A 72089-nucleotide genomic window follows, 5' to 3' on the forward strand; every position below is an offset into this window, starting at 1 on the left:
AAACTACAAAAGGTGAAAATACGACAATTAAACATAAAATACCCAAAAAAAAAGCTCCCTAAATGTCGAAATGTACTAAAACTACCACTACATTTGAAGTCAGGCCAGTTGAACCTCTATCTACACTTGTTAATTTCTTAAGTCAATTATTATTTAATTAAATTAATAAATTCTATAATAAAATATCAAAATTCTTATTTAAGTATACAATTGAATTAAAATCCTTAAAAAAATTATTTAAATTGAATATTGATTAACTTTTGTGGCTTGTTTTCGATTTCCTTTAACAAATTCTATTTTTGTTTGGTTAAGAAAAGCAGTAATGTGTTTAAATAAAAACAAAAAAGATTGTTAGTTAAAGAATCTAGTTAGTAGATAAAATTAATTTGATAATGTAGTAAAAACACTTAAACAGTTAAACTGCTTTTGTAAATTCTTTAACTTTAGTTTCAACAACGTAAAACAATTATTACATATGAACCTGCTTTCCCGGTTACTTACATTGGTTACTTTAAACTAAAAAAGGAAGAAAATAAAAACGCCATTAACAAGCTAAATTCAGTCCTGTTATAACGAAATCTAGCATTTTCCCCATAAATATAAATCTGATTTGATTCTCTGTATGCAAAAATAAAGCCTAAAATCTTCATTTGGTTCTTATTATCCAATAAATTTGTTGCACGATTTGTGTTTCCAAGAACATAATCAAGAAGCGGGAAAATGGACGACAGCTGTGCTGTGTGTGCTGAAACTTTAGAATGGGTTGCCTACGGCGCCTGCGGTCACCGGGACGTGTGCTCCAACTGCGTCGCTCGTCTCCGCTTCATCTGCAACAATCGCCGCTGCTGCATCTGCAAGACTGAGTCCGATGTCATCTTCGTCACTAAGGTTAGAAGAGTCGAATGATCGTAATCGTAGCGTTAGATAACGAAATTAAAGCAAAGTTATGTATATATATTCTGGTTTTTCTTTCCAGTCTTTAGGGGATTACACGAGCTTGGTCAATGACTTCTCTGTATTGCCATATGATGTAAGAGAAGGACGGATGGGTTCGTACTGGTACCATGAGGATACGCAAGCCTTTTTCGATGATGTTGATCACTACGAAATGATCAAGGCAATGTGCAAGCTTTCATGTACTGTATGTGACAAGATGGAGGATCGATCCAATGATGGGATGAAGCGACGGGTGCAGTTTAGGAACATTGACCAGTTGAAAAATCATTTGATTCATAGGCATAGACGGGCTATGTGCAGCCTATGTTTGGCAGGACGGAAGGTAAGGTTAATATGACCATTGTTTAGCATTATTTATAGCTGTTTGCATGCACTGAATCATTGATTATCTCACTGGTTTCTCTGGACTGTGTGTAATTGTAGGTGTTTATATGTGAACAAAAACTGTATACAAGAGCACAGTTGAATCAACATATAAACACAGGTAACTCTGAGGTGGATGGGACCGAGAGTGAGAGAGGTGGATTCATGGGGCATCCAAAGTGTGTGTTCTGCAACACCCCATTCTATGGGGAAAGTGAGTTATACTCCCACATGTCCATAGAGCATTATACATGTCATATATGTCAAAGGTACTGAGTTATTGATCCTGGTAGCATTTTTAGGACACGAGTTAAAACAAGTGGACTTTGAACTTACTTTTTGCTTGTTGAATGTTCAATGCAGGCGGCATCCAGGACATAATAAATATTACAAGAATTATGATGATCTCGAGGTAAGATGACCTTCCATATTTCTTCTGCTTTTATTTATTCTTAAATGGAAGAATGAAAATTGTCTACCGCAGATCCATTTTCGCCTAGATCATTACCTATGTGAGGATGAGGTTTGCCTTGCCAAAAAGTTTATTGTCTTTAAGTCTGTAGCTGACCTAAAGGTGACTTCTTGGGGGCATTTAAATGTTGTTTTTCTTTTTTGATTATTTGTGTATTTCCTTAGTATAGTTCACCTTTCTCTTTTCCATATATGCTAAGTTCTTGTATTTTCAATTCTATCCTTTCAGAGGCATAATACCAGTGAACATGGAGGTCGCATGTTTCGTGCACGGTGTAATACTGCTTTACAAGTATGTATCATCCTTCTAAGTAATAGACTCCAGATTAGTTTGATTTTACCGTAATTCATTCACTGGTAAGCGTTCATTTGTAGATGGCTTGTTGACTTCTTTGATGTTTTGTTAATTGGTCGTACATTTTCAGATACCGACCAGCTCTCAACATCATCGAAATAATGAAGATAATCGTTATGGAAGGGGGCGAACGGTTCGACGTCAACCATCTGATAATGACTATCAACTTTCAATGGCCATTGAGGCAAGTTTGAGGACAGCCAATGTGCCCTCAGCGTCATCTACTGTGCTGGTTGTCTCTGCTCATGGGGACACAAATGATGTTCATCCTTTTGAATCATTATCTACAACAGATCCGGAATCATCTTCAAGATATCTTCAAGCATTGGGGGCAGGCTCTAGGGGTGCACCTTTTCAAGCATCTTCTTTTCCTCCACTTCCCATGGTTCCCAGCACCAGTCGACAAAAATCTAAACAGGGCTCAGAAGATAACACCAAGCAAGCTCATCTACCATGCCAGAAGAACAAGAATGAAAAGTCTTTTAGTTTAGTTCAGGCATTGGCCATGCAAGCATCAAGTAGTTCAAGTCAGATTACTAAAACAACAAATATTGCAGCCGTGGCATCACCTGTTACAGGTAAGGGAGTTGCAGAATTGAGCTATACAAGTTCAAGTCATGCACAGGTTCAGACTCAATCCACAACAGCAGATATATTAACAGAATCTGGCTCTGGAATGAGCTCAGGCAATGTAAGTATGATTAGCCACTCTTCATCAGCTCCAAATCATGCTAATGGTGGAAACCCTGAGTCAGAACCATTGGTTTCTGGGTTTCCTCCGGTTTGTGGAGCACAAAGGCACAAGCATTCTTCAAGCAGCCGGGTTCTGAGGATTGTAGAAGAAGTTCATATGACCAACAAATCTTTGGCTGAAAAGATGGTGAGATGCTCTTGAATATGATGAACAAAAATACACTGGCTTTTAAAGAAATATCTAGACAGTAGACATTTGGCTTGGCACACCTTTTTCAAAAGCAGACACAGTTAACTGACGCCTATAATGCTAATTTAGAAAGTAATGTCCTGCAACTGAAAGGCGGGGCTGATGGCAGTGTCAAGCTGACATATAATAATGTCTTTTAGAAAGGGAAAGGGAAGTCACTGTATACCGCAGGCTGTAATTCAAAGGTTAGCCTGGCTGATAGTTTTGTGTATAGTGTTCCATTAATGGTCTGATGTTTTTTTAGTGAGTTACACGGATTCTAGTCGAGTCGGGTTTTATTATTTTAGCCATTTTGGATGATACATTTTGTCCAACATGGTTATTATGAGGGTAAGAAGAATCGTTGTGGAGTCTAGACATCGCTCCAGTGCGTAAATATACTGTAAATACCTTCATTCTGACGGACACACACAACACTAGTTGCCTTTTATAATTGGTTAATTTGTTTAGCCGGTTGTAACAAAAACATAGGAATACATTTTTGGCTGTATTATTATTATTTATGAGCATTGGATTAGATATTTTTGTGTGACAAATTATAGACTAAAAATTTAAAGCTTAAAATACGCTCTAAATCTCTTTATATTTTGTATGCTTGGAATTTAATTTTCTCACTTTTATCTTCAAAATTTTAGTCTACTTTTCAAATTTAAAAATTCAAAAATTTTCTATTAAATTCATTTATGTGACATTTTAAAATTAAAAGAAATCACTTAGTAATGATGTAACAAAAGAATTGAGTTGAAATTGTTGATGTGAACTCTTTTTTTTTTTAAAGTTCATTTGAGTTCGTCATTATGAAATAAATATTTTTTTGGGGAATAGTGTTCTTTAAAAAATGACTTAGCATTATAATTGAAATAGTTAACAATGTTAACTATTTAGACTAACTAATTACAGAAAATAGAGGGCTAAATTATGTTAAAAATTAAATTACATGTACCTAATCCAAGTTTCAACATAGCATAGGGTTCAAACTTGAAATTTAACCATTGTCTTATAATGTCAAAAAAAGGCAAGGCAAACCTAAAAGAAGTCTCTAAGTCCTTCAGAGTATTCAAATTATATATAACCACGTTAAATTTTAATCAAAAAATTAACAATATTAATCATTTGTATTAAGTAATAACATTATAAAAATATAAGGACCAAATTGTGTTAGAAATTAAAGTATAGAGATTATATCCCAAATTTATGCATAATAGAGAGACTAAAATTAAAATTTAACATTTTATTGTAATGTAAAGAAAAAAAAGAATCGCACATGTGTCAACAAAGGAAGGACCGAATTAAATGAAATTAATATATATACCACATATAATTATAATAAAAAGGATAAGAACTGAATTTAACCATTTATGTAACACCCCTTAGCCCGTTAGGAAGACATGGTGCATACCCATCAGCCAAACAGTTCGCCCAACGAACTAGGGTGATATTAACAGATTCAAAACCCTTGACTTGTTTCGATGTTTGAGGAAAACCAGTTATAAGGATTTTCCTTTACGTCAAAATCGTTAATCATTTCTATTAAAGGTAGAACATCTTTAAAGAGAGTAATAAGAATTACTAAACGACTCATTAATTAGGTTTCACCATTAAACGTGAATACACTTAGGAAAAGGAAATTTTGAAAATGGTGAATTAGGGGGGATTTGGCAATCACAAATATAAATATAATCAGGGCCATTTACACTTCGTAAAATAAAACAAAATACATTCGTGAAGAAAAAACACAATTTAAACGCTAATTGTGTGAGTATGCCTTTCGCTGAACAGCCATGCATGATACAAAACAGATCAGTAGCTCACTTATAGACGTAACTCTAGCGTAATCCCCTCTCTACAGATATTCTTCTACTACTCAAATGCCTAAGAAAAAAAGGTAACAATGTAAGTTCATTTGAACTTTGTAAGTTTCTAATTAACACAACACGATTATCATGTTACCCCTGATTGAATCAAAGATAAAGACATTTTCGAAACTCTGCCCTACAATAACTTTATGTCGGTCTGCCAATACAGTCTACTAGTGCACACATCACAACTACAACGCAAAATTCTTAATGGACACGTGCTAGTAAATCATGCATACTTCTCTCAATCATATATGTATACTTGTGACCCAAGCTTGTGCTAGCCTCAGACCCATAAATCAGAAATCAGAATCGCATATCTTTATTTCATTCCTTATCATATTGAACACGTGTTCTCCCGTAAGGTCGGGTCGTGATTTGTAAGTCCAGTTTGCAATAAAAGCTGCCCTACCGGAGGCATCACAAATAAGGTTTCTTTCCATATTTTTACATATTGCAGATAGTTTGTTACTAAGCTAGCACACAAGGTAGGTATTAACTGTGACCATGGCCATGAACACACAATATTGACTCATTATTACACAACACATCGACATATTTTCAGCAAAGGCAATTTACCTTACACGACTCCATGTCATAGAGTTTTTAAAACCCGAAAGAAGTAAAAAAGAAACTAACCAAAACCTGCAAGATAAAATCTACTCTATTGGTCATTTGCCTCAATCGTTAGCACCTTCTCTAGCTTCTTAGGCTAGATGAAAAAAATCATAATTATCAGACCCCTTTATGTACTATAAATTGATCATGCATGTATTAGAGCAAAGACATATATCCCCTCGGCGACATTCTAAGGGTTTCCTAGAAATTACCAGTCAGCTAGTACTTATCAATGGTGTTTGACAAGCTTCTAGATATTTTCCTCGTATCCTCTAGAGAAGATAACTCAAAAGAAATTCCTTAAGAACATAGGAGAGAACACAGAAAGAAAAGAAAAAAAAGTAAAACATACTAGTTATCGACACCCTCTTATAGCACAGATAGCAAAAATAAGCTTCGTGGGAAGGTCTGAAACTCCACTACCGACCTTGAATTCAGAGGCTAAGCTTACCTAATAAAATTTGAAATATAACCCCTTTCCAAAAATAACTACTACCACTATGAATAAGAATGTTATTTCTTCTTTTGTTTATATACTTGAGTCATTTAATTTATGCCATGGTAGGCTCGAACATGTTAATTATGATACTTTACATAGATTATTTAATTTAGAGCACATTCTTTTATTTCACATTAATTATAAACATAGATGTGAAACTTGTGTTGAGGCAAAATTAACAAAGTCTTCATTTCAAAATGTTGAAAGAAGCACAAAACCACTTGAACTAATACATAGACATGTTTGTGACTTAAAGTTTATTCAAACGAGAGGAGGGAATAAATATTTTATTACATTCAGTAATGATAGCACAAAATATTGCTACGTATATTTGCTTAAGAGCAAAGACGAAGCTATAGAGAAATATATTCTCTACGAGCAAAAAGTTGAAAACCAACTTAATAAAAAGATTAAGAAGGTGAGAAGTGATCATGGTGGTGAATATGTTGAACCATTTGAATATTGTACACAACATGACATTATTTATGAAGTAACACCATTATTCATGAAGTAACACCATCATACTCTCCTCAATCAAATGGAGTAGCCGGACGGAAAAATTGAACTCTAAAGAAAATAATGAATACCTTGCTAGAAAGCTCTAGGTTATCATAGGAAATATGGGGGGGGAAGCTTTTCTATGAACTAATTACCTTTTAAATAAGGTGTCCACAAGAAAAGGGACATGACACCATATGAGTTATGGAAAGGTAAAAAACCATTCTACAACCACTTGAAAGTGTGGGGGTGTCTTGCTAACGTAATGTATAATGGTAAGTCAAGACATATGCGTCGTCGACATGATATCGTTAAACAAATAATCTCAAACGGAGTTATCTCTATTGATTTTGTAAAATTAAAAGATAACATTGCAGATCCGCTAACTAAAAGCTTAAATTGAGATCATGTTGATAAAACATCGAAAGGAACGAGACTGAATCCAATGAAAATTTAAAGGCGTTATGTGAAGGAAAACCCAAGCTAGTTGATTGGAGATCCCAAGATATAGGTTCAAAAGGACAACCTACTTGCATAGACTTGTGAGGTCACTGTGGGGTTATTATCCCAAGTCCATTCCTATGATGTAAATAGTGACTAAAAATGGGATAGGTTAAACAATGATATTGATGATCGTTGAGTGTTTCGGTGAGATGAGCAACATAAGTCACCTATGTGAAAGTGAAGTGGGGCCGCTTCGAGGAGACTATTTGGGCATAGTTCTCTCAAACTCTTGCAGAACCAGGAGGTGTTCACGACTATATGAACATAGCCATGAGAAACCTTGCCAGAAAGGTAGTTGTGTGAGGTATATCATTGTTTACACAAAAGGCAGAAAAGTTTAAGGACATTGCGTCTACTGGTTAGCTAGTAAAGTAAATATACTTTCACAAGGGAATGTTCAAGGGTGAATGCCTACCTATCCTATGCAACTATCGATCATAGATTCTATCATCACATCGAGTTAATATTTTTCGTTAAAACTATCAATTTTCATTCATGTGGGGGATTGTTGGAAAAAATTTATATTTTGGAAACTTTGAGGCATATTCTCAATTGGTAAAGGTAGAGAGTTGAATCATAAAATTATGATTTTATATTCTACTCCATGAGACCTTTACAACTGTATATCATATGCCCAAAATGGTTGAGTGATGAATGAGAAATTGATGCTCAAAGTAAGCTACTTGTGAATTATGTTGAGAAAAATGAAAAGCTTAGATCCCACATTAGTTAAATACCAAATGTGAGATATGTATATATATATGAGAAACCCACTTGAAGGGTTATTGAATGACTAAGCTTGAAACACGGTTTCGTCACAGGGGGTGCAGGTCCAAACCTGCCGAGGTTGGGGGCACACCTGCACGATGTGGGTGACGCGAAATGTTCAGACCGGTCGGGCCTGTAGATATTTTAACCCAATACATATTTTATTTTTCTCAGCAGATATTATATAGAACCTGTATTAAAAGGAAAGAAATATTTCGATTTGATTTTATTCCAGTTAGATTGATTTTCAATTTGATTTGATTTTATTCAAATTGATTTAAAGGCTTCTTTAATGGAAAGATTTGTATCTTTATAAATGGAAATTTTCAAAATTCCTCCATATTGAATGTCTATAAAAGCCTAAAGAATACTACAAAATTCTTTAGACAGAGAAATAACGAATTTTTCACTTTAAAACATTCTTTTCTATTTCCTCTCCAAATTTTCAAACATTTTGGTGATAGAAGAAGACAAGGTTTGTTCGCTGATCACTACAAAGGTACTACTGCAGTCATCATTTTGTTGATGTATCATGGGAGACAATCGACCAATGTTTCTCCAAGTACCATAGGAGCGGCCGAATCTGTCTTAAGGAAGCTGTGAAAACAGGCCTCAACATCTAGTAAAACTCGATTCCCTTTTTCGATTTTTAATTTTCCAAAATCTTGTTTATTTAACTGTTCTCAAATCTGATGTTTTAAATAAATATAAATATTTATTTAATGTGCTTTATTTAAATTTAGTGTTTTTACATAAATATAAATGTTTGTTTATACTAATTTGTTTTATTTGTTTATATAATTATTTATATTTATATTTGTTTGTGTTTTGTCTAACAATTTGTTTATTTCATTTTAGTTAATAATGGTAAACATAATGTGTTTCATGGAGAGATATGTGAAAATTGATTTAGTGAATTTAATTCTTTAAATAAAGAAGCCAAATAGAGTAGTCATTATACATATCCATGTTTACAAGATTATTTCTCAAATAAATTTGCTTATTTTCATTTCGTTTTTGCTTTCTTTTATTCCTTGTTTTCTTTGTTTTAACTTGAATTTATCATCTCAGACTTTTTCATCCAAGTCTAATCTGAATATCAAACTTTTTCTTTGTTCTCTTTTATTTTCGTTTTTGACTTTTTCATTGTTTGTGCGTGATGTTGATTGTTGAGGATATATAGCTCAATTTGAATGTGTTTGATCTACGTTCACTGCAATTAGTCTCTCTGGATTGGCAATGGCCAAACCCTATTACTCTTCTTTCGTTCATTCAACCTAAAGTAAAACTTCTTTTTCACCCTTTTCACCATCGCCAAAGTCTAGCCCTTTCTTCCATGCCAACAACACCTTTGCTATTTCAAACGTATTTTATAGTTTCTTTTTTTCCAATAGTATGTTGTAGTTTGTGGGAATATTCCTAGACCAATTATTTTCGATATACTACTTGTACTTGTCAAGTCATTTAGCTTTCTCACTCAAAATATTAGTTTTTAATATAAGCTAGTTAGCTAGCATTCGTGATAGTGCTCAAAACAAAAAAATGTTTTATATATTATAATACGTCCCTTCGAATTTATTCATGCAAAATGTTTTTTCAAGCTCATTTTATAAATTTATTATTTCCAACTTTCACATAAATTATAATAAAATAAAATTTTATCGAAGACAATACTAATTTGTTGAAGAATCTTTCAACTTTTAACGAACAACACTTCGTAAATTTCTCTTAAAAAAATTGACCTTCCCCCAAAATGACGAAGACACAAATGTCCATAGCTGAGCTGACACTGGTTTGTTTCTTTGGGTCAAACCAATGGAGATATTTTCATTGTTCGTGTTGATTAGACCTATTTAAGGGTCGGGTAACTCACCTGGCCTTGTCAGATTAGACTTGGATAAAGATTTTCACACTTTGTTAAATAGTAAAAATTATTTTTTAAAAATTTAATTTAATTATAAAAATATATAAAATATAATTAAAAGTATAAATTTTATTATTTTATTATTTTTTAAATAGTGAAATAAGTTTTTTAAGTAGGCCAAAACGACTCCGAAACATGCTTTTAACTTAAAAATTTTTACTAGACCTTGGCCAAGCCCAATCCAACCTATTTACACCCTAGCGTTGAGGGTGGGTTGAATTTACCTTAAAAGTTATCTATGCTTTTTTGTAAATATTTTTTAAAATAATCACATTATAAGTTTTGATATTTTTTTACACAATGTTTAAGACTACTTATAATCTCTCCCCAACCTACCATAAATAGCAGAATAATGTGCTTCAACACACTTGAACTCATGTCCTCCTACATTAACAAAATACCCAATCCAATTAAGCTAATACTCAATCTACTTTTTGCAAATTTAACATAAATACAATAAATACATTGAATCTAACCCACATCATCAGCCTTCCACGTTTATGTTTTTCACTCTTACCACGTTGTCTAAATAATGTTTTTTATCATTTATATAAAATTTTAATTATTTAAATAAATTTTATTATATAAAATATTTTTCAACTTAAATTATGTATGTATTTGAAAAGTCATAAAATCAATTATTTTTAAAACATACATATTTCTATAATAGGGGTTCATTATAACAATTAAGTTTGTTGTAAAAATCATTATTTTATTTTTTATTTTTACTCTTTGCATCAACTTTTCATCTATAATAGAATAGTCATAAAATAAAAATAATAAATTTTAGTTAAAATATTATTTTAATAAAATATTTAAATTTTATATGAAAAATATACTAATCATAAACTTTAAATGAAAAAAATCCTTAATAAATGTAATGATATTCATAAATTTTATTTAAATTATGATCTAAATTCACTAATTAATATTATTACTATATTATAATTTCAATTTGAAAATTAAAAAATCAAATGTAATCTAAATCTAAATTGTTATTATAGGTGTAGCAAAAGCTATCGTACAACAATCACTTTTTTATAATATTCGAAATTCTTACAATGTTTATAAGCATAATTAAGATGTAATTAAAATATTTAATTTAATGAAATCGAGTAATTATAATTACCTAAACATTACACAACTATATTCAAATTAAATACTAAACCAATCTCTATATAACGATTAAATCGGTTAATACTAATAAAATGGTCACTTCTCGAATTTCTAACTTATTGACCCCGGGGGGACAACCCCATGTGAAATACCTGGTCTAAGTTTCCGCTGGTTTTTCTGGCCTCCTCGTCTCCTTAAAAAGTTAAAAACAACAGTCCACTCTTCAATATTTTCATACTGGCATGATCACATTTTAAGCCCCCAACCTATGTAAAAAAATCAATTTAACCTTTTTTTTTTCTTTGCGTTTCATTTAGCCTTCATACTTTTACAACTTGTTTGGCTGGCAAAAATAGCCAACTCATTCAGGCCTGATTCATAAAGCAATAGTAATTCAAATATTTAGTTCATCGTCTTTTTATTAATTGGAATAATCTATTGCAGGCAATTATGAATGTGGCCTGAATAGGCACTTGACGCTCTGCCATTAGAATCTGTTGGAAAAATATGATGTTTGGATCTTTGAGCCATATTTTCCATTGGTAAATGAGAAGTTTTGAATCATAAATTTATGATTTTATATTTTATCCCATAAGACCTTTACAACAAGATATCATATGCTCAAAATGGTTGAGTGATGAATGAGAAATTGATGCTCAAAATAATTTACTTGTGAATCATGTTGAGAAAAATGAAAAGTATTAGTCTCACATTGATTGGGAATCAAGTGCAGAACTTGTATATATATGTAAACCAACTTGATAGTAATTGAATGATTAAATTAATGCTATTCCTTGTGTGTAAAGGGTGCAAATCCAAATCTTTAAGGTTGGGGGCGCACTTGCACAATGTGAGCTATCATTTTGCTCGTTGATCACTGCAAAGGTACTACTGCTGCGGGCCAAATCTGTCTTAAGGAAACTATGAAAACATGCCTCAACATCTAGTAAAATTCAATTCCCTTATTTGATTTCTGATTTTTTTAAGATTTTATTTATTTAATTATTTTTTAGATCTGGTGTTTTTACATAAATATAAATATTTATTTATACTATTTGTTCAGATTGTAACGCCCCTGAATAATTTATTTTTATTTCTGTAAAAATTAACATAATTGTGTATTTGCTTTAGTGGTTAAGTGTTCTAGGTGTATGTGTGAGGTCTTGGGTTCAATTCTCACTTTTGACAATTTTTGTTATTTTTTATTTGAGCCTTACCCTTGTTGAGTGGACTTACATGAAATTTTCTATTAATCCATCTTACAATGAGCTTACTAGTTCGAGTGGTAAGGGAGTTAGAGTGTTGCAGTCTTGTGTTTGAATTTTTACGCGAGCATGGATATTATTTTTGCTCAATTGCATGAGAGAGTTTCGGTGGAGTTGGAATTTTGAGTTAGTAGGATAGTGGGGAGGAATTTGAGGGATTGCTGGGATATTTTTTTATTTTATTTTTTCAAAATTCCTCTCTTTCCAGGATCACTGATGTCAAATTTTCTTTTGTTTTCCTCTGTTCTTTTATTCATCACTTTTTTTTGTTACTTCCTCTATTTTGCTTCGACCCGTCAACGAATCTTTGTATTTTGTTGTTCTATTTTCTTTCGATTGTTCGATAAGTGGGGTTCTAACGCTTCTGTAGTTTTTTTTCCAAATTGCCGGTTGGAGCCTTATTTTTCTATTTTGGCAGCGGTGAATCGTGAAGTGCGAGGCTCTCCTCTTGTGGATTTGTAGTTGAAATCATTCGGGGTGTTGGGGTAAGTGATGAACGTTTGAATCGAACTTTTTTTGGTTTCGTGGTTTCGGATTAATCATAAACTAAGACTGATTTTGGAGTTTGGTTTGTTAATTTTAGGTTCTAGTGATCTCGGGTGTGTTTTTGCATCAAAATCGAAACAGGTGTGTACTCGAAACGCAGAAAACTAAACTTCGATAAAAGCTAAAAAACTGTTTTGTCGACACCGCACGGGCGTATGGTCGCTCGTGCGGTTGGTCGTATGCGAGACACGGTCGTGTGATTGACGGGGGCATGGTCATGTGCAAGACACGGCTGTGTGGGCCACACAGGCTAGGCCAAGTTGGGCATGTGGGCCACACGGGCGTTTGGGTTTGGGCCAGGCCTTGTGGGCCACACGGGCAAGGCCAATCTGGGCGTGTGGGCCACACGGGCATGTGAGCCTAAATTTTTAAAATTTTTCCTAGGGTTGCACGGGTCGTTCCGATCGACTGTAAGCCTACCGTAAGGTCGGTAAGGGCTAACCAAACCCTAGATTATGTGATTTGATATTCTGATAGTATGCTCTGAGTAGGATACTTTTATGTATGATTGACTATTCTGATATATATATATATATATATGATATTTGTACACAAGCATGATAAGCATGTTATATCTATATCTGAATCTGTATTCTGTATCTGCTTTTGGGGTAGGATTGTATATATGGAGGAAGTGTTTTAAAAGGCGACCCTCGTCTATATTCTGACAGCTTGGCTGCATATTATCTGATACGTGTCGTAATGACACAATACGGTGTGTAGGGATGTGTGGGTGTTTTTAACCCTACATGGTGTGTTGGGTTAGTCGAATATGATGTGTAGAGGATGGTCGAATATGGTGTGTAGGATTCTGCATAACTAATTCTGTTATCTGTTTCTGTAAAGGACTTAGATCCTATATGAATCTGAATGTATATGTGAATCTGTATAAATTGTATGTCTATTTCTATTGGGTTACACACTGAGTTTACGAAAACTCACATCTATTTGTCTGTTTTGTTCAGGTAATCTACAGACTTAGGCGGATCGGTGCAGCGGAGACTCAGCGGTGACCACTCGATCGTAAACTGTTTAAACTTAGTAATTTATGGTTTATTTAAAATTCAAGATTGATTTGAGAGTTTGTAATTTCTAGGACTTTCTGGATTGTATGGTTTTTAACTGTTGATTTTTGGTTTGTTTGATAATTTGCATGCTTTGATAAAATGTTTTATGAAAACGATGGTTTTACGCAAATAAAGGTTTTTCTAAAAATATAAACCGGATTTCCAAAATGTATTGATTTTATTAAACCTCCGCTATAATATGTGTTTTGGCAAATGAACTAATCAAATGATGTTTTCAATAATAATCATGAATGAATATGAGTTATAAAAGTTGAACAGTTTATCGAAACAACTCGGTTTTCAAAACCCATTCCTTGTGACATTTTCAGATTCGGCAATAACGTTTAGGCCGGGTCTAGGGTGCTACACAAATCTTGTATTTAATATAAATATTTATATATTTATATTTGTTTGCTAACATGTTTTGTCTTATAGAATCGCCTATTCAACGCCATAAGGAATAAGACTTCAAAAAAAATTCCTTAAATACCCATGAAATCAACAAGCACTGAACTCAACCACAACAATACAACGACCCAAAATTTCAGTTTTATAACTTAAAAATATTAGAGGGAATCAAAATATAAGTAATTCCTCCATAAGGAAAAAAAAACTCTCCTACAATTAAATGCAAGCAAGAACAAAATGTCAAAGAAATCTATGAAAGATGATTCAAAAAGGAGATTTATAGTACTTGAAAGAACATATGTTTCCTCCCTAGTTATTAGTTAATTTGTCTCCATTTAGTTATCTTTAGCATATATTTTAGCATTTTCAGTTCAGTAATTTACATTTTATAACTCAGTGGATCTTAACTTATTTATCCTTAATTTTGTCATATTTTGGTACTGATGTCGCTGCATAAGTATTTCCAGATTGTGCCCAGAATTGCCTCTGCACTTGACAACTGTCCAGATAAGAACAAAAATACGTGAGCTGTCCAGTCTGGTACAACTAACTTGTACGTATAGAGGCAACATGATTCTGATGAAAGGACACCTGTGCTATTTGGAAAAAAAATATATATTGACGTGAAAAGAAAAAAAAGGGGGGGAGAATTTTTTGGATCATCTTCTTCAACCTATCCCTAGAAGCTTTCGGCTATGGTAGCTTAAGCTCCTATAGGTGAACCGACATGAAAAGGATGCAACTTAGCTCTTGACGAGGAGCCCTAAGTGCGACACAAAAGGGAATAGAAAGATTAAGTCAAGTTGTCTAGGAATAGCTATGTTGCAATTTAGTCCAACACACAAGTTGTCAATTTACTATATAAGGACCTCCAATTTAAAATTCTATAGCTATTTAATACTTTTAGCAATTAGAACTCAATTTTTGCACTTAATGCAATTTTCTTTTTATCAAATTAGGCATGTAAATGGTAAAATTTCTTAACGAAATTTTTATACAATATTTCTATCATACTGTAAACCATATGATAAAAATAAAATTTTCAGACTTTGGATTTGTGGTCCCGAAACCACTGTTCCGATTTTTCTGAAAACGGACAATTACAAAATCTATTAACTTACATAAGGCTTCCGCCAAATGTTTTATCTAAAGATGTTTTTATTTGGCGTACTACTAATTTGATTGTTTTTTTTTTTGTCATAATAAGGTTTACTCCAAGACCTCGATACTTTTAAAAATTTTCAAGTGTTTTGTTAAACTCTAATAGTTTTATGTTGTGACATACCATACCTGGATCCTAAGATTAGGACGGGCGTGGGTGTTACATTGACCGTTAAAATAAATTAACGGACCAATCAGATGGTGACATTTGGTAGCTTCTAGTTTAATTTAATATTTTTCCATAAAAATATTAACAAATTAGAAAAAGATATTAAATATTAAAAAATGAAAATTGATATAAGCTTTTAAAAATTATCAAAATATAAAAATTCTAATAAATTATAAAAAATTATAAAATTAATAAAACATATTTAAAATTTTATAAAAATGTATTAAAATTATATAAAAATCATAAAAACTTTAATTGGATTAAATCAATCGGTTGGATCGATTAGACCAAAATCAATAAGGGTATCGATCCAGAGAAAACCATGAGACCGGCTGACCTGGGAACCAGACGATTGAACTAATTTTTCTAAAAATAATTTTTACTTAATTGATTTAGACAAATCAATTGAACTAGCCAATCGATGGCTTGACCAATTCGACCACCGATTCAATTTTGAAAACCTTGGTCAAAATATTTCATTCTAACATATGTTATTAGTTAGATACTGAAATTTTGGTTTGATAATAAACATTAAAAAATAAAATTCAGTTAAATTGCCCCGTTCCCAGGTCAACCTGTTTAATGGCTTTCCCGGGACTAATACTCTTGTTGATTTTAGGCTATCTGGTCCTATTCAAGTTTTTATTTTTTATAAGCTTATATCAATTTTAATGTTTTCAATTTAAATAAAATTTACAATTTTTATTATTTCTTAAAGAATTCTAATACATTTTTTTATTTTAAATACTTTAAATAATTTTATAATTTATTATATTTTTATAATATTTATAAGTTTTTTTTATAATTTTATATCAATTTTATTATTTTTTAAATATTTATATTTTATATTTTTTTCTATTTTTACAATTATTTTTATAGGAAAAATATTAGATTAAACTAGAAGCTACCATGTGTCACCATCTAATTGGTCTATCAATTTATTTTAATGGTCAACGTGGCCAATCACAGAAACCATTAATGAAGGAGCTTAATTGATTGTTTTAGTTAACGTAGGGGCTTAATTGGGTGCAAATTTAATACAAGAACTTAATTGATTTTTTTTTTTGCATTTTCTTAAATGTTTTTCTGACATATAAACCATAAAAAAATAAAATTAAGTAAAAACTAAGCAAATAAATATTTAAATCCTTTAACCTTATGTTTGAATTTATATTTAATGCAGTGATAGTATATAATTTTATTTATTGTTAGCAAGATGAAGCCATAAATACAATTGAAGGGGCCGGAGGTGTATATATTTCAAAAGACCTAAAAATGTACCTTATTTATTTAAATACAGAAAACAATATTAATATTAAAAAGTTTCAAATTACAAAATCTAAAAAGATAATCAAAATAGAATTTTAAAAGGATGAAAGCATAATTTTATATAAATTTAAATAATAATATAATATTTGTAAATAAAACTAAAAACAATTGATTAACCCATACATAATCCAGATTTCATTCTTTTATGTAACTATTTATTAAAAAGTTGAAAAAATTATTATAATTGCTTCTTTTCATTCCGCCAATGATACTTTGATTCAGTGGCAAGGTTGAGGGCATGAGGACTTTTAGATTTTATGTTTGAGTCCTATTGTATGTGAACGTGTAATTTTTTTTTTTAGATTTATTTTGGTTATAATGATTAATTTTAGTTGGAACAGTCGATATAGTTGTAACTTTGAATAAATAAATAAATTTTTTTTTATTTTTTCATTTTTAACCATACAAAAAATAACTATTTTTTTAACTTACAATTCACACCTATAATAATTAACTCAACAAATTAAGTTAATTGAATAAATCTAGTGACTTTATTTTTTTCCCAATTTGTATATATGTTTCCAAGTATAGTGTTTACAAATATTGTAACAATAAGACTTGAGGTGGAATTGGTTGAACTTCCAAGTTTTGTGTCGAATCGTTATCGTTATAATTTAATCACTTTTAAACAATAAATTAATAATAATTAAAAGATTAAAATTTAGAAAAATATATTTTAAAAGTCAAAGATAAAAAAAGAAAACCCAAAATTACTTTATAAAAAGCAAAAATAAATAAAAAATTAAATGTTGAATTTTTTTTTATCATTTAAAAACCGTTCTAGTTATTGGGGTCTCAATCAACGAACTTATCCTTCAATTCTAACTTGGTGAGGTTGAATTTGACAACATTGGTGCTTATATATGCAGGTAAAACAAAATTGAAAAAGTTGATGTAGCCACAATTGAATATTAACAATAGTAAAAGAAAATGAATATCATATTTTACACTTCCTCGTAGTGGTTGAATCGAATGAATATGGGCTGCACTGCCACTGCCAGCCAACTAGGATTATTTATTTTCTTGGCAAGAAGAACACGGATTGGATTTGGAAGGCCATCTCACCAACCATACCAACCGTCACGTGGCGGTTATCCCCTCCCAAGCTTTTGGGAAAATCCCGGCTACCAAACCTTGTTTCTTGGTTCCTACGTAGGATCCCACCTAAACCCACTACTTTTGTGGGCTGAAGCTGCTACCTTAGCTTCTTTGGCACTTCTCTCTCGGCTTCAACATTGCTCAACTTGGTTGGTGGAAAGTGTGAACCAATTTTACTTAAAAAAAATAGCTATCTCTTTAACATCTAAAATTATAATAGATAAATGAGATTGTGCAATAATAGAACGATTATAGAGAAGATTGATATATCATTAATTAATTGGATGAGAAGATGATAATCCTTAAGTAAAAATCAATGCATAAATTTATACAATTACGTAAAATTTTAAACAGTCATTAGGTGATAAGCCACTTAAATGGAAACAATTAGGCATTCTATGTGGCTGAAGGCGAATTGCCGGAAAAGGTTGGTGATTGACTGGAGTTTCCCCTAAAATTGCGAGTTTTGCTAATGAAAATAGTACACAAATATAAATTATAAAAAAGTTAAAAGTTTTAAAAATAATTAAATAACAAAAATGAATGAAAAACTTGTACTTCATTTACCTTTACTATAATCTAATCTTCTTTTAATATTATTTATAAAATCTAAAATTTGATTCAAATTATATTGAATAATTTTACAAAGAAAAGAAATAAATGTCATTTTCTTCCACCAACCCCAAAAACCAAACCCCAGTCAGACAATCCCCCTGACATCCAACGGCTACTTTCGCTCCTCCCAAACTCTCATATCAGCCGTCAGATTCTGATTTTACCCAATTCCTACCCAACACCAAAAATATATATAAATAAATAATCCACACTGACTAAACCGGTAACCCGTAAGAGCCAATCCATTTTCTCTATAAATAGCCGCGTTCGAGGCTATTTTCATTGTGCCGTTGAGTTCCGCTGCTTTAGAGTTCTGGTCCGCTCAACACTCTTCCTTCTCTCTAAATCTAATACTCAGATCCGCGAGTAATTTTTGTCACAGGTTCCCTTTTTTACCTTTTTTTTTTAAAAAGAAAAAGATATTGTTTCTTTGTTTATTCATTTTATCCGTCGTTTTTGTTTGGAGATTTTGTTCTGTTGTTATTAGTAGCAGAGGGAAATTGAGTGTTCTGACTTTGTGTTATCCGTTTCTATCTCGTTTTTTCGTTGATTTTTTGCTGGAATATTTGTAGATCTGTGCGGCTTTTGTGTTTGTTTGGAGTTTTTAGCGTGTATGTATGTTTTTATAATAAGATGCGAGATTTTTGAGGTTTGACTATGGATTGTTTATGGAAGTTATATTGCAAAAAACGGTTCATTTTGTAAAGCTTTGAGTTGACATGAGTAAATAAATGTTGCCGCGCGATGACTTAAACTTTAATTGGTTTTACTTTTTTTCTTTTACTTAAAGAGTAGCTAAGTTTTGAGTGGGATCTACTAGATCTGTAAATTTTACATCATTTTGTCTTTTAAATTGAGTGTAAAATATATATGGACAGTGATTTATATGTCGGTCGGTCATTTCTGTGCAGGCTTAAATTCTTGCCCCTCTGAAAGTGAATAATTCCAAAGGCTGTGACAATAAGGTTCTTTCTTTATGATGTCGGAAAGAATAGGATAGGAAAGAGAGAAAATTTTGTTCAGCTGTTTCTGAGAATGAGAAATTACAGTGAAAAACTGTTAAATTGCAACAGCTTCCATGACTTTTCCTAAATTATTGTTCACAGTTCTGACTATAAAGCATGGAGCTGTTGTCTGTTATGTTGATTCTATTGTTTCTTAAATTATTTTTTTATTTTGACTTATAGTTTTTATTTGCATCATATTCTATTGGCCTGCCACACTAAGTTTCATTTCATCAAGATGCTTCAGCCATTGTACTAAGGATTATTTGGTGTTCTTGCAATATGCAGCTCGTTAGAATGGAGACCTTTCTATTCACATCTGAATCAGTGAACGAGGGTCACCCGGACAAGCTCTGCGACCAGATCTCTGATGCTGTGCTGGACGCTTGCCTTGCCCAGGACCCCGACAGCAAGGTTGCCTGTGAAACATGCACCAAGACCAACATGGTCATGGTCTTTGGAGAGATTACCACCAAAGCCAATGTAGACTATGAGAAGATTGTCCGTGACACATGCCGCTCTATCGGATTTGTTTCTGATGATGTGGGTCTTGATGCTGACAACTGCAAGGTCCTGGTCAATATTGAGCAACAGAGCCCTGATATTGCCCAGGGTGTCCATGGCCACTTCACCAAGCGCCCAGAAGAAATTGGAGCTGGTGACCAGGGCCATATGTTTGGGTATGCCACTGATGAGACCCCAGAACTCATGCCCCTTAGCCATGTCCTTGCAACTAAGCTTGGGGCTCGTCTTACTGAGGTTAGGAAGAATGGCACCTGCCCCTGGCTAAGGCCTGATGGTAAAACCCAGGTTACTGTTGAGTACTACAATGACAAGGGTGCCATGGTTCCCGTTCGTGTTCACACTGTCCTCATTTCCACCCAACATGACGAAACTGTTACAAATGATGAAATTGCTGCTGACCTCAAAGAGCATGTCATCAAGCCTGTCATCCCTGAAAAGTACCTAGATGAGAAAACAATCTTCCACCTTAACCCATCTGGCCGCTTTGTCATTGGTGGTCCTCAGGGTGATGCAGGTCTCACTGGTCGTAAGATCATTATTGACACCTATGGTGGCTGGGGAGCCCATGGTGGCGGTGCTTTCTCTGGAAAGGACCCTACCAAGGTGGACAGGAGTGGTGCTTACATTGTTAGGCAGGCTGCCAAGAGCATTGTGGCTAATGGGCTTGCCCGAAGGTGCATCGTGCAGGTCTCTTATGCTATTGGTGTGCCTGAGCCCTTGTCTGTCTTTGTAGACAGCTATGGAACTGGAAAGATTCCTGACAAAGAAATCCTCCAAATTGTGAAGGAGAACTTCGACTTCAGGCCCGGTATGATCACCATCAACCTGGATCTCAAGAGGGGTGGCAATGGCCGGTTTTTGAAGACAGCTGCCTACGGACACTTTGGAAGGGACGACCCGGACTTCACCTGGGAAGGTGTGAAGCCCCTCAAGTGGGAGAAGCCTCAGTCTTAAAATCCAGCTTTGGCTGTCCTCGAATGTCTCTAATCTCATACATATGATGCCCCCCATTCATTTTCATTTTCATTTTCTTATTTGTTCTCTTTCACCTTTAATTGTGTCCTGTCAATGTCGTGTTGCAAAAATGTATGAGAATTTTGCTTATATTGATGCCACTGGAAGTAAACAATCTTCCTCTTATGATTGCTTAATGGAATTCTTGGCTACCTTAATCAAATTATTGTTGAAATGCCCTCTTTTCTATATATCACATTATTCGCTGCAATTCCATATTTCAGGCTTCGTTGCGCACACTTGACCTATGATATGCACGAAATATGGGTAAAATAGGGTCTCACCCTCTTTGCATTTTCACCTTGTTTCTGTTGCACGAAATCTCAGTAATCCCCAGCTAATGTGGGCAGTTCGGTTCTTGACATTTTTGGACCTTAAAGTAAAATAATAAATTGGACAGTTATAAAATATAATAAAATATAATTATATAGTAGTAAAATTTCATTAAAATATTAAGTTTTATGACATTAAGTAAATAATATATTTTTTAACAATTAAAAAAACATTTTTCATTCAATCTACTCTTATGTCATCAACTACGAAAACACAAAAAATTATTAAAAAATGAGTTCTACATGCATTTTGAGATGCAAAATCATCAATGATAACATCAACATCAATGTTTTCCAAAAAAGTCCTTCTCGATTTTTTATTTTAAAATTAATTACTACTAATAAAAGGAACAAAACTCAAAATTACGCACGAAATTTAGTCTAATGTATAATGTTATATATGACTATTAAGTGAGTATCTTTTTTATTTTAAATATCATATTAGTGAACTTATTAGAAAAATTGGACGGAGTTAATAATTGAATTTAAATTTTAAAATATGAAATGTAAAAAGATTAAATTTCAAATAAACAAAAAGTATAAGGATTTAAAAGCATATTTTAAACTATTATATATATAGTAGCTATTTTAGTTTTTTTTTTGAATAAATCGATTGAAATATATATAGATATAAAAACTTAAGCCGAATTGACTTGAAGGTTCAATAAAGCAGGTCTAATACATAAACTAAAAACATAAAACAGACTAGGCCTCTAACAATTGGCCCGAAATAAACTAAAAAAACAAATAAAGAAAAGGAATCCTATTCTAGAAAAGGAATCCTATCTAGGAATAAAATGAAAGCCGATATTTTGAAAATGGGTTTTTGTGTTTTGAATGTCTCTAATGATTGCCCCGATAGTCGATCTCTCGTATTCTGAACTTTGGCATTTTCTAATAACCGTTCTTGAATCTCCTATTATTTGTAAAGCATTAAATCCCATAGAAATCTCTAATTTTAAGGCTTGTAACCCTGCATGTGCTTTTGTTGCAAATGGAGTTGCAATATTGGTATGGATAACTGACTTGGAAGCCAATATTTCACCCCCACATTTCGAACTACCAACCCCGAGGCAGATCTTAAGAGTTGTTGATCAAAAGTCACATCAAAGTAAATCGCCACAATCGTTCTCCTCTCGTCAGACTTAGGACCCCTGCTTGCCTCTATGATAAGTGTCTTATCATCAACTCCTCTTAATTTTGAAATGTAACTTGAGATTTGTGTTGAGATATTCCTGCTTATTGTGTGGTTGTTTTCGTATATTAACTTATTTCGACTTGTCCAAATTATCCAAATCCCACAGCAGAAAAGGCGACACTGTTCATTTGTCCCTTGGCTGAAAACCCAGGTTAGCCAGTTCCATACACTATCGATGTTACTATAAAGTATACAAGAAAACTTTAAAAACCTCCATACTTCTATTGTTGTAGGGTATCGGCGAAAGACATGATTACTATCCTCCTCTTCCTGATTACACCGGGGATAGCGAGCATCAGCAACTACTCTTCTTATCTTTAGGTTAACAAAAGTTGGGATGTAAAAGTACACAACGAAATCTTTAGGTTAACAAAATTTTTGAACGAAATTTTCACGAAATCTTTCCGTGAAATTGTAGGCCATAAAAATATAGTAAAAATAATTTTTTCCTTATCAGATTTGTGGTCCCAAAACTACTATTCTGACTAGGCCCTAAATCGAGATGTTACATTTCTCCCCCCTTTTAGGGATTTTCGTCCCCGAAAATCTTACCTGTGAAGAGATTCGGGTACTATTCCATAATACTTTCACAAGTGCACTACTTTTGTTCCTTAGTTGCTTGGTCTCTCGAGCTAATATCTTTACCAGTTCTTCATCGTAAGTCATGTTTGGCTGAATCTCAACCTCTGTCTGAGAAATCACATGTGACGGATCTGAACGATAACGATGTAACATAGACACATGGAACACATCATGAATCTTCTCTAACTCAGTCGGCAAAGCTAACCGATATGTTAAAGGCCCAACTCTTTCAAAAATACCCTATCACCAACTTGGAACTCAATCTCTTTTCTTTTCAAATCTGCATAGGATTTCTGTCTATCTAAAGCTGCTTTCAAGCAATCTCTAATGACTTTTACTTTCTCTTCTGTTTCTTTAACTAGATCAACCCCGTAAATCTGATTTTCCTTAAGCTCTGTCCAATACAAAGGCGTACGACACTTACGTCCATAAAAATCTTCATAAGGTGCCATCTTCAAACTCGACTGATAACTATTATTATAGGAAAACTCTACCAACGGCAAATATTTCTCCCAACTGCCTTGAAATTCTAAAACACAACATCTGAGCATATCTTCAAGTAACTGAATAACTCTCTCTGACTGACCATCGGTACGAGGATGAAAAGCTGTACTAAAATTTAACTTTGTACCCAAAGCTTCTTGCAATTTCCTCCAAAACTGCGAAGTAAATCTCGGATCTCTGTCTGAGATAATCAATAACAGTACCCCATGCAGTCTGACTATCTCAGAAATATACAACTCGGCCAACTTGTCAAATGAATATTCGGCACTTCTCACCGTACAAGTAATATCTCCAGATTTTCAATGCAAATACAATGGCAGCTAGTTCTAAATCATGCGTCGGGTAGTTTTTCTCATGTGACTTTAACTGTCTGGAAGCATATGCTATTACTTTACCTTCCTGCATAAGTACACAACCCAATTCATTCAAAGATGCATCACTGTAAATCACAAATTCTTTACCCGGTTCTGGCTGTACCAAAACAGGAGCTTTTGTCAATAATGCCTTTAACTAGTCAAAACTTTACTGACACTTCTCAGTCCATTCAAACTTGACATCTTTCTGCAACAATCTTGTCAACGGGGTCGCTATCATGGAAAATCCCTTTACAAACTATCTGTAATAACCAGCTAATCCAAGAAAACTTCTAACCTCTGACACATTTCTGGGTGGTTTCCACTCAACAATTGCTGAAATTTTACTCGGATCAATTTTAATACCACCACCTGACACAATGTGTCCAAGGAATCAGACTTCTCGAAGTCAGAACTCACTTTTGCTAAACTTGGCATACAACTGATTATCTCTTAGAATCTGTAAAACTGTTATTAAATGTTCGGCATGTTCAGTCTCATCAGGAGAATAAATCAGAATATCATCAATAAACACAACTACAAACTTATCCAAGTACAGTCGAAAGATTCGGTTCATTAAATCCATGAATATGGCAGGAGCATTAGTCAAACCAAATGGCATCACAAGAAACTCATAGTGACCGCTAGTCCAGAAAGCAGTCTTTGGAACATTTGATTCTTTAACCCGCGACTAATAATAACCGGATCTCAAATCTATCTTGGAGAACACAGTGGCTCCCTTCAATTGGCCAAACATATCATCAATTCTAGGCAGTGGATATTTATTTATTTTTATTGTTACTTTGTTTAGCTGTCGATAATCTATACACAACCTCATCGAACCGTCTTTCTTTTTCACAAAAAGCACTAGTGCACCCCACGGAGAACAACTAGGCCTTACAAAATCTTTATCAGTTAATTCCTGCAACTGAGCTTTCAATTCTTTCAATTCCATCGGAGCCATTCTATAAGGAGAAATAGAAATAGGAGTGGTACTTGGAATCAAGCCAATACCAAACTCAACTTCTCTAATAAGAGGCAAACCTGGCAATTCTTCCGAAAACACATCAGAAAACTCTCAAACTACTGGCATTGATTCAATTTTCAACTCTGGATCTTTAGTATTCAATACAAAAGCACAATAAGCTTCATACCCTTTTCTCAAACATTTTTGAGCAGACATAACAAAAATCATGGCAAGAGAACCATCTGACTCATCTGCCTTTTCTTCGAGTCTTGAACTTCAATTTCAGCTTTTCCCTTTTCTTTTTCTTTTAACAACTCCTCTGCCTTACAGGCTCTCTCAACTAGAACAACAAACTCTTTTATCTTTAGAACACCAACTGACAATCGGATATCATCATTGAGCCCATCCTTAAATCTTTTACACATAATAGCTTCTGTAGATACACACTCTCAAGCATACTTGCAGAGTCTGACAAATTCACGTTCATACTCAGTAACAATCATCTTACCCTGCTTTAACTCAAGGAACTTTTTCCTTTTCTAGTCAATAAACCTCTGACTGATATACTTTTTACGGAACTCCTCCTGAAAGAAATCCCAAGTAACTCTCTCACTCGGTACAACTGACATAAGAGTCTTCTACCAATGATAGGCCGAATCTCTAAGGAGTGAGACAACACACTTCAACATTTCTCAGGTGTACAGGATAACTCATCAAATACTCTGATAGTATTCTCAAGCCAAAATTCTGTTCTCTCTGCATCATCATCTTTAGTAGCCCAAAACTCTTCAGCCCCTTGTTTTCTGATCTTATCAACTGGTGGCCTTTCTCTTATAACTGTACTTGTACCTGTAACTGGAAGAGCTACATGGGGAATCTAAAAATCATGAGGGGGTGGAGGTCTAACAACCGGATTCGTATGAACGAACTCGGCAAACCATTCATTTATAGCTTGGAAGAAGGCTTTTCGAGTCCTTCCTCCCTGACTAACTGTAATGGACCTTTCACTACCATCTGGTGGCACCGTCCCTTCTGCGGGAGCGGGCGCATTACTTTCTACATCATCTGCACCAGCTCGTTCGGGATCCATAACTATAAAATAAAACATTTCAAAATCGTCAAGAGTCATCACACTATAAAAATATATAAGTATAGCATGTATAACTAGACTCTTATTCATACTGAATATTCCGAGAACCGACTAAACCTACTCTAATACCAATAAAATGTAACACTCCTCACCCCGAGACCATTTTCAGAGTCGAGCATAAGGCATTACTTGACTTAACTTAAAAGTTCGGGGCATAAAAATTTACTTTTAAAAGTTATTTCACTATTCATAATAAGGCTGTCCACCTGTGCAACAGTCACTAAATCAATTATAACTCGAGATACAAAACTCAAAATTTAGATCCGTAAATTTTCCCTAAAACTAGACTCATAAATATTTTTACCATAATTTTTTTAGAATTTTTGGTTTAGCCAATTAGTACAGTTTATTAGTTAAAGTCTCCTCTGTTTCATTGATCGACTATCCTGACCTCTTGTCACTAAAATTCAATTATCTCATTGTACAGAGTTCATATGGTGTTATCACTTGTTTCTACAAAAAATAGACTCAATAAGGAATCTATACTATAAATTAAAACTCATAAATATTTTTGTACAGTTTTTAATGATTTTCTAAAGTCAGAACATGAGATTCCGAAAACCACTTTGACCTTGTCTAACTAAAATGCAAATATCTCAGAATACATAATTCCTTTGTCTACACTGTTATTTTTTTATGAAAATAGACTCAATAATATTTAATTATATATCTTATACACCCTCTAATTCATTTTCTACTATCCTTGGTAATTTTTCAAATTCACGTCACTACTGCTGTCTCAAAACTGATTCACTACCTAGACATTTAGTACAGTTTATCACCTAGACAAATTTTTTACCTTTTCATGATTTCTATGCATAATTTATCACCTAGACATTTATAACAACAAACACCTTCATACTTAGCCATTTTAATAACTATTCATCATCAAATATTTACATATCATCTTTTGGCCATAATTTAAGAATATACAATCGAAATGACTAAGTCCCTATACATGCCATAGCTCGAAACATTTATCGTCTTAAAATACCAAGTTGTGGTGGTTGATAGTGTGAACGCTCTCCGACGTCTTCAAGATCCTGACTATGCTTGATAATACTATATGAAAGAAAAAGAAATAAAAGAAGTAAGCATAAAGCTTAGTAAGTTTACAAGTAAATAAATAACAACATTTAACACAAATAATGATATGCAAGTATCATGTTCTTAAGTTACTTACTCTCATTTACTTGTTTATTTACTTACCTATTTAGATAGCTTAAGATTACAACTTACTCTTCTCTTGCTGAAATATTGGTTCTCACTGATATCATAACATATTCTTAACTCTTATAACTCACCTGAAGTTGCTAATTATACTTTTACTTGAACTTCCATAGAACATAATCTATTTTCTAGCCCGTTGAGTCACATTGGAATAATAAGGATACTTGGGTCTCTTTTCTGATAATAACATGCCAAAGCCGTGTCCCAGACATGGTCTTACATGGGATGTTTCTAGTACTACCAATGCCATATCTCAGATATGGTCTTACATAGGAGCTCTCATATCGGTTCCCATGTCATGTCCCAGACATGGTCTTACGGGGGACCTCTCATCTCGATGCCAACGCCATATCCCAAACATGGTCTTACATGGGACCTCTCATAACTTCAATGATTCCAATGCCATGTCCCAGACATGGTCTTACATGAGATCTCTTTACCCAAATGTCATGACATTTGTATCCAATACATTCCTTATGTTTCAATGGGACTTTTTAACACTGATTCTTTGTTATCTCATACTTGAGTCAACATTAAATAAATTCATGAAATAAATATATAATTGCTGGAAAATAAAAAAATTAATAATAATTGTTAAAATATTGCATTTATTTACCGTAAACTTACCTCGGTACAAAATATGATCAAATCTAGCACTTTAGTCCTCAACCTTTTTCTTTCCCCGGTCTAACTCTGAATTTTGTTCTTCTTGATCTATAATAGAAAATTTAGCTTATTTAATACTCACATTCATCAAAACAGTCCTTAACTCGAACTTTGATAAAATTACATTTTTGCCCCTAAACTTTTGCATATTTACACTTTTTTCACAAAGCTCGGAAATTAAACTTCACCCCTTATTCTTATGTTTTATGACATTCTGAACATTTTTCCCTTCTATGGAAACATCAAATTCCCACTCTAACACTTACTTATGAACATTAGGTATTTTTACCGATTATGTCGTTTTACTCGTTTTCACTTAAAATCACTTAGAAAAAGTTGTTTAACATAATTTCAAGCTTCATATTCTACCATAAAACATCGAAATAAACACATTTCACCTATGGGTATTGTTGACACCATTTTTTTGATAAAAACAGGGTCGACTTGGATTTTGAAAATAAAACCGTAAAAGGGGAGTCGCCACCAATCTTTTTTTAATGAGGTGTGATCGGGTCACCTCGAAAAGTGGTTGTTTTTAATAAATGATTTGATTTTATTAGAACAATGATTTTGGTTCACAAAATTCAGAAAAAAACGGGTTCGGGAGTCGTTTACGTACGAGGAAGGATTAGCATCCTCGTAACATCCAAAATTGGTACCTAGTTGATTAATTAATGTCTTAATGCCGAAATTTAAAAATTTTAAGAGCAAATTAAAATATGGTCCATTTTTATTGAGATGTTGAAATATTTTTTGGAAAGAAGGCATATTTCACGTTAATCGAGAAAGAGAATTATATCCAGTAAGTTAGGACACAATGTCTTGAATTCCCGATACGTAGAAGAATGCCAAAAAACTCACTTATTTAAAAGATATTTAGCTATCTCGAATTTTAAAAAAGGGATCATGCCCAGTAAGTTAGGACACGATCTTTTCTTAATTCTCGAGATTGTTTAAAACTTGAAGAAAAAAGGGTCATGCCTAGTAAGTTAGGACACGATTTTTTCTTAATTAATGTTAATTTTTTAAAAAATGCTTGAGTTAAGCAACAAAGGTCCACTCGTCCCGCGATAACAATATGTCACATCCCGTAAGTTAGAACACGACATTTGAACCCTCGAGGATGAGTTTGCCCTTGCTTTTTTTATTGAAATTTTATGTGTTTGGAAATTTAAAAGGATAATCCGTTATTTAGGTTAAACGAGAAAATTGAGACCCAGTAAGTTAGGGTACAATTTCTCGAACTTCCAAAATGCGAAACATTGCCTTATTTTGAAATTTGTTATGAATTTGGGTAAAAGAATAGTGAAATGTAAAAAATATGCGTTTGATACTTAAAGGGAGTTATACATAGCTACTAAATAATAATACAACATACATCCACATGATCGTGACATAATACGCATAATAATATACATGCATGGATTTGATATAAACAAATCCTAATATTATCATGCACGGATAAGAATAATGATACAAATAGTAACATAATAGTAACAATAATAATAACAACAAAAGCCATAATAAGAACAAATCTAAACTTCAAAAAGATTTGAAAAATAACAAGTAAACAAATAATAAAATAAAATTGCAACAATAATGGCAAACATAAAATAAATAAGCCAAATAAAAAATGAATGAAACAATAAGATAAAAGCTAATGTAAGTTCGACCCAAAAATTAAAAGTGAGTAAATAAATATTAATTAGAATACTTAAAATTTTTTTAACAAAAATAAAACATAAAATTTAATTAAACAGACTATGGACTGAATTGAAATCGGGTTGAAAATCGGTGTCAAAATCATAAATAAATAAAAATAGAGTTGCTGAGGGACCGAAATAAAATGCGGTGAGGACATGGGGGACTAACTGCGCAATATTCCCCTGACCCCTATGCGCGTCGCTTTGCGTAGGACTAGATCGGAAAAAACGCGAAATTCTGTGGCCGAAATTAAGTGAAATAAAAGGCTACATTGAAGGTGCCGTAGAATTGGAGGGACCAAAGGCACAAATCACCCATTAGGGCAAGAATGTGCAGGTCTTCCCCTTCAAACCGCGCCGTTTAACGGCTTATAAAAACCAAAATATATATTTTTTTACTTCACTTTTTCAGGTTTTCTAAAAAAATTACAGGAGCCTCAATTTTTTTTCTCAACACCCTCCCCTCTCAAATGGCCGACGGTCTCTTAAGACCTCCGTCGCACCACCACCGTGGCCGGTGATCAGCACCTGAAAATGGGCCCGTTAACCCCTGCTCCTCGGCATCTTTGAGAGCCAAAGCTCTCTCAACCCATGGGAGTCGAAAATAAGGGAGGTTCTCGGCCTCTTGGACTCGATTCGGGCGACGGAGGAGGGAATTTCCGACGGCGTAACTACGGCCACTATGGTGAGTTCCCTTCCCCCTTATTCTTTGCTTTTGATTTTTTATTATAGTTATTTAAAAGAGATTTGCAAAAGAAGAAAAAAAAATAAGATAAGACAAAACAAATAAAAAAGAAAACCAAGAGAAAGTTCAAAATCAACCTTTAAAATTCAGTTTCTAAGTTTCGATTCTCTGATATGCGTTCGTAAAAAAAACTACTGTAATAGGCCAATTTTGGCCTGGCTAAGAAACCATTTACATAGCCCAAATAATTCGGCCCAATAAGGCCTAAATTGTTAACCCTAATCTGCTAGCCCAAAAAACACAAAGGGTATAGCAGAAACCCTAGTAGCCGCCGCAGCAATCTCACCCTCGCACGCCGCCGCAAATGGCGCGCATGCGCTCCTCCAAGCATGTACCTACAAAAGGCAACAAGCAGTACAGGCAAGAAAATCAGAAAATCGAAAATCAAGATGATAATAGAATGATTTTTTCCCTTTATTTTCTTGTTTCAATACGGCTATAAAAAGCCAATTAAAATCTGTATAAGAGGGGGGGATTTTTTTCGACACAGAGAGAAATACAAAGAAAAAGATTTAAAATAGAGTTAAAAAGAAGAAAAGTTGAATACAAAGGTGATTTTTTGTTTCATTTGTCGAGGAGTTCATCGTTTTTTTTGTTTTTTTATATTCTTATGCATAAAATAAAAGGTAGGAGAGAAAGAAAGCCTACCTTTTCATCAGAGCCGTCGCTTTGCCACCATCGCCGTCGTAGTCGGGGCTTTGGTACAGGGAAGGAGAGCGGTGGCACTCAAGGGGTTAAAAGAGAAACCCTAGTAGAGCAGCCTTTTTTTTGGAAAAAATGAAACAGAATGATTTTTCAAGAAGAACCTGTTTTATTTTAATAAAAGCAAAAACGGCGTCATTTGGTGTAGGTTGGATTCATGTGTTTCTGCTTTAAGGGGGAGTTTGCGTGATTGGCCCCCCGGTTAATCTCATTGTTTTGATTTTGTTCTTTTAAAATTTACCCTGTCTAATTTGAATTTATTCATCTTAGTCCGTGTCACTGCGCAGCGTTGTGGGATGGCGGATTATTTCCGATATGATCCCTCATGTTGTCTGCATGTTGCACCTTGGCCCTTCTCTTTATTTCAATTCCGTTTGTTGCCTTTTAACTTTGTTTTAATTTTGATCTAATCCTTGAACTTTACTTTAAATTGCTTTAATGTACATTACATTGTAAATTTTTTTTTGTGTATTGCTTTATTTATTTATTTTAAATTTATGTATATAATTTCTGTTTTAAAAATATATATATACATATTATTTAGTTTAATTTATTTCTTTTATATGTTATTTTAAGATTTACTTTCAAATTGTTTTATTTTAAAATTTTTACTTATTATGTTAAATTTTTATAGGTTATTCACTTTGAAAATTATCTATTCTAGGTTATTTTTTTCGTGTATTATTTTTAACATTAATTATTTTAAAATTATTATATATCATTATGTTTATCATGTACTGTTGTTTTTAAATTATTATACACCATTGCTTAAATTTGCATATTTCTCATATTTTTATGTAAATTTAATATATTCTGTATACATTCTTTGATATTTTTATTTTATAATTTTTTTTAAAAAAATTTATCCATTATATTTCAAGTTTTTTTTAGATTTACGTAGAAATATCTTTATATAAATATTTTTTATTATACGCATATACTCACATGTACATTATTTTATGTATTTTGATTTTCTCTTTACAATACTTACTTTAAGATTCATTTAAATATTATTATTTTATGTAGTATTTACTTTTAACTCAATGTATAATTTATTTCAAACTCTCATGTATATGTATCATTTTTACACTTGGTATTTCCTTTAAGATTAGGTTTTTAATATTAGCATTCAAATGTGGGTGTTAATATTTACATGTGATATGAGATTGTTTGCCCGCATATGTATTATATTATTTATTCATATTTATTGATTATTGATGATTATTAGTGTAAACTTCAGCTTATTAATTATGGTTTCGTGTTGTACATTAACGTCCCAATATCACATTTTTTTTTAAAAATATTTGGTTTCATTAAAGCATTAAAACCATTTTGTTCAAAGGTTTCCAAAATAACGCAATACTCGCATTTAGGATTTTTAAGAAAATTGAGCCCTAACGTATTGGGTTCCAATTTTCTTCGTTAAATCTAACAATCGAGAATTGCTTTTTAATCAAAAATAAAATGAAAAGCTTGTTGTCGGGAATTTAATATGTTGTATCCTAACGTATTGGATGTGACGTATTGATTTCTCGAGACAAAGATTTTTTTAAAAAATAATAACAAAGGAAATATTCCAAGTTTAGGATATTGAGAAATTGTGCCCTAACGTATTGGCCGCGATTTCTTTATAAATATTAAACAAATGAATATTCTTTTAAATTTTATTACACGAGTATTTTGGACTAATTCATTTTTGAGGAATTAGAATGTCGTGCTCTAACGCATTGGGTGTGACATTTCTTTCTCCTAAATGATAAGAGTCTTAATAAGTAACGTTTTTTAAGTTTTTATTAAGGATCATATTTTTAAATTTTCGACATTAAGACACTAATTAATTAACTAGGTACCAGTTTTGAGCATCACGAGGGTGCTGATCCTTCCTCGTACGTAACCGACTCCCGGATCCATTTTTCTAAAACTCGTAGACCAAAGCTATTTTTTAGGTGATCCAATCACACCTCAATAAAAGATTGGTGGCGACTCCCAATTTTTGTTTTTTTAAAGTCGACAACTAATTTTTTTGTTTTTTTTTTCCAAAATAAGAAATAGTTTCAACAACTACAACGAGACTACTTTGGCTTTTATAGCCATATTACAATCGTTTGATCTTCATCTTTTTTGTTTTTCTCTTTTCTTCTTTGTACTCCTCTGTTGCTTTGCATTCATTCCTCTCTGCAGGTGTCAGAAGCGTGACGATGGCGTGCGAGGAGATGGAACGACGCGCATGGGCAGAGGCGGCGAGGAGCTGGAGCGGCACACATGGGCAGAGGTGTGCATGCGGCTAGGGTTTCCTCATCCTTTGCTTCTGAAAGTTTTTGTTGTGGGCTAGGTTTTTTTAATTTTCTTTTGGGCATGTTAGGTTTATTTAATTTTGTGTAGTGGGCTGGTATTGTAATTTGGGCTTTGTGGGTTCTGATGGACTGTAAAAATTATTTATTTATTTTTTGGGTTGGTTGGTTTGGGTCATATGGGCCCCGGGCAAAAATGGGCCACTACAGGTATTTTTCCAAATATGAACCCTAGGTTAAATTATTGCTAAAAGAAGCTAAATTAAGCTATCGGGATTCTAAAAACGTAAAGAACATTAAAAATGGGGCTTAGAATCACTTACTATGAGCTTGAGAAAGTGAAGAAACCCTAGCTATGGCTTCCTTCAAGTTTTGGAAGCAAGCAAGGATGATGAACACAATTTTTACATATTTTTCCCTTTTAATTCTATTTATTTACTAAATGACTAAAATGCCCTTACTTAAAAAAATCCTATTTCATTTATCTCATGTCCATTTTTGCCCATCACTAACTAATGGTCTGATTACCATATAAGAACCCCTAATTTATAGTTCCATAACAATTAAATACCTTTAACATATAAAACTCAACTTTTGCATTTTTACAATTTAGTCCTTTTGACTAAATTGAGTGCCTAAACATTAAAATTTTTGAACGAAATTTTAACGAATTCTTTCTGTGAAATTGTAGGACATAAAAATATAGTAAAAACAAATTTTTCCTCATCGGATTTGTGGTCCCAAAACCACTGTTCCGGTAGGCCCTAAATCGAGATGTTACACGCTTCTACTAGCCTCATAAGACTAGCCTCATAAGACTAGATAGCCCCTCTCCATAGAATAGGAATAAAAATGGGCTCAAAGGGTCCCATTGTCTAAAACCTCTAGAAGGGAAAATATTTTCTTCGATAACACCATTAAAGACCACTGAATATGACACTGTAGTTACACATTTCATTAGCATATCAACCCATTCTGAATCAAAACCTAATTTCTTCATTATTTTTTCAACAAGACTCCATTCAACCCTGTCATACGCTTTACTCATATCTAACTTCACCGCCATAAGCCCTTTTTTTTCCCACCCTTTTATTCTTCATAGTATGCAGAATTTCATAGGACAATAAAACATTATCATAAATCAGTCTCCCTGGTACAAAAACACTTTGAGATAAATCAATACATTTATTCATCACAAGACAGAGACGATTAGTAATGACTTTAGCCAGCAGTTTATAAAGCACATGGCATAAACTAATTGGCCTAAAATGGGTAATATTCAAAGGATTAGGGATTTTTGGAATTAACACGATATTAGTTTTATTTATTGGACTAATATCCATACCTCTATTCAGTAGATTATGGCAAAACGATGTAACTTCTTCCCCAATAATTGGCCAGCATTTTTGGTAAAATAATGTCGAGAATCCATCCTCACCTGGTGCTTTTGTTGGACCCAATTCTGCTAGTGCCTTGCGGATCTCTTCTTTTATGTACCTCGCCTTCAACTTTAAATTATCCTCATCAACTATGCAACGATCAATTCCTGCTAAAATATTATCATAATTGCCCCTCCTACTAGCAGAAAACAACAGTTGAAAATACGACCTGGCTATACCTTCCATTTTTGAAATTTCTTCCGTTTCCCTACCATCATCAGATTACATTCTACTAATGAAATTTCTCTGTCGTTTCTGAGTTGCCTGTTTGTGAAAAAAGTTGTATTCTTATCTCTATATTTCAGCCAATTAACCCGCGCCCTTTGTTCCCAATAGCGCTCATTTTTTTCAATCTCAAAATTAAGTTAAATTTTCGTGTCAATGAGCTCTGTCAAAGTTTCATCATTTCTTTCGTTTTCCACCAGTTTTTCTAGTTTTGAAATTAGCGCATCTTTCTTCCCTTTCCTACTATGTTGAATCTTCTCAGCCCATTTCTTCAGACCTCTCTTGAGACTTTCAAACTTACTCAATAAATCTCCTGTGGCACTCTCCAAAATATTTCTAACCTCTAAAATAAAGGTCTCCTCCAAAACCCACCATGCTTCGAATTTAAAACTTCTATTAATTTTTCCCTTATCCTCCTGTTCGGTGGTGATAAACAGTGGGCAATGATCTGAAAAAGAATGAGGCATGTGTCGAATTTGAAATTTTAGGAATAAAGATAACCATTCATCAGTAGCCACTCCCCTATCCAGACGTTCTTGAATATTTGTTTCTGGCTGATTTCCCCTTTCCCAAGTAAACTAGCTTCCAGAAAATCCCATGTCCCTTAATTTGCAATCCTCTAGAGCCTTACGAAAAGCTTCCATTCTACCCTCCTCTCGAGGTAAACCTCCCCTCTTTTCAAAGCCATACAAAATTTTATTGAAATCACCACAAACCATCCAAGAAAGCTCCCCAACATTATGTAGTTGCTACAATAGATTCCACGTTTCCTCTTTATCATTTGAATAGGGAGACCCATAAAAACCATTAAACCTTCATTTATTACCTTTATTTGTGTCCTTGATTTCCATATCAATATGGCTTTTTGAATAACTGTAGAGCCTAATATTAATATCCCCACGCCAAGCCAAACATAATCCACCACGAGATCCTGTTGAATCTACATCAATACCATTAAAAAAACCACATCTTCTTCGATCTCGTTCCATCCTCCTATTGATTTTTGTCTCCATAAAGAAGACCATATGGGGATTATATAACCTCAGCCAATGCCGAAATCTTTGAACTATCCGCGGGCTCCCTAAACCACGGATGTTCCAACTTAATATTTTCATTGTGATCGATCGGCTTGCCTCTTGGCAGTCGCCGACATTACTTGATTAGCTTCCACCACTCTCCGGTTCCTTATCGCCAAAGTACTAACCTCTTCCTTGGCTGTTACATCTTCGATCTTCCCTTAGCTCTCTTTTTCCCCTCCTCTCTGATTAACACCCTGTCTTCTAAATATGTGATTGGCCCATAAATAAGTTGTCATCCCCATTAAAGGTAAATAATTTCCCTTTCAGGTTAAATCTCAATATTGGATCTATATTACTATTTTTTCCCATATTTCTCATTAAACCCCTTACACTATATCCTAATACTTGAATTCCCTCACGATTTCCACCCCAATCTCCCTCTTCTTCTTCGCACAGCCAAACACTATTCATCGCTAGAGCTCTTCTAGATTGTGCTCGTGAAGATAGATCCCATCCCATCTCAGCAACTTCCACTCCTAGCGCCATCTTCGCTTCACAAAAAGAGTCACTATCCCCAACCGTCCACAAAAAAAAAATAGAGATAATCGTTAATATTTAAATCTGACATATGAACAATTGCCAAAAATACAAAATCTGCTTCTTCCTTTTCAGAGGGCCGCTTATGTATATTTGAACTCTTTCTCTCATAAAATTTTGATTTTCTTTTTCCAGATTAGAACAATCGTACTCCATAAAAGTACCTATAAAATTACCCAGTTGTATTGCCAACCTTTCAGAGAAAAAAACCAGCAGGAATAATTTGTACCCAAAAGGGAGTATGAATTAAAGGGACCATTAATGGGTCCTCCCCCAATTGTCACTTATATAACAGCAATAAGTGATTATTGAAAGTCCAAGGGGACCCCTTTAAAACCCTCTCCATGTCCATAACATGAAAAAATTGGAATAAATACATTTTCCCTCCTAGATATCGAATTTGCACACCCCGAACTGGATGCCAGAGGTTTGCCATTGTACTTTTCATTGCTGGAAAGTGAATAATGCTAGCAGTTAAGAAACATCCCACTAATTGGAAAACCCCAACCTTTCTTCCTGTTTGTGACTCAAATTGAAACTGTAAAACTTCTTCTTCCTCATCATTAATCGTTAACCCAGCAAGCTCTGACTCCATGGTTGTAGACAGACGCAATCGTATGAACCAAATCGCTAGAATAAAAGAGAAAACTAAAGGACTTACTGTCGTCACAAAACAATAGACATAAAACCCTAAAACCTAAAACTTGCCAGAGAGAGCAGACAAAGACGTGCCAGAGAGAGCAAATTTTTTTTATAGTAGCTATTTTAGTTACACCTAGGTCACCGTTGTACAAATCTCGTAGATTAGATTTTATTTTTTTAGATTTATATTATTAAAAAACCAATTATAAGTGGATATGTCGTGATGGTTATCATAATAAATTAGAATTTTTTATTTTAATGCGTCGAAAAAATATAAATTATGTATTCAAGTAAGAAAAAAAATATATTCATACTATCATTATTTAAGAATTTTACTTAACTATCTGATAAATTAATCCAACCTCAATTTAATTGTAAATTTATTAAAAAGGATAATTATTTTATATATTGTTACTGGAGTAAAAATTTTTTTTGTCTAGATTGATGTAATTTGTTTTTAGAGTATAGTAAAATAATAATTAAAACAACACTTGGCATTAGTTTAGATATGCTTATTGAGTTTTTTACTCCATTAATATTGGACAGAATATTTACCTTACTAAAAATCTATTATTTATACCAAACAACAAATAATATTTAAGAATGTTTTTATTTGAAATAAATATTGGACAGAATATTTACCCTACTAAAAATCTATTATTTATACCAAACAATAAATAATATTTAAGAATATTTTTATTTGAAATAAATATTATTTTAAAGATATTTTTATCTTTTGGGCCCCTTTTATCATCAATGAAATAAACATTTTTTGGGTCCCTTTTAATTTTGGGCTTTGGGCGGTTGCACCTCAAAACAACCCCTAAGGTCGGCCCTGACAGGGTGGAAAGCAAACACATCCCACCAGGTTTCCACAAGGTAATCCTAGAATGAATTGGTATCTACTATCTGGCAATGATACCCGATTGGCTAAATTGTCAACAGCCACTTGGTTAAAAGAAAACACATGTCCTCATCCATTTTACGATATAATTTTTATCTTATTCAAATCGAGGTGATATTTAAATAAACTTCTTCTAACAATGCACACAGCTACAAAAACAACAGCAACAAACACAATAAACAGGTCTATTTTTGCTACAATAGGTTAATTCGGCAGATATAGGTTCCAATTTCTCAAGTTTTTAGTTTAAAATTTGCATAGTTTGATTGAAAGAACACAATGTCTTAAGACATCCAATTGATTTTTGATAGTTGAGTTTGGACTCGAGTATTGACTCATATTTGACCTCGAGTAACCCTAAGATGTGTTAAATAAGGTTGTTTGATATCTATAATGTATTATTGTTTTATGATTGAAAATGTTTTGAAATATACCATGAATAATTGCTTAAATTATTTCGTAAATTGAGACAATTTGAGTTACTCCAATAACGTAATGTGACATCACTCATTTAGATCCGGTGATCGGGTCAGGTGCGGGATGACAGTATATATTACTATGCAAAACTAAAATATATAGTGTGTAATAATAAATACGTAACATTTTGTGTAATATAACTTTTGAGTCATTATTTTGTATAATACATTTTTAGCTCATCCAAATATTCCTTCAATGTTTCCATTTTTTTTATTGGGATTCATGTTTATCAATTTTAATAATTTTATTTTTGAGTTTAGTTTTATCAATTTTATTGGGATTCATGTTTTTTTTAAAAGTGCAATGTATCTTATTGCATCAATATTTATTGATAATCAGTACTCCGACATTAATATAATATAATAGAATTTTATTTTTTACCACTATCACACCTACTCTTACATGCTATATATGCAAATATTTTCCATTTTGATAATATAAATTTTGGCCTCTAAATTTGACAATTAAGTTCATTTTGGTACATGCACTTTTTTTTTCCATTTTGATACTTGAACTTGGCAATTAAGTTCATTTTGATCCCTAAATTTGAAAAAAAAAGAGAGTAAAAGTTTGATGATGGAACTCAAAGTGTCATATTTAGTATTTTAATAACTGAATCAGTGGTTGAACATGTCAGACCATCAGTTCTTGATTCAACCAGTTCGATTGTTGAACCAACAACAATTAAATATAATATTGAATTTTTATAAAAATCTAAAAGTTATTAAATCAGTTCAACTATTGATTTTCATCTCAATTTTTTATTTTTATCAATTTTAAGTAGTTTTCAAGTCAATCAGTTCAATTTCTTTTTTCAAACCATTATATCAATTAATTCTTGACCCATCTGATCTTGTTATTATAAAATCTTGAAAATGAAATTCAAAAAAAATATGTAAAAACTAAAATGGTTAGTATGGTTGTGAGGACCATAAATCCACCCGGCCCCACGTAGTTTTCCCTCCCAACGACTTCTTTGTCTGATTAGACCAAATTGAGTTAAAAAAAAGTTGGAAGCTAATTCCAATATATATGTACAACAGTTTGAATCACTACACCAGAACAGGTTTTTAGGGGCGTTTTTTTAGGCCTTTAGCGGCGCTTCTTAACACCACTAAAGGCATTTGCGGCGCTTGAAGAAGCGCCACAAAAAATGCTGCTAACGACAACGTCGCTAACTTTTGCGGCGCTTACAGAAAAAAATGCTACTAAAGATCATGTTCTTTAGCGGCGCTAAGGAAATAAACGCCGCTAAAGATCATGTTCTTTAGCGGCGCTTAGGAAAAAACGCCGCTAAAGATCATGTTCTTTAGCAGCGCTTAGAAAAAAATGCCGCTAAAGATCATGTTCTTTAGCGGCGCTTAGGAAGAAAACGCCGCTAAAAGTAATGTTCTATAGCGGCGCTTGGTCAAAAACGCCGCTAAAAGTAGTGTTCTTTAGCGGTGCTTATTTCACAAACGCCACTATTTGATATGACTTTTAGCGGCGCTTTTTTTAAAAAACGCCACTAATTTTGGGATTTTTTAAAAATAAAATTTTCTGTTTTTTTTAGCCCTCCTGCAACAACAAATCAAAAACAACCAGATCTAAACTAACCAAAAACAATAAATTTATATAATATTTCAAATTAAATGACAAATAATGTTAATTGATATAAATAAAAGTGAATTCATACTTTTCTTTACAAAAACGTTAAAAGTTAAAATGATAAAAATATTTATGCAACATACACTATGACAGTGGGAGTTGCGACTGCTGAAACATCTTCATCATAATCTAAAGCTGCTGTTGAAGTTCGTCATACTTTTTGCCCTACTCTGCTTCTCTCGATGCCGCATCTTTTTGAAGTCGTAGCTGTAGTTCTTCATATTTCTTTTGAACCTCTGCTTCTATCGCTGCTTCTCTCGCTGCTTCTCTTGCTGTGGCCTCTGCTTCTCTCGATGTAGCCTCTGCTTCCCTCGCTGCCGCCTCTGCTTTAAGTTGTTGCTGAAGTTCTTCATATTTCCTTTGAACCTCAAATGTGGTCACTTGCATCTGAGCCATCTGGTCTTTTAACCTCTGAACTTCAGCTTGAGATTGACTCCCCGAAGCCATGTATTGTGCGAGCTGGATCCAAAATATTGGGTTGGGTTGATAAAAGATCCTTGAAATCGAACCCGACCATACTTTTCAGGACCCAAAACTTCAGTAATAATCCGGTTATCAATGTCTTCAAGATGAACAGAACTATCACTAGAAGCAATCGCTTCGTACTCCGTCTTTTTTCCTTTAGTTTTTCCTAAAGGAACGCAATATATATTAAAAAAACAAATGCAATATAACAATAGTCGCATTACAAGAAATGAATTAAACCATTAGAAAATAAACACTATAAATAACTAAAACAAGTCAAATCGTATTAAGTAAACGTACCATAATTTCACCAGCTTCAAGAGTCATAGCAGATCCATCTTTCTTCTTATGTGTAATTTCAAAAAGTTGAAGGCGTCCAACTTTTTGACCGGACGACCGTTCCTACAATATAGTAGTAAAAATATTATTTAATAGAAAGTTATACATATTTGAGAATATTAAAAAATTAAAAATACCTCCGCCTCAGCTACATATGCAAAACTTCTCGACCCGGCTGTGTGAGTGAATTTTTGTTGCTGCCGGCTGCTTTTTCCAACTCGTTCACGATCCTACATTATAAAATTTTTAGTACGTAAATAGTAAATACTATAAACCAAAATAATTACAATAGTTTGGAAGTATGTCGTACCTCGCCTTTTTGAGAATGCCAAAATCTAACCGCATCTTCCCATTGGTACCTCAACATACCCGGCGGGACATTTTGCAATTTCTCATCGAGGGTTGTTTTTGTCTTATAATAATTTTTCTTCAAAGTACTTTTATTGTCTCTCCATCTTTTTCCCAATGCCTTCTTTATATAAGCATCCGAGACCTCTAAAGCAAACCTCGCCTACAAAAAACACAAGTTAATAAAGTAAATATAAATGAAACTATTTCCCAAGCATTACAGATGACATTAACATTTTGTTACCTTAATATTATCGAGGGCTTGGTTTTTGTTGCTATCGGGCATTTGACGCCATGACTCGTAGTTGATAGGCAACATATTCGCATTTTGTGCTAAAATGCCCATGTATCCTGCTAAAAGTCGAGCTTCAGATCCAACAGGCTGACCAAAACTGTTTCTGCATACCTTGACACGCTCGATTGGATCTAACTCGTATAACTCTCTAAGTAGCGTACGTCCTCGACCTCTATGCGTCCCACCATTTTCAGCTACAAATGGTATATTATAATATAAGAATTTGAAAAATAAATCAATTATAAGTCAACACACATGTAAATTAAATGTAAAATTACTTTGAACTTCCGTAGGATCCTCAGGTATAATCAGAACATTCGAAGATCCAATTGCTGTCTGTTGTTCAGTACTATTTGTTTCTGTCGAGTTTGGATTATTTTGAACAATGCTTTCCCTTATAATTTTTCTTCTAGGCATTTTATCTGCAATACACATAAAATGTAATTAAACTTAATAACTAATTACAACAATAACAACACATATAAAATAGTTGAAATATATAATAAGACCAAGATTTAATACTAATGTAAGTTATATAAGTTTAAAAAATCGTAAAATCTTACTACATCATTATTCGTAAATATCTTCATCGGTATCCTGACGAACCCATTGAAATTGTGTACTAGTACTAGGGATATTATCATTTAAGTTTTGTTCTAGAAAGGGCAAAGTTTCTGATCTGTCGTCGATGTTATCTCTACTTCCACTGCCCATGTCAAACAAGTCTCTAGGGATGTTACGGAGTACAACATACCAACCCTCATCAGTTGGATCTTTTGAGTAAAAAACTTGTTTGACTTGAGATGAGAATACATACGACTCATCTATCAGTTGTTGTCCTGTGTGAATCAATCAGTCAAAGTTCACCATTGTAAAACAAAATTGATCTTGCTTAATTCCACGAGCTGTATTAACATCGGCCCAATCACCTCGAAATAAGACAACTTTCCATTTGCCGTAGTAATCCAACTCAATTATGTCAGTAAGATGTCCGAAATATTCCACATTTCCCTCGACAGGATTATTGTCCCTAGCACTAGCATAACTTGTAATTGCAGAATTAACAACTATTCCACAATTTTGCGTTCTCCTCAACCTCTCGCGATATTTTGTATGAAATCTAAATCCGTTGATGAGGAACGCACTATATCTTTTAACCACTCGATTTGGACCTTGGGAGAGACATTTAACTTCATCGTTTACGTTCTTCCCACTCCAAACCTATTGAATGGAAAGTAAACTGAGTAATTAAAAATGTTATGAGAAAACATTATTATTTGTAAGCGGAAGCTCCAACTGCATACCGTTTGGCCTAACCATTCATAAAAAGATTCTGTAAACAACTTATTGATATCTCGATGTTGTGTTCTTCGGGAGCGCGAATGAGATCTTAATAATTGTTTGTACTCACTATGTTAAAAAAATGTTCACTTTGTTAGAAGATAAACATTTATTAGTTTGATAAATATTTAACAAATTTGTAGAACTTACTTTCGTAAAGGTTCCAACGATTCATGGTGAAACAGAACATATCGATGTGCTTGTACCCACGATAAATGATCTAATTCTGCAATTTCAACTTTGCCGATTGGTTCTCCAAAACTTTGGAACAAATAAGTATCGGCTAAGTTATGGTCTGTGAGTCCAGCATTCCTATTTGGTCTGTTTAACCTTGTTTCAACATCTTCCAAATATCTTGAGCAGAAGGTCATACATTCCTCTGCCAAGTAGCCTTCAGCAATCGATCCTTCTGGATATCGCTTGTTGCGGCAGTAAGACTTTAATTTGGATAGGAACCTAAACACAATATACAACATTATCAAAAGTTGTAACTAAAGGCATAGAGGTGAATGAAGGAAAATTTTAAAAATTTTAATTAACACATTTCTATGGGATACATCCATCGATAGAAAACGGGTCCGCCAAGAATTGCTTCGTGCGGGAGATGGATTATCAAGTGAACCATAATGGTGAAGAAGGAAGGTGGGAATATTTTCTCCATGTTGCATAAAGTCAAAGCGGCTCGATCCTGTACCTTCTAAAGTTCTTGAACATCCAAAACTTTGCCACAAATGGCTTTCATTATGTTGGATAGTTCAATTATACAAGACGTCACCTTCTTGGACATACAACATCGTAGAGCCACTGCCAGTAAATCTTGCATCAAGATGTGATAGTCATGTGATTTTAGCGAATATAATCTTCGATCTTTAACACTAACACATCGAGATATATTTGATGCATACGCATCTGGAACCTTTATATCCTTCAACACCGTGCAGAACACTTCTTTTTCCGTCTTCGACATTGAAAAAATAGAAGGTGGCAACCGATATTTCCCATTTGGAAGTGGATTGGGATGAAGATCAGGTCTGATTCCCATTTGGACTAAATCAAGTCGACTCTGAAGATTGTCTTTTGATTTTCCGTCGACATTCAAAATTGTACCCACAATGTTCTCGCACACATTTTTCTCAATGTGCATAACATCAAGATTGTGTCGTAAAAGGTGATGCTCCCAATAAGGCAACTCAAAAAAATACTTCTTTTTTACCACAACTCCGCCTCATTAGGACCGTCCTCTTCATCAGAGTCATCATCAGCTTCATCATTTGATCTTCTATTTCTTTGCGTGTTTGGCGTTTGGTTCATCTTTCCATAAATGAAATTCATATCTTCCAACATGAACAAGATTTCAGAGCCAGTGGTCTGCGAAGGAGCTTCTCTAAACTCTTCAGTACCGTCAAATACAGAACTCTGAAATATAAATCTATGATTTTTCGGTAACCACCGACGATGCCCCATGTAAGAGAACTTCTTCCCATTGTACAACCATTGCGAACATGTTTGTGCAGCACAACAAGGACACGCATAACGGCCCTTGGTACTCCAACTGGATAAATTGGCATAAGCGGGAAAGTCATTAATGGTCCACATCAAAGCTGCACGTAAATTAATGTTCTCATTTCTCAGCACATCGTATGTCTCGACACCAGCCCACAATTGTTTTAACTCTTCAATAAGTGGCTGTAAATAAATGCCGATATCATTCCCGGGCCCTTTCTCTCCAGGGATAATCATAGATAAGATAAGGGAAGATTGCTTCATGCAAATCCACGGAGGCAGATTGTAAGGAACAAGCACTACTGGCCAAGTACTGTAGGCAGTGCTCATGATCTTGAAAGGATTAAATCCATCAGCTGCTAGCCCAAGCCTCACACTCCTAGAATCGCTTGCGAAGCTTGGAAATTTATTGTCAAATGATTTCCAAGCTAAAGAATCTGCCGGATGCCTTAGTAATCCATCATCGGTTTGTCTATCATGATGCCACGTCATTAACTCCGCTGTCTTCGACAACATGAAAAGCCTTTGAAGCCTTGGTATCAACGGAAAATATCGCAAAATCTTGACTGGCTTCTTCCGTGACTGTGCATCATTTTCATCATCGTTCCCATCTTCTGTGTTTCTACTTATCCAACGGGAGTGGCCGCATACATGACAGCACTGTTGGCTTCTTCGATCGCCCCAATACAACATGCAGTCATTTGGACAACTATGGATTTTGTTATACCCAAGGCCTAAATCTTTTATTATTTTCTTCATATCTTTGCATGACCGAGGGATTTTTGCAAACAGAAACATTTCTCTCAAAAACTCTAACAGCATTGTCAACGAGTTTCCGGTCCATCCTCCCAAACACTTTAATTGAAAAAGACGAACACGGAAGGACATTTTTGAAAATTTTGATCCCTCATATAGTTTTTCGTTCATGTCATTAAGTAGCGCGTAGAACTTCGCCGCTTCTCCATTCGGCTCTTCATGACGTACACTACTTCCCAGTTCGGTAAAAGCATTTCCACCAATATTACAATCATCAGAGGCCACAAAGTCCGCTGGGAACGACTGGACACAATGATTGTGCATATTAAATGCATCCCGCAACATACCTTCCATGTCATCCCCTCTATCAGACTGATTGTAAGCAGTATCAGGATAAGTTACATCCATCCTTGAAGAGGAAGTACTAGGCGGGCATTCTCCATGAAATAACCATTGTTTATAACCCCGAACAAACCCATCAACAATTAGATACTCATATACAACCTCACGATAATGCCAGTTTATGTTGACACAATTTTTACAGGGGCAAAGAATCATGTTCTCTTGGCTTGCGTATTGAAATGCAAAATTTAGAAACGTCTATACTCCATTTCGATAGCCGTTGCTTACCCTTGACAAATTCATCCAAGACCAGTCCATTTCTTAATTATTGAAGTCTGACGTTGACAAAAAATTGCACGGGTTTAGGATTTAGGGATAAGTATAACTAAGCTATGTAAGTTATTATGTAAGTTAATATTTTTCTCAATGTAAGTTATGTATTAAGTAAATTATGTAAGTTATGTATATAGTATAAAAGATATGTAAGTTATGTATTATGTAAGTTATGTAAGTTATGTAGGTTATTATAAGCTATGTAAGTTATTATGTAAGTTAAGATATAATATATGTTGATTATGTATTAAGTAAATTATGTAAGTTATATAAGCTATGTAAGTTATATAAGCTATGTAAGTTATTATGTAAGTAATGTATTAAATAAGTTATGTATTTATTTAAGTTATGTATTATGTAAGTTATATAAGCTATGTACCATTTATTAAGTTATGTATGTATATGACTTTTGTAAGTTATGTGAGTTATGTAAATTATGTATTAAATTAAAATACAAGTTTTGATATGATATATTTTTGAGCTTTTATTAATTCAAAGATCAAAATAAGTTAAAAATTATCAAAAAGACTTTGACTTGGCATTTATATTTACAATTAATTTTTTTATATTTATCAAAACAACTTTTGTTATTAAAGAAATAATACTTTGATTTGGCATTACAAAATAAATATATTTGGACCAAGTATATATATTTTACTAGCATATATAGCTTAAAATTTAGGGTTAATCTGCCTTTAATGCTTTTAATTTAACAACAATTACTGTCATTTCACAAATTGTTTCCTTTGGAATGGGAGAGTTAATTTGTTAAATAAATTATTTAATTAGTATTTATAATGATTGATTTTAATTATGCTAGTTCATATAGTTGTAAACTGAAATTAAAAAAGTGAATATAACAGTGCTAGTGAGGTGTGCCTTTGACATTCGCACAACATGGTATTATCCCTAAATATTTGATTTAGATGATCACTATTGAATATAATTATTTTTAAAAAGTATGTAGCCGAAATTGCCATCACATTATCAACTAAAAAAGTCTCAATGAAATGTGACCTTATCTTATATAATGTAAAAAAGATTTCGATTTACAAGGTACATGGAAAAAGATGTCTCAACATCTGAAGTTATATTGCAAAGCACACCATCTATTGTTGCACCAACAACATGTATAATTTAATTTTTACAAGAATGACAACAATTTGATAATACGTGACAGTCCATTTGGGTTCTCTTAAAATAAGCCATTACCTATAAGCTCAACTGTGTCATTACATAACAATGTTCAAAACACTCATATTTTACAATGAACCACTAGCAATGGCTACTGCTATCAACAAACAAGGCTCATCTTTTTTTTAACAGTAGGCCGTATTTTTTTCTTAACCATTTGCCTAAAGCTTCATGTTTTTTTAAAAAACCACATCCCCTCAATTTGCAACTTTTATCATAAAGCAAAGCTCAAATTTATCAAAAAATGATGCTCAAATTATGCAAGTTATGAAAAACGATATTGCATAATGTAAGAACAAAAAGCAGAAAATTGATATTATACCTGATAACTTGTTATTAGAATCTAACCGCAGCTTCGAAAGTGGTCAAGTTTTCAATATTTGATGGGCTTTCACCTAGAAATATAAATAAATTGGTCAAAATAGCTCCATTCCATTGCTTTCTATCCAACCTAATTCTAAGCTTATTCTGGCTAAATTTTAACAACACTAAATTCAAATGGCAATTTTGGGTAAAATTCCAATTTTAATCCCTCTGCAGTGTTTAACATTGATATTTAATATTTAATATAATTATTTGTATTGCTAAAATAAATAATTAACACTGTAAAATACCGATTAAAATACTTTGGCTATGATTTTCATCGAAAGCCATGAAATTACTGCCATGTAAATGCAGCTGAAAAAAATCTTCAGAAACTAATGCCTCATTTTTTACGGATGCAAGAGGTATACATAGCTTATCTGTTACATAATGCACACTTTAAAAGTAATTAAATTAAATTACAACAATTTAAAATATCGTAATTGGGGTAGGAAGAAGAAGAAGCAAGTACGGACGGATATTTTGCAGCAGAAGATATCACAAAAACTTACCGATTATTGCGGCAGAGGAGACCGACGGAGGGAGACAGTGATGCGCCAGAGGAAACGACAACGTTGCAAGAGGTCGGGTTTGGGGAAATGTGGATTAGGGGAAATTTCTCAATATTTCAGGGAGAAATGGATTTTGGGGATAAGTCACAATAGTTGGGGTTTAAGTTTCGGTTAAATGTATGGGGCAGAGGAGACCGACGGAGGGAGACGGTGATGCGCCAGAGGAAACGGCAACGTTGCAAGAGGTCGGCTTTGGGGAAATCTGGATTAGGGGAAATTTAGGGATTTGGGGGAGAATGAGATTTTGGGGGATAAGTCACGATAGGGGTTTAAGTTTCGGTAAAATGTATGGGAAAAAAACGATGACGTTTTTCTATGAAATTGAAATCATTTGCGGCGCTTAACAATAAGCGCCACTAATATCAGTACAAACGCAGCCGTTTAACACACATTAGAGTAAAACTTGTGGCACTTAGAGTAAAAACGCCACTAATAACACAGACAAAACGGCATCGTTATAAGATAACATTAAACATTTTTGCGGCGCTTTAGCTAAAGCGCCACTAATAAAAATAGGAAACGGCGCCGTTTCCTCAGCTCGTAATAAATATTTGTGGCGTTTTTAAAATGCGCCACTAAAAGAAAACAACAAAACGGCACCGTTTTCGGTACAGTTAAAGGAAATTTGTGGCGTTTCTTCGTAAAACGCCGGTAATATATCACCTTTAGCGGCGTTTTTCAAATGCGCCACTAATAACACGGACAAAACGGCACCGTTATAAGATAACATTAAACATTTTTGCGGCGCTTTAGCTAAAGCGCCACTAATAAAAATAGGAAACGACGCCGTTTCCTCAGCTCGTAATAAATATTTCTGGCGTTTTTAAAATGCACCACTAAAAGAAAACAACAAAACGGCACCGTCTTTGTTACAGTTAAAGGAAATTTGTGGCGTTTCTTCGTAAAACGCCGGTAATATATCACTTTTAGCGGCATTTTTCAAATGCGCCACTAAAAGAAAACAACAAAACGGCATCGTCGTTGTTACAGTTAAAGGAAATTTACGGCATTTCTTCACAAAACGCCGGTAATATATCACCTTTAACGGCGTTTTTTCTGAAGCGCCGCTAATGCCTTCCTACAAGATTGAAGTCAATTTGATCCAAAATTAAAACAAAATTTATAAAATGAAATTATTAATTAATAAAAAATGGGAGAATAATGCATTTTTAAAAAATAAATTCATGTTCTAAAAAAAAATTTACATCAATATATTTTTATATTGAATAAATATAAATATTTATGTATGCAATATATAAATGAAAAATGATGTTAATTATATCAATAATTGTGTTAATATTTTACAATATTTAGATTAAACTAAAGTTCATGTATACAATTGAACATTAAACTGTTGTTCATGTACGCTTTTGGGATTTAACCCATTTTGATATAATATTTTTTGAATTAATATTTTATATTTATCTTATTTACATTTATATTCTAAAAATCTAACCCCTAAATCCAATAACCAAACCCCAAAATCTGACCTTCAATATACCATAAACCCCAAACCTAAAACTCTAAACTCTAAACCGTAAACCTAAACCATATTTTTTGGAATTCGTGTGGCCAATGTTAGTGTAGTACAAGACATATATTTTATATCATTATATTATATATATGGCTGTAGTACAAAATGGCATGAATCCGAGTAAAATCCAAATGTTCCTCAATTTCCAAACTAAACCCTAAAACCCTAAACTCAAACATTAAACCCCAAACTCAATCTCTAACACATAAACACTTAACCCAAATTAATAAACAGTATACCATAAACCCTAAACCCTAAACCGTAGACATTAAATCTTAAATTTTAAACCCTAAAACCTAAAATAAAATAATGGATTTTGCTCAACACTTTGATATGCGTTGAAACCCTAACCGTAACCCCTAAATCCCCTAACCCCTAACCCCTAAAGCATAACACCTAACCCCTAAACTTTAAATCCCAAACCCTAAATCCATACGCCAAACTACTCCTTAAACTCTAAACCGTATACTATAGAGATAATTAATTCAATATTTTAAAATTAATACTATCTCTTTTACGATTATATAAGAAATTATTTAATATATAATCTAAAAAAATCAGTAATGTATCCAAAAAACTTTAAAATTATTTTAAATAATAGTATTTTAATTTTTCCATTTTTAACGAATATTTTAAAATATTTTAAACCCCTGAGCATTAGCGGCGCTTCCCAAAAAACGCCGCTAAATCCCCAAAAAGCTCCGAAAACGGCACCGTTCGGCTTAGTTTTATTGCGGCGCTTTTCGAAAAACGCCGCTAAATGAAGCATTAGTGGCGCTTTCTTAGAAAACGCCGCTAAATCCACTGAAAGTTAAGAAAACGGTGCCGTTGGGCACCCCCAAGCATTAGCGGCGCTTCATTAAAAACACCGCTAAGGCCTCGAAAGATCTGAAAACGGTGCCGTTGGACATATGTTTTTTTGCGGCGCTTTTCTAAAAACGCCGCTAAATCCCTGAACATTAGCGGCGCTTTCGTCAAAGCGCCGCTAATTCCACGAAAGCTGAGAAAACGACACCGTTTGGCTTAGGGTTTTTAGCGGCGCTTCCCCAAAAACGCCGCTAAATCCCAAAAACTACGGAAACGGCACCGTTTGGCTTAGGATTATTAGTGGCGCTTGATTAAAAACGTCGCTAAATCCCCAAAAGCTCGGAAACGGCGTCGTTGGGCTTTGGTTTTTGCGGCGCTTTCTGGAAAATGCCGCTAATTCTTATTTTCAGCGGCATTTTTCGTTTTGCGCCGCTAATGATCTAACTTTAGCGGCGTTTTTCATCTAAACGCCACTAAAACCGCTGCTAAAAGCCTATATTGGTTTAGTGAATGTGAAGATGTGTGAATGTTGATAATATTTTCTGAAGCGCAAATTGTAAAGAGGACACATCGGTTAAAAACAAAACAATAAGGCCAATGTTTTTAGTTCTTGTTTCAAGGAATCTGATGCCCTGTTTTAGTCAAAACATGATATATTTATGTAGTAAAGTACTAAAACTTAGGAAATTGTATGAACCGAAAATGTTGATATACATTTAAAAAGATGAAATCAAAATTTGTTTTCTTTGTTTGTGAAAAATGAATACCAAACGTGGAAACTAGAATAAGATAAACACCAAAATAACTGAACTTCCTGCCTTTGGGGTCTAAATCTCTATTAAGTGAAACCTTTTGTCTCAGACCACAACTTTGTAACCTATCCACTTGAAATTTGGTAACCATCGTCCATTTTTAAGTAAAGAATCCTAATTTAGAGGATCCCACTTGCTATAAACACCATCCCCCAATATATACCGATTTAATATAATATTTAACAAGACAAAAGGCCAAGAGAAATTCTGCTATCTAATACAGTTATTGCTCCTTTCTTTTTATCCTTCTCGGTTGGTTTAAGGTTTAAGAGTCATATATAAAGTGGTGCTCTGTATGGTTCTTCACCATAGCCAGCCGAAGGAACATGTCTCTTTAATAATAATAATAATAAGAGAAGAAGAAGAAGAGGAAATTAACAAAGATGAGCAATAAAGTGGTTGTTGCAGGGGTTTCTATCATTCTTGTGGTGGGAGTCGCTATTGGCGTTGTTACTACAATTAATCATTCTCGTGATGCTAAGGGTAAATTGTCTCCTGAAATGAAGGTTGCGACTAGCATTTGTGCACCTACTCATTACCCAGATACTTGTCAGAAGACTTTCGACTCTATGAACAGCACTGATCCTAAAGAATTCGTTAAAAAGGCTATCTATGCTGCTGAAGAAGAAGTCAAAAAGTTCCTCAACTTTTCTAACTCCAAGATTGCTGAAGCTAAGGACAATGGCCTCACAAAGATGGCCTTGAATGATTGTAAGGACATGATGCAATATGCCATTGATTCACTTGAGGCAACATACGCTGACGTAGATGGAAGTGATTTGCATAACATTGATGATCGCATAAACGATTTTAGGACCTGGTTGAGCGCTGTTATCTCATACCAACAATCATGCTTGGATGGTTTTGAACATGATCGCAACTTGAAAGAAACCATGGAAGAGGCTATTGTTGCTTCTAGTGAACACGCAGCTAATGCTTTGACAATTGTGACAAAGTTGATCGAAATTCTTACCAAGTTAGGTTCCGAGTTGGCTAGTCCTGACACTCGTAGACTTTTTTCTGTTGAGGAAACAAACTATCCTTCATGGTTTTCAACTACAGACCGCAAGCTTATAGCTAAGATTGATAATAGCAATTTGAAACCAAATGCTGTTGTGGCTAAGGATGGTAGTGGCCAATTCAAGACCATTGCTGAAGCTTTAGCTGCCGCTCCCAAGAACTCCATAAACAGACATATAATCTACATCAAGGCTGGAATTTATGATGAGTACATCACCGTGGACAAACAATACACCAACATCCTTATATTCGGTGATGGTCCAAGAAGAACTATTGTCGCCGGTCGTAAGGCTGTAAAAGATGGCGGTGGAATTACCACCTGGCAAACTGCCACTTTCTGTAAGTTTTTAATAACTCAAACCATTTTTTTTGATCTATGAATATGTGATTTGATTAATACTAAGGTTCATAATGTTGACATTAGCTAATAACTCGTAACAACTAGTAATATAAGTAACATACAATTGTAAGCTTTACACATGCTCATAAAACAAATGATCACCTCAGGTAGAGAACAAGTTGGCCTTATAAACCCTTGAATGTGGTAGAGGATGGATGCTAATTGGATTCATAATAAATGTAGGTCAATTGCATACAATAATAACATTCACTGAACTAGTTAATTTATGACAATATATTCTTCATGATGATTTTATAATATATAACTCTTTAATTTTAATGTTTCAGCGGCTATTGGAAATGGGTTTATTGCCAAATCCATGGGATTCCAAAACAATGCTGGTCCTGAAAAGCATCAGGCAGTGGCACTTCGAATTCAATCAGATAAGTCGGCCTTTTTCAATTGCAGGATGGATGGTTACCAAGACACCTTGTACAATCACGCAAACCGCCAATTTTTCCGTAATTGTGTCATCTCTGGAACTGTTGACTTTATCTTTGGCGACTCTCCTACTGTAATCCAAAACTCGTTGTTAATTGTGAGGAGGCCAATGGAAGGTCAATCTAATATGGTGACTGCACAGGGTAAGACAAGGATTGATGAGAATACCGGTACTGTGATCCAAAACTGCAGGATTGTCCCTGAGCAAAAGCTCTTCATCGACAGATTTAAGTTCCCGACATACTTGGGCAGGCCATGGAAGCCGTACTCTACAACTATTATCATGGAGTCTACGTTAGGAGACTTCATTAGGCGTGAAGGATGGATGCCCTTTGCTACTCAAAATCATGAAGATACCCTCTATTATGCGGAATACAATAATCGTGGCCCTGGTGCTAACCTCGATGCAAGAGTTAATTGGAAAGGTTACCACAAGATAGACAAAGCAACGGCGATGAAATTTACTGTCGAAGCATTCCTTCATAGCAAAGAAAATTGGTTGCCTTCAACTGGTATTCCGTTCACTGCTGGATTAAGATATTGAAGACATTGAAATAAAAAAAATCATGGCCAAAGAAAGAAGTTTATGGTGTTATCTGCTGAAAATCTATAATTTTACACTATAATTGTTGGTCTGTGATTCCTTTTTACACTATAATTTTAGCGAATCAACAAATTTTGAATCTTCATCTTAGAAGTTAATACGAAATTTGCTCATTTAAATTTTCATCGCTTATGATTTTGTGTAATTAGGGAAAACAGTAAGATCAAAATAATGAAGAATATTTTTCTTTAACTCAAATTATATAGAAAGCCCTTGGTTATCAACTTTTTTCTTTTAACTTTCTACAATATGTATTTTAAATCTTGGGTCTATTTTTTCATTAATTATGTTCAATTTTATTTTTAAAATATATGATAACACGGATTTTTTACCTGTATATTATAAAATAAAAGAAAAAAGAACTTAAATGGTATACCAAACAGATTATGCACCAAAATGATCCATCCAAGCAAGTGGAGGGTGGTGCATAGGCGGCACCACCCAAAAAATCTGACATGTTTGACTACAATATATATATAAAATTTGAAATGCTATCTAAATAGGCGGTACCAAAAAGAATATGGGTCAATTACAACTCGTATACGACCAAAACCGGACCCACTGCCGATCCGTTGTCATTGATGAGATAGGACGACTGGTGAAGCCTTAGAGAAAGGCGGCACACCTACTGGTCATACCCATTTCACAGGCGGCATGTAACACCCATAACCTGTATCCGTCGCTGGAATAAGGTTACAAGGCATTACCATATAAAACACGGCTCAAAATAGTCATATTACACATGCTTTAAAATCCCATCATTCGAAACATATATACCTCTTACTCATATCATTCAAAAATCAAATTATAAGATGACTCATCACATTACAAATTCCATGCAGATACATTAAGACATCCAAGCATATTTTACTTCTTAAGCTGAATATTAAATATATCAATTCATACTTCTATTCATGTGCATAAAACCAAACAATCCATATCGCTCGGCTTATTGTCCATTAGAAAATGCAACAAAATCAATTTCACCAAATAGTCAAGTTTAGCATATAAACATCTTAGCCACTAATGCATTTAACCTTATCAACTATGCACCATTTTTTTTTAAACTCAACTAATAAGTCATTCATGCCTAACTTCCCATTTAAGCACAAAACATGTGTATGCTTTGCCTTTCATCTTATCTTCTATTTGGCTAGCAAACTAACCATACAATTTACACTCAATTCGCAAGCTAATTATTAAGCCTAAAATACATATAAAACCAATACATACTTTATTCACTTGACTAACATTAGCCATTTTCCAAGTACTTTAGCCATTCAAAACATGCCAATTCCATACAGTATAAATCATATCAAAATTTCATATACACACCCAATGCAAATATTTCATACTTACAATAATAAGTCAATTACCATAATCGATCATACCACTATGTATACATATAACACATTTTGTAATTCAAGCATTAAAACCATTAGTCCTCTACATACCGAATTATCAAATAACTTATCAAAGACACACACACACACACACACACACATATATATCATTACGTCTTATCAAATTCACATACCAAGCATACCCCACGCCTTTACTATGACCAAAATTACTTAAACCTTGGATCATTAGCATTATATCAAGCCATTTTCGCATGGCTAAATATATATACAAAAACTAAATTAAAAACTAGCCTATACATGCCACATAACCAAAAACTCAAAGCTTTAATTTACCGAAGCCATAACCGGATAGTGTGATCACCACTCCAACGTCTTCCAACCCGAGCAAGTCTTTAGAACTCTAAAAAAAACATAAGAAAAACACACAGAGTAAGCTATTACAGCTTAGTAAGTCATAAGCAAATAGATAACTTAACAACATTTAATTAGTTACAACAAAATCAAATCATGTTTTCAATATTCGTATACATTTCCATAATCGAAAAATACATTTATCAAACACGTACTATACATTAAATCCATATTTAACCAAATACACATAAGTTTAACATTTGGCCGAATGTATATATATATCCAACAATTTCATGACAACCAATATATGTACATATTCACTAATCACAAAGATCCGAACGTTTATATGCTCATCAAATACATTGAAACAAATGTTCATATATTTATCCATTACATATAACCAAAATCATATATATATACCCAATGCATATAATCACTTAATTTAAACAGATTCACTGGCACTTCACTTGCTAGGCTTATAGCCTGATTCAGTTTACCGGCACTTAGCCTGCTAGGCTTATAGCCTGATTCAGTTCACCGGCACTTAGCCTGCTACGCTTATAGCCTGATTCAGTTCACCGGCACTTAGCCTGCTAGACGTAAAGTCCAAAAGATTTCACCGACAATTAATCTGATTGGTACTAAGCTTTAAAAAAAATCTCAATTCACAGAAGTTGTATCTCATATTTGTATATAGAATCCACATAAAATTCAGCTCAATAATTTATAAACTATATCTTTAAATAACATAGATGTATAAAGTTCAAAATTCAATTCTAGCTCAATAATTTAATTATACATCCAAACCTATATATATATAACTTAATGCATTAATCTACTACTAATATCATATATTCGATCATCTTTTAATAATCCAACTAATAATCTCATACTTTCAATGCTATTCAAGAACTTTACATGAATATATACTTGTATATTAGCATAATCGAACCTCATGTAACCTTGTATAATTGTCATACCTAAATTCACTATAAAATCATATACGTGTATGTATACCTGATCATTCAAATATAATATATATAATTACCAACTCACATATACAAATATAAGTTACATATTTTAATCAAATCTAAGAGTTTATACATATATATATTTATATACATATATTCGGACCTAATATACATATATTTGTATATATCATACTTACCTTGGATTAAAACCAAGAATTTATACATATACAACATTCATACTTCCACTAAATTCAAAAACTATATATATATACATATGTATATATATTCGATCATTATGTATATAATTATAAATATATATATACATATTCATACCTTTATCTAAATTCAAGGTTTATTCATGCTATTACATATATTTTTGAATCTATCATATACAAGTATAATTTCTTACCTAATTTCATTACAATAGATTTTCATATATATACATGCCTACCCGAATCTCACCTTTACTTATATAAAATTTAAACCTATAATTTAACTCATGAACTTATACAAGATTATACTTATATATTCGAAACTATCAAATACTTATATAAAATTTATACTTATACTTCAAATTATAAACATTTAATTACAGCTCATCAAGTATACAATTGATATACATGTATAAATATTGATTTATTAACTTTTAAATTGCTAATAGACTTACCTCGGATATCGACGGACACAGTCGACTACTTTCGACTTTCCCCGATCTAATTCCGTTTTCTTCTGTTCTTGATCTAAATAAGTTCAAATTTAACTAATTTAACCACATATTCATTTAATTAAATCCAAAAACACATAAATGGGAAAATTACACTTTTGCCCCTAACATTTCACATTTTTCACAAATTAGTCCCTATTTCACAAAAATACAAAATAAACAAACTTTCGGCCGAATATGCACTAAGCTCATATAAATCCATGCATGTCATTTATTTCACATTTTAGTCCCTCAATTTATTATTTTTGCAATTTAGCCTTAATTACTCAAAATCATCAAAAATTCAATTTCAACATATATATATATATATATATCCATTTCATATATTTTATTTTCTATCATTAAACAACAAAATTACAAGCTTTCAACAATGGCAAAACACAAAATCATCATGAAATTCAAAAATTTAAGCATGGGCCGAGTAGTATTCGAAACAACGATCTCAAAAACATAAAAATTATCAAAAACCGAAACCGAAACATACCTTAATTTGCTTGAGCAAGGGTCGAATACCTAGCTTGGTTTTCTTATTTTCTTTCTCTTTTCATTCGGCACAAAGATAATGAATATGGCCACTTTCTTATGTTTTGTTTTTATTATAATAACATTATAATATATAAATTATTATTATAACCTTTATAAATAATATAAAAACTATATATTTTAAACATAATGCCGTCCACTATCTTTTCAATGGTCAAATTGCAACATAAAACCCCCATAATTAAAGAACAACCACTATTCGCCCTTTTTGAAATAACCACTAAATTTTTATTTTACGCAATTTAATCCTTTTATTCAATCGGACACTCAAACAACAAAATTAAAGCACGAAATTTTCACACAAGTAAATTCACACCTAATAAACACAGAAAATAATTTTTTAAAATATTTTTCTAACTCGGATTCGTGGTCCCAAAACCACTATTCCGACTAGGGTCAAAATCGGGCTGTTACACGGCACCGGGTTGGTGATGCCAACCTCATAGGTGGCACACCTCTGACTCCTGTACCGGTGGTAGCGACGGGACGGGACTATACCCGTGACTTGTGTTTTGGGGACCATTATAAGGTCTCCAATGCCTCATTTTGGCCGGAAGGGAGCGGGAAGGGGAAAAAGAAAGAAAAAAATAGAAGCAGAATAGAGAGGGAAGGAAAAAGAGGAGGAAAAAAATAAATAGAAAAGGGAAGGAGAAAGGGAAGCAGAAATTGTGTTTAGGGTTTAGAAAGATTTGAAGTTAAAAAAATCATAAAAGGTAATTTTTTTATTATAAATAAATGTTAATTTGTTTTTGTTGTTATTGTTGATTTATTTCGGATTTAATTTTTAATTTTATTTTTGTAATGTATTATTTGGTTAAAAAGAGCTCTGAAGGTATGTTTTTATTTATTTTATATTTTCATTCATTCATAAGTAAAAAAATCTTATTTATGTTATGTATAAAGAATGTTTTATTTTTTTATGTAATTTATTTGTTATGTGTGTTTTAGGTTTATTAGATTTACTTTTTATGTAATTTATTTGGCATGTTATTTTTATTATTTTAATATAATTTTTTTTATTTTTTATGTAGGTAAAAGATGAGACCATTGAGATGGAATTTGTAAATGGGACCATTGAGTTGGAATTTATGAGATAAATTAGGAATAATAATTTACATGTTCTAATTTTTTAAGATTTTTCTAATTGGAAATAAGAGTTTATGTTTTTAAATTTTATTTTATGTTTTTTATAAATATTATAAATGAAATTCCTTTTGAATCCTTTTATGCAAAACAAATTATATTTTTTGACAATAATTAAGTTGGCATGTTATTATATATATTATATTTTAAACCAATACATTTTACTTATTATCATTTTAAAATAATAACAATATTCGTATTTTCTAATGATACTATTCTAACATGTAATTTGTTTCCATAGATGGAATACCAATCCGTGTATTGGAAGGTCATACACTGTACCGATATATCGTATGATGATTGAACAACATGTCGGGGAAGGGGTAAGTTATTCCAATATTCGTGACATGTAATTACTTTGTATATCTTACTCGAACCGTGTTAACTTTTAGCCATGTTATTAATCGTGTAATTCATTTGGATGCTGTAGCGGAGACCGAAAATTGCGCCTGTTATACCCTTGTCTGCCCACATTCATTCACACCTGTGGTGCATTAACGCACCAATTATCAATTTCCAGAAGTCAAGTGGTATAACGAGGATCGAGTACTCCAACAATTTGGTTGCATCTAGTATATCTTGGCTTCGCCAATGTAGTTAGGGAAGATCTACGGGATTAACAAGAGAGGAAAACATGAAAATAATTGGAAGGTTGTGCACCAGAAATATATGGCGCGAAGACCTCAGATGGATATTTCTTTCGATTTGCAACCATCATTAGAGTACATACAATGGTACTCTAGTATGGGAAAACCATATTTACCTGGTGGGCAGTCGACTGTAGTCCCTCCGCACATGCATCGACTTGGGGCATACGATTCAGAGGCCGAGCTAGAGCCAGAGCCCAAGCTAGTGTAACACCCCTAACCCGTATCCATCGCCGGACTAGGGTTACGAGGCATTTCTGGACATATCAGAACATTTCACGATCACTTCACAATCATAAGTCATACATCATCATCTCAAAGTCAAATATCATTATAAAGTCATTTTCTTAGGTCAACGAGACCTTAAACATGCATTAGGAAGAGGTCGGGACTAAACCGAACACATATAAAATTTAACGAAAGCTAATATTTTTCGAAGTTGCATAGGTCACATGCTCGTGTGGTCAGGCCGTGTGGCACAAAATTAGGCTTGGATTAAGCCACATTTCTTCTCCTACTCATGCATATCTAATCCACATAATTTTGTACCATTTCATGCATACCTTATCCAAATCATACACATAATCATATTTTCAACCAATAAACATGCCTCAAAGCCATTCAATATATGCTTTATAAATACATAACTCGAATCATTTGCACATCACCTTAATGGTATTTGAATACCTTATAAAAATTTAATATTTTTTCTTCATAACTCTATACATGTGCATATTAAACCAAATAGATCATATCACATGGTTTTTTTTCCATTAGCATATGCAACATTAACAACTTCACAAATTTATCAAGTATAACCTTGTTTCAACCTTATAACCTTATGCGCATTTCACCATACCAAATCAATTACATAACATTCAAATATCTCAAGTATAATCAATCATATTTCATTTCAAATACCGAACATATATCAAGATATCCATTTGTATACATCTATTTTAATAACTTAAGCATATTCGCATTTTAAGACAAAACAAACCATATTATACGGCCTAATATTCATCCAAACATAAAACCTTATCAAAAGAACCAAATTTCATAACCAAATATACAACCACTTTGATAACATATTTCGAAATCAAGTCCTAATCCAACAACTTGACCTTTAAATACCGAACCACGAAACAATCATGTCATAGGCGTATGAATTTATTTTACCTATCATTAGCCAAATATAAATATACATCATATATCATAATTTATCTCACAAAATGACCTAAGAAATTTCAATCATTCACAAATCAATTTACAAGGCAATTTATACTTCAAAACATAGGTCATTAATAAGCCACACAAAATAGCCAAATTCACATAGCATAGCATAGTCATTACATAGCAATTATAAACACATACCAACATAATCATCTAACCGAATCATTAACCATATTAACATCACTCAATCTTTTAAGCTAAAAATGTTATCTCATAACTTAATATCAAAACAATATATCACTTATAGTTATTCAAATGACCATCAAGTATATCCAAAATATAATCATCATTTTACCACATTAACAAGCCACCTTATACCACTTTTTCATGCTTCCAAAATAAGTTAACTAATAAACTGATTATGCATCTTACTACCCTTCTTCATTGCCGAATCATATAACCAACATTAGCATCATGATCAAGCCATTTTCGCATGGCTATACACATACAAATTTTAAACTAAATATATAAAAACTAGCCTATACATGCCACATAACCAAAAACTCAAAGCTTTTATTTACCGAAGAGATAACCGGATAGTGTGATGAGATCTCCTACGACTTCCAACCCGAGCGAGTCTCCGAGACACTATAAACATTGAAAAGGAAACAAAGTAAGCTATAAAGCTTAGTAAGCTCATATCTTAATAAACTTATCATAACATATAATTTTAATTCAATGCCATAAGCATGATATGCTATCTCACAGGCCAAACATAAACTTTTCTCAAATTTATAACATGTTCTCATTTCAACTTACCACCATTCAATAATATAATCACTTACATAACTAAATTTAGCTTCCTCAAGTTTATTCAATTCAATTTTCATATGACATTCCTTTCATAACTTCATATAGCCAAATGAGCACATTTTGGAAAATGACATATTTAAACACATATCTTTCTCGTATAAATCACATATCATCCCTTATATTCATACTCACCTTTCATTCTCAAGATATGTATAACATTTTTCATACCTGAATCGGATAACTCATTCACATAGTCATTTGCTTCTCAATATTGCCCGTTGAACCATTCAGAATCAATAAGGATACTCGGAAAGCTCGTAAAGCTCGTACAATGCCATATCCCGGATATGGTCTTATGTGTTATCAAATATCAATGCCACTGTCCCAGACAACGTCTTACATCAAATCATATAAGATGTCGATGTCCCAGACAATGTCTTACACGTAATCTCTATTCGATGCCAATGTCCTAGACATGGTCTTACACGATATCACATCTCGGAATCCTAATGTCATGACATTCGTATCCTATACTATTCCTATGGTTCATACGGGGCTTTCGAACATCACATCATTGTCAATACTTTCTTGTATTCATATATTCTACTTCTAAAACAATTCAATATCATAATAACATATATAACTCAATCATAATACTTTTATTTGCATAACCATTTAGCATTGAATTCAATCACATAAATAATAAGCATTTATAATATAGTTTCATAACGTTTATTAACTTACAAACTTACCTCGTTCGCTGAAATGATGAATTATGTCGACTAATCTGAACTTTAATTTTCTCCTTGATCTAGATTCGAATTCTGCTTTTCTTGACCTAGATATATTAAAAATTAACTTATTTTTTCAACCATTCATTCAATTCAACTCACAAACGCACATTTAAGCACTTTTACACTTTAGCCCTTAAAGTTTCACATTTATGCACTTTAGTCCTTATTGCATACAACACAAATTACTATAATTTTAATTAAATCAAAGCTTAGCCGAATTCCACATACATCAATAGCAGCCCATATTTTCACTTAATCACACATTTAACCACATAATTTCCATTTTTGTCAATTTAATCCTATTTTGATATTTTTATCAAAAATTTCTTAATAAAACTTGTTTAAACAACATCAAAAATTAATAATCTATCCTCAATAATCAAAATACACATATAATCATTAATAGCAACATTCATAAACTTAAGCAGTTTTGAAATCAAAGGTACGAGATAGCTAGTACTCGATGTAACAATCTCAAAAACGTAAAAATTAAAAATCAAGTAAAAACGGACTTACAAATAGATCATGAAGCTTGGCCGAACCTACACTTCTCCCATGGCTTTTCTGTTATTCATTTTCGGTGGAAAGAATTGAAGGAGAAAGATGATACAATTTTGTTTCTTTTAATTTAATGATAAAAATCATTAATTTACCTTTTTAACCTTAACATTAAAACCTTTAAAACACTTAATTAATGGCTATATAAGTCCACTAATATTAACAATGGATTAATAACAACATAAGGACTCCCCCTTTTTAATTCTATAGCCAATTAGTGCTTTTAACTAACAGAACGCTACTTTCACTTTTTACATGATTTAGTCTTTACTAACAAATTGAGCACTCAAACGATCAAATTATTTTACGAAATTTTCTCACATACAAATTCACATATTGTAAACTTATAAAATAATATAAAAATAATTTTTTTGGTCTCAGATTTGTGGTCCCGAAACCACAGTTCTGATTAACCCTAAAAACGGGCTGTTACAGCTAGATCTCGAGCGGTTGCATACACATTCTAGGGATAGTCTTATCATCCGAAGTTGCGGGTCAATTACTATTTCTCGGGCTTGTCAGGGCACATATATCATTCAAGGTTTGATATATTCAGTCCAATACCACCGCAGTACAACACTCCTCCCGGCTCGTATCCATCACATTACTCTACTCCTCTCTGGTCGTATCCACTGCAGTACAACACTCCTCTCGGCTCAAGTTCATCGATGATGTTCGAGGCATATGATTTTTCTTCTGTGTTTTGTACACCCCCACCTGCGACTGAAGAGAATGTTGGTCGCCGCAATCACCCACAACATGAACGTCGACCCCCATAGAAATATACCCCTAGGACCACACCATTAAACCACCAATTTTAGGGGTTTCTTGCAATTTAAATATTACAAAGTTTGTACTTTTTTATTCTAATAAAATATAAATCAAGAAAAAAAATCTTTATATTTATTTAATTAGATTAATTGCAACACTAAAACTTGGAACAAACTTTGTGGTCATAAATTAAATACATTACAACATTAAAATTGGAACAAACTTTGTAATATAAATTTTGTAATATAAATTAAATACATTACAACATTAAAACTTGGAACAAACTTTGTAATATAAATTAGGTACATTGGATTACATAAGCTCAATTCCTACCCTATCGTGACGATTGTCCAATATAGTAGTTTCGCTGCGGGCATTTACTCTAATTATGACCAGCTAATATGCATAATCCACAATGTTTACCTTTGGATTTCTCCCTAATGTCCATTTGATTATAGATTCTGGATGATTGCGGATGACCTTTCAGATTCCTACGCAACCCTTTGTCTAGGACAAGCTCGAAAGTCATCGGAGGCACCTCCCACGTAGACAGGTCAGGCACGACAGGGAACATGTTCTCTCAGACACGCAATGTGTGCTCGAGGGTGTACACATCATCAATAAATTATTCAACATTGAGAGAGACTTTAGCACACAGTGCCACAATATGCGCACATGGATAATGAAGTGTTTGGAAGCTCTTGCAATCGCACCGCCTGTTTCGGAGATGAACTCCATAAGACCTAAGTGGCTTACCAGGTCGACGACCGATAGTCTCTTTAATTCAAAATGTTTCAAGACGTCGTGAATATACTTATACATTCATAAACCTCACTATTCGACAGTTTGCAACCATTTCATCCCTGACATTTTTAACAAACATGTGTCCCGTCTCCATCTGGTTGACTTGTTACTGACCCATTCTTGGCATCAAGGTAGCCAACCTGTAGAATGTAACCGAAAAGACAAATGAAATCGAAAGATTTCGTGTTTTCAATAACATAGAGTTGATTCCCTCTGTCAAGTTTGTGTTCATATGACCATAACGAAAGCGCTCGTGGAAACTTTGAGTCCATTGCCACTGCTACATGGTACCCAACCACTGTTCGAAAGATGTGTTCATTTGACCCTCCATGTCACTCTCAAGTCGATTCATCCTTTGGCGGAAAATGTGTGGCTCTAGCTCGTGTGCTGTGTATCTATTAAGAAAAGATAAATTACAGTATTGCCCTAAAACATTAAAACTTATATTAAAAAGATAAGGTTATCCTTTACCTATTCTCACAACTTGTCTTCGCCAGTCTGCATTCTTATAATCTCGATGGAAGTTAGCCGCGATGTGCCAGATGCAGTAAATAGATCTTCATGGCATACTGAAATGCCTAATGGCGATAATTAATCCTTTCTCTTTATCAGAGATGATGCAAATATTATTGTTGCTAATAACATACCTCTACAGGTTCGTAAGGAAGAATTCTCACGATTCCATGTTCTCCTTATCTACGATGGCAAATGCTATCGGAAGCACGTTCATGTTCTCATCTTGAGCAACAACAAGAAGTAAGATCTGTGTATATTTTCTGTATAGCCAGGTCCCATTTACTTGCACAAACGGCTTGCAATGGAGAAATGCACGCACACATGGATCAAACGTCCATAACATCTGATGGAAAATTCTTTTTCCCAATTGTAATTGGTCATCCGGGTCGTAATAAGGTCGTGTCTGTAACTCAATGACAGTCCCCAGTACGTACTCCCGTATAGCGACTATCCATCCCTGTAGCTCATTGTACGACGCATTGAAATTCCTGTACAATTGCTCCATTGCCATCTGTTTAACTATCCACGCCTTTCGGTATGATACTCGATACTGGAATCGTGCTTGTATTTCGGCAATTAGTATTGAAACTTTAATGGTCAGCATGTCCTTCACCATTGGTATAATACACTTACAGATAGTTTTGGAATCAATTTTTCAATGATCTTCTGTCATATGTGTTGACGTGCATTTTTAAGGTCCAACAAATTTTCGTATCTCCCACATCTGTGACTTTTGAATAAATGCGACTCGTACCTGCCAATTGCAGCCTTTCATCGACTTTCAACATTCCCTAATATATAATGTCGGTTTAGACACTATGACTTTGTAGTCCACTTATATATTCATTGATACGATCCCGACCGCCTCATGTTACGACACAACTCAACGCCATCGAGATTGGCCTAAACAAGAGGGGCCTAAGTGCAAAATGAAGCTTAATTTTAGTTTGTTCATTTGTGTGCAAGCCTTAATTAAGCAAGATGGGGTTGGACACCATTGCTGGAATAATCAAAAAATCAAAGATGTCCAATTCAAGTGTTCCACGTAATTTGCTACAAGCTCATTTAGTTCGTTCATAGCTTATCAAAGCTCATTGAGCTCAATATTAATTGGTTTTAGCTTGTGCATCAATTTGCTGGAAAATCCAATTCGATTTCAGCTGAAATTTAGCTTTATTTAATTTATGCATTTTGAGCTACTTAGTTGTCGGAATAAACTTAAATACTATTTAGTTTAAGTATTAAATGTGTCTAAGTATTTCCGGCATTAAATTTTTCTTAGTTAATTAATTTATATTAATTTGCACAACCATTTAATTTCTCTGAAATTTATTTAATTTGTCTTAGCTCAAACAACTTTTTAAAGTGTCTTAGACTTAGATAACTTAATTGAACTAGTTAATGTGTCCTTACCAAATTTTAATTGATGTTTTTAGGTGACCATTGGAAACATGAAAATTTGTGTTTTTACATGCCCTTTTTAACTTAAAATCATGTTATTTCGGTTAAATTCTTGTCGAAAAAATTAAATATTATAAAATAATAAAAATATGTTAAAAATATGAACATGATGAATTTTAATTAATTTTATAGTTAGTTTTGATTAATTTTGACTATTTTTGACAGATTCGCACAAAGGGCGAAAATTGGCTCGACAGACAATGCTCAAAGAATAAAATTGAGAAGCAATTTGAAGCATCGAGGCAAATTTATTTCCAGCCTAAGATGGTCCAAAAATGTGTGTTAATTCATAATATAATTAATTTAAATTTATTCCCTATTTAATTTGGGCTAAATAAATTATTATTAATTAATTATGGAAAAAAGGGTCCAATTGAACTGCATTGGTTGAACCGAATCTACTAAACCAAACTAGCCACCAATTGGGCTGCCCAGAACCGTCCATATGCTGACCCAAATCAGCATTTTAGTTGACTAAATAAGCTTGCAAAGAAGCCCTTGAAGAACTTTCAACCTTGCATTCAAACCCCACAAAAAAATATGGCTTTATGGATTTGCCCCAGGCTATTTTTAGCAAAGTTGAATCTCTCAACTTTGCCATGTGTGTGGCCAGCCAAGGGGGGTCTCTTTGGCTGATGGAATTTGCTATTTTTAGCAGCCACAATTAGTTATAAAAGCCACCCCTTTCTGATCATTCAACTCATCCCTCACACTCTCATTCTCTCTTTTCCTCTCTCACTTTCTCTCAACTTTTCCTTCCCATTTTCCCTTTTGTTCAAGAGCCGATTTCTTCTCTTGGGAAAGAGGTCCTCATCAGCCATTGTTGAGTAAAAATTAAAGTGTTCATAAGCTACCTTGATAGCCGAGGACAACGAAGAACGAAGAACGGAGAAATCAGTCAAGCCACAGAGAAACACCGGATTTGCTTCTTGTTCCCTATCTCTTTAAATTTCGTTGTTTTTTTTACAAACATGTTTATGAATATTTATGCTATTGAAATGGTTATTTTAATCAATCTAGCTTGAATTTAATCCGTGTTGGGTTGATTATATTTTGCCTGCTTGAATTATTGAAATTGTGTTTGTGCTGTTATAGACCTCGGTAAGATGTTTGATTAAGTAAAATCATGCCTAAGTTATTCTTGAAATATTAACTGTTAGATAACTAATGAATTAATTATTAAATCGTATTGAAATTTTAATTAGTAGACACAATACTTAATCAGTGCATGTTTATTCTTCTATGGTAGCTAAAGTTAATTTAGCATTGTATTTGGCGATACATATGTCTTGCATAACTTGCAAGATTATTCTGATTAAACTATTTCAAGGAAGAAATACTCTGTTACCTCACTTGATCTTTTATGCTTATGAAGATTGATTAATCGCTTGGATTGACATTGAAAAATGTTCAAGAGATTGATTAATTTAATAAGTATGTATGAGCAGTAGTTAGCAAATTACTGAGCTGCCGTGAATTTTTTCGTAGTAGTATAAACATAAGTTTAATAATTCTAAGTTAAAGGAATGTAATTAATCCAACACAATTATATAATCTTGATTAAATCTTATTTGAAATCGTGCATTAGGACCTTTTTATTTTTAAATTTTTTTACTTAGTTTTTAACCCTTAGGCCACGTTTGGTTCGCTGTAATGGAATAGAGGCGTAATGGAATAGAGGCGTAATAGGTAATTCTTTTGTTTGGTTGAATGTAATGGAATAGAGGCGTAATGGTATTCTTGTGTTTGGTTGAATGGAATAGAGGTGTAATAGCATAAGGAAAAAAGCTAAAATGACTAGAATACCCTTAATAGAATTTTTTTTAAGGTAGATGATTATTGTTATTGTTATTAAATTTTAATAAGATTATTAATATAAATAATAAAGAATTTAATCATATTTTAACATAATTGTTATAAAATATAATTTAATAAAAATATATAATTTAATAAAATTGTTAATAAATATTCTTATATGAATTTACTAATAAAATCGTAATATATAATTTAATAAAATTCTTATTCTTATATGAATTTACTAAAATCATAATATATAATACTATAAAATATAATTTAAATAATTATTATTAAATATAATTTATAATCTACTTTATTATTATTAAACTGCAATACATATTTAATGTGCTAAAATATCATTTGTGGAACAAATAATTTAATTATTCTACAATAAAAAAATATTAGCATTAATAAATAACTTTAGAATTATATTTTGCATAAACATAATAACAATGAATATTAACAAAAGGTTAAATGAGATTCATGAAATTCTATGTCACAATCCATATGTTATACAGTTTTGCCATATCAAAAAGTTAGAACATTGTAATGACATACCATCCCAAATATTACAAACAGAAAAAGTTACGAAAATGTCATCAACAAAACCATAAATTTTAATGGTCAGCAAGAAATCTTTTGACCCACTCTAACCGTACATCAGAAGGTAAACTAAAGAAATCGAGCATTTGAGTTGGATGATCTGGAATTTTACTCAATGCTCGAAACCTTTCATCCACAGTTAAACCTTCTATTTCACATAATGTTGGGTATAAATTTGACGCTTTTTCTTGGATGCTCTAGTATTCTTCTGACCTTTGGTGAACTACTACATTGGAGGAAATACTCCTACTGATTTGTTCGCCAATGGCCCACATGTTTTCAGCCAATAAAGTGGCAGCATCATTAACTGAAGAAGAAAAATGACCAGTTGCATCAGAATTCTTTTTTGTCCTCTCTGAAGATGAGGAACCCCTTTGGTTTCTGTTTGGTTGCGGCTCCGTGGCAGAAACATCCATGTCATCGAAAAAGACATTAGCATCGCAATCATAGTATTTGTTTCTTTCTTCATTAATATCTGCAGTAGGTACATCCTCAGCATTTATTTCTTCAAGAACGTCAGCGGCTGTTTGAGCGTCTTTCCCAGTCGCTCGATCTTTTGCGTATATGGCAGTAAGTTGGTCGTAGTAAGGGAAACTACGATGTCTGAACTGACTGGCTTCTTTATGACTCTACAAAAATGAGGAAATCATATTAGTTATAAGTTTGGTAAAAATAAGATAATAAAGACTTGAACTCATTCTTACCTTTAAATAAGAGTCCCAAACCGCATCTTTAGCAACAACGACCTGCCTATGGTCATCCCAACCAAAACCGCTGTTGTTTTGGCCATTAAGCATGTCATACACGATTGACCAATCCCTTTTTAGTAACCTAATCCTTGACTCGATATTAGGTCTAGCCTTCAACATTGCATTGGGTAAAGCCTTTTCTAACATTTTTTTCAACTCGTTTAAGTAACTGGCTTTAAACCCCATATCAGCGTTAAATGTTCCAACATTGTGCAAGTCCACCATGCAGGAAACCAATGCTGCATCTTCTTCTGGAACCCATTTTCTTTTGGTTCCTCGAGATGATTGGGAAGGAACATTTGATTCTGGAACACCTGGCATAATTATCTTAAGAAAAAAACAAATTAAAATTAAGTTTAATATCATGAATCAAAAGGTGAACACTTTATAAAATTAAAATTGAGTTCAATATCATGAATCAAAAACTCAACACTGTATAAAATTATAACACATGATGAATGAAAGGAAATTAAATTATAATTCAACAAGTTTAGTACAATACAAAAAACACAAAAACACCACCAAAGTTTCACAAACTAGATAGATAAAATAACATAAACTAATTAACTCAAACTAATTTTCTCCCTAAACCTAACTAATTTCAGATGCTTGCCATTCATCGAACATTTGGTTGGCTAGTTCCATCCTCCAAGTAGCCCAAGCATCCGATGGATGAATATTGACGATAGCAGGTTCATCGTCATCTACCACATTACTAGGTAATCCTTCTCCCACCTCTGCTTCAATAGGATCAATACTCATATGGGTTCGAATAAAATTATGGAGCAAACAACATGCAATAATGATCCTACTGTGCACCCTTACAGGATAGAATGATGGACTCCTAAGTATTCCCCATCTCATTTTTAATAACCCAAAGCATCTTTCAATAACATTACGTACTGAGGCATGTTTCATATTAAAAAATTCTTGCGGAGTACTTGGCTGATAACCCTGACGCCAGTCATTCAAATGATATCGTTCTCCTCTAAAAGGTGCAAGAAATCCCTCACAATTTGTGTATCCAGCATCAACTAGATAATAACAACCTATAAAAAATTTTAATTATTAATTCCCCAAAAAAGTTTGATCTTAATGAATAATTCAAAGTCCTCTAACTATCCACTTTACCATGAGGAACTTTTAGTCCATGCCTTCTACTAATGGTATCTCGAAGAACTCGTCCATCAGCAACAGAACCTTCCCAACCAGGAAGAACATAAACAAATTACATTTCAGGTGTACAAACACCTAGCATATTTGTTGCTATGTCACCTTTTCGCGTTCGATATCTAGGTTTATCAACTGTTGGAACCCTAATCTTGATGTGGGTTCCATCAAGAGCACCTAAGCAATTCTATATCACATGTTATAAAACCTTAAGTTAGGATACTAAATTTAAATCTAAAGCAACTAAATTATGTACAAGCTATATATAAAACTTATTCCAATACCTTAAACCATTTCCACCTTGTGTCTGAAGAATCTGCTGTAATTGGCTCTGGCTTTTTAAATAACACATCTTGTAAGCTTATGACAGCATTTAAAACACTATGAAATGATATGCTAACAGTTTCCCCGGACCTATTGAAGTGATGCTTGATAACTCGATTTTTAAGGTGATGGGAAATGATGTGTAAAAACATTGCAACTTGCTCATCAACAAGCATGTGCCTTGACGACTTCAATCCCCCTAACGTTTGTAACATCTCACATAGTTTGAAAAAGGCAAATCTATTCATCCTAACTTGTTCAAGACAGGTCTTGTCACTAGCATATACAAGCCTTTTCACATAATCCCGTTGTGCATAAAAATCTAAAATATAGGACCTAATCCTTGGTCTATAAGTATGAAGGCTATCGATGGCACCCAATGTAAGTATAAACCAACTCGCAATGTTACAGATTTCCAACCATATTGTCAATGCAATTCCAATTCTTTTACGCCTCACACTTTGCGCAATTAAAGGCAGACGAGTCATTACTGCAAGATATTAATGTGTTCCATATTGTCAAATTTATTTAAAAGGGTCACATTTCTCCAATCATAATTTCAATAACAGTAAACTAAAATTAAATAATTTAATTGCCAAAGAACTTACAGTGGTTGTGTGAAAAGAATACGCTCAACTGTGGGTGGAGGAAGCAATCAAACAAGCCGCCTCAATAGGAAGCAATCAAACAAGCCGCCTCAATAGGAAGCAATATCACACTATCAAAGAAAAATGAACAATACTAGTTTAGAATCTTAACCGTATTTTTTGACAACAATGTTACAAATTTAACATTAACAAACCACATTTTTCTTTAAAGAATTTTTAGAAGCACTTTCAATCATCATAACAATAATATTTGTTTTTCTTTCAATCATAAATTTTAGAAGCACTTTCAA

The 72089-nt window shown here is 33.3% G+C and overlaps 3 protein-coding genes across 4 annotated transcripts; all 3 read left to right on the top strand.

Moving 5' to 3' along the window:
• Nucleotides 1–720: 720 nt before the first annotated feature.
• On the top strand, nt 721–3229 carry LOC107918287 (E3 ubiquitin-protein ligase hel2). The gene is made up of 8 exons (XM_041100037.1): nt 721–888; nt 977–1279; nt 1381–1589; nt 1684–1732; nt 1805–1894; nt 2021–2083; nt 2217–3026; nt 3125–3229. The coding sequence occupies exons 1-8, from the start codon at nt 721–723 to the stop codon at nt 3227–3229; spliced, it is 1797 nt and encodes a 598-aa protein (XP_040955971.1).
• Nucleotides 3230–18742: 15513 nt separating this feature from the next.
• Nucleotides 18743–21236, top strand: LOC107910600 (S-adenosylmethionine synthase 2). 2 transcript variants are annotated; one of them, XM_041098230.1, is made up of 3 exons: nt 18758–18912; nt 19442–19495; nt 19823–21236. In XM_041098230.1, exon 3 carries the CDS (start codon nt 19832–19834, stop codon nt 21011–21013), a length of 1182 nt encoding a protein of 393 aa, XP_040954164.1. In that variant the 5' UTR covers nt 18758–18912; nt 19442–19495; nt 19823–19831; the 3' UTR covers nt 21014–21236. The 2 variants fall into 2 exon arrangements, with proteins under 2 accessions (XP_016693987.2, XP_040954164.1); XM_016838498.2 differs by lacking the exon at nt 19442–19495 and having other exon boundaries at nt 18743–18912.
• Nucleotides 21237–51620: 30384 nt separating this feature from the next.
• LOC107910595 (pectinesterase) lies at nt 51621–54000 on the top strand. Its single transcript, XM_016838485.2, has 2 exons — nt 51621–52809; nt 53158–54000. The coding sequence occupies exons 1-2, from the start codon at nt 51834–51836 to the stop codon at nt 53853–53855; spliced, it is 1674 nt and encodes a 557-aa protein (XP_016693974.2). The 5' UTR covers nt 51621–51833; the 3' UTR covers nt 53856–54000.
• Nucleotides 54001–72089: the final 18089 nt, after the last annotated feature.

This window comes from Gossypium hirsutum, chromosome D08, assembly GCF_007990345.1.
Source record: "Gossypium hirsutum isolate 1008001.06 chromosome D08, Gossypium_hirsutum_v2.1, whole genome shotgun sequence".
NCBI lineage: Eukaryota > Viridiplantae > Streptophyta > Magnoliopsida > Malvales > Malvaceae > Gossypium > Gossypium hirsutum.

Coding starts and splice junctions, on each gene's coding strand:
- LOC107910600 (XM_016838498.2), top strand. CDS start 19,832: ATGGAGACCTTTCTATTCACATCTGAATCAGTGAACGAGGGTCACCCG.
- LOC107918287 (XM_041100037.1), top strand. CDS start 721: ATGGACGACAGCTGTGCTGTGTGTGCTGAAACTTTAGAATGGGTTGCC. Junction 1,590..1,683: donor ACATGTCATATATGTCAAAG/GTACTGAGTTAT, acceptor TGTTCAATGCAG/GCGGCATCCAGGACATAATA. Junction 3,027..3,124: donor AATCTTTGGCTGAAAAGATG/GTGAGATGCTCT, acceptor TTTCAAAAGCAG/ACACAGTTAACTGACGCCTA.
- LOC107910595 (XM_016838485.2), top strand. CDS start 51,834: ATGAGCAATAAAGTGGTTGTTGCAGGGGTTTCTATCATTCTTGTGGTG. Junction 52,810..53,157: donor CTGGCAAACTGCCACTTTCT/GTAAGTTTTTAA, acceptor TTAATGTTTCAG/CGGCTATTGGAAATGGGTTT.